The sequence below is a fragment of the Medicago sativa genome, chromosome 1 (assembly GCF_051527215.1).
Source record: "Medicago sativa cultivar Bolivia chromosome 1, Bolivia_mono, whole genome shotgun sequence".
NCBI classification, from domain to species: Eukaryota; Viridiplantae; Streptophyta; class Magnoliopsida; order Fabales; family Fabaceae; genus Medicago; species Medicago sativa.
The window spans coordinates 23,829,039-23,889,986 of NC_140749.1; the positions used below are offsets into that span (position 1 = coordinate 23,829,039).

Here is a 60,948-nt window from a genome sequence, read left to right on the forward strand (position 1 = left end):
GGCCTCATAAAATGTTACAGAGGGAGAAATTATGTTCCCAAGTTACAAGACATCTTACAATGAAGGAAACACCAAAATGAGCTAAGAAAAAAAGTATTTCAGCACTGAATTTGCACCAAAGCGCCTAGGCTCTTCGAAAAGCGCCTAGGGCATGGCAAGCTTAGCCTATTGCGCCCAGGCACATGGATAAAACGCCTAGTACTTTATGACTTTAGAAAAAGTCGCTTTTTAAGACTTTTCTGCCCCTGTAATCCCATGCTTTTTAGCCCAAGTCAGGTGGAAACTTTCCCTATAAATATCGCCTTCCTCGTTTATAATTTCTCGTTCAGAAATGGTGCAGTTCAAGAGGAAGGCGATTCTAGAAGCTAAGGAGGTGTTCTATTTTCTTCTATCTTTTATAGGGTATATTTTTATCTTTTTGTATCTTGTCTTCAGTTACCATGTGTAACTAATTAGTTATAGGTTAAAGTTATAAGATGAAATCCTATTTATTTTGTTGGATAATTATTTAATAATATGTCGTTTATTTAGTTATTTTCTGTTCGTGATTTAGTTTTGTTAGCATAGGTTTATTTCTGTAGTAGGCGCAACCCTAGATTAGATACTTAGGTTGTGACAGGGCCTAGCATTGTTATTACTATATGTTGTTATACCCTAATTTTGGACCTAAAAATACTAGCTCAAAACATCTTTCTTGCATTTCAAGTCATTTGAATTGATCTCTGGTCAATTGCATATTTCTCTACATTTTATTTCAATATTATTTGCAAAATTCATGAAAAAGGGTATTTTAGTCATTTCCTGCATTCAAATTCATTTTAGTCCTTGAAAATTGTTTGTGTCTTTTCACATGATTTGTATGAGTCCTTGTTTCATTCTCATGTTAAAATCTATTTCAAAAAATTGCAGTTGAAGTCATTTTGAGTCAGTTTAGCCCCTAGGGGCATTTTAGTCATTTCCTGTGTTAAAACTCTTTTAATCCCTAAAAAATTGTCTCTGAGTCTTTCCAATTTGCTTGTATAATCACTTGCTTCAATTCCCTGTTAAAAAACCATTTTAAAATTGCATGTGAGTCGTTTCAAGACATTTTAGTCCCTAGGGGCATTTTGGTCATTTCACACAAAATTTTGGCAGAGAGAGGTTACTTTGAAGTACCTCATTTATGTAGCTGGTTCATTTTAGTCCTTTTGTTGATTTTATTTTTCGTTTCACTTTACGTTTAGTCAAATTTACCAATTTTTAGTCCAATTTTATTTTTAATTTTTTTTATTTATTTTTAAAAGTCCTCAAATTTCTAAAATTGCATTCAAGTCCTTTTTTGTTTCGAATTTGTTTTTATGTCCTTTTATTGAAATTGCAGGGTAGTCCTTTTATTTTTAATAATTGCAGAATGGTCCTTATTATTGTATCAAGTTTATTTTTGTCTTTTTTTAGTTTTGCAAGTTGGTCCTCTAATTTTCCAGAATTGCACAATGGCCCTTGAGCCAGGTTTAGTCCAAACAGGTCCAATTTTAGTCCAAGATTACGTGGCAGTCACACATTGGTCCAGAGGTCCACATGTCAGCCTATATAAGGCTGTGTCATTAATGCAACAGGGGACCCCCCATTCAGAATTCGCCAAATCATCACAAACACCTTTCCCATTTCTCTCTCTTCTCCAGAAAATCAAAACTGTAACCGTTTTCCAGAATCATGAAGAACACGATGAACAACTCAAAACCCTAAAAAATTCCAGAATCAAAATTCATCACAATTGAAGCAAATTACGACGATTCTCAGAGATTCATCACTGAATCTTCATCATTGAATCGTTGTTTCTTCGCAATTCAAGTGAGATTCCGTCACTTACAGTGACAGATTCAATCACGATCACGAAGAAACTTCGAGAGGGAGAAGAAGAAGGATCGAAGCCAGATTCAAACCGGAGAAGAAGAAAGACGAACTGAATCAAACCGGTGTACAAGAACCAGCAAAATCACCGATTTATTTTCGGTTCAAAGCCTCGTTTCTGAAGAACGAAGGAAAATGCGAAGTCTTCCGTCTTCTTCTCCGTTCGTTCTCCGATTTACACCGAGGTAAAATTCTCGTTCTTCTCTCTTTTAAATCTCCAGTTTAATCATTGTTTCGAACAAAGAACGGTGTAGATCGAAGGACGAACGGTTGATTTCATAAAAAGTTTCAAAAACACAGAAAACTGTAAAGTTCAAGTGTAGATCTACGCCGATCTACACATTTCCTGAGGAAACGAGTATCATTTTTGAACTTAGGATGAAGAAGACGATCTAATGATGTAAAAAGTTTCAAAGAAACAACGAAGTTTCAACTCCGGTGTGGCGGCGCTAACTCTCATAATACAATCCAAACTGGTTAGGATTGAATTTAGTTGTTTTCCAAATAGTGATGCAATATGTTTCCTAACACAAATTATGCACATGAAATAAAGAATAATGCAATATGTATTTTTAATTTGTGCGTAAAAAAACTCAAAGCATGTTTGTGCATAAAAAAAGCAGACATTGACTAAGTTTATAAATTCAGCAATTGGCCTAACCTGAGACAGTTTGGAAAAATCGTTTTACGAAGTACGTTGAGAAGAAGTCGAACTCTGACTTAAGTTCTAACTGAAGCTTTGACTCTGAGCTTGAGAAGTGTTAAGGTCACGACAACAATTCAAGAAACATGGTCAAAAAACAATCAAATCGGATTGTGAAATAATAAGTTACTTTAACACTGTATTGTGAAATCATAATGCAAACTTATTAAGTCTTAAACTTCTCAACAACCGGATGATGTAGGTTAACGAGCAGCCTCGAACCTGACCAATTGTTACATATATTTGGGTTGCCATTGACTACAAAATGGAAGCAAAGAACTAAAGGTAAATAGATGGTAAATGATAAAGCTACGGAGTATTTTTCCCATAGTGTTACATCAACTATATTCCCACCACATAAGGAAAGACATCTTTCGAGTCATTATCAAACTTATACAAAATCCTATCATCTGATGCTGACAAAATAGAAAATAATACCTTTTCTATTTAGCAATGTTTAGTTTTTTTGAATAAGAAAAAGATAGGCACAGTTTGTTACGATATAAAAGATAAGTAAATTTTTTTTAGGCATCTATACCTTTTTTGAAGAAAAGACATCTATAATTTTACTTTTAATTAAAATCAAAATTTTATAAAAATTATACGCATTAGCGTAACAAAAAAACAAACGCATAAAATATTATTCTAAACGCTAATATGTGTGTCTGTATATTTGTGAGATTGAAGAAAGAAAATAAAAATATTTTGTATCATTAAATGATAGCGTGAATAAAAATATTTGTGAGGTTGTTATGATTAAACGATATTTAAATTAAATATATAAGTGATAAAAAGATAATGAAATTTCTTTGAAAAAAATGGTAATAAAATTAAATGGAACCTCCTTAAAAAAATTAAATGGAACGGCTAAAAAAAATTAAATGGAAGAAAAAAAACATATTGAAATATAATATTAAAAAATAAAAGAAAAAATTCCCAACGTGAGTTGAAGAGAGGTGCTTGTGAAATAAATTGTCGAGAAGTAGTTTTTTGAAGTTAAAAAAATAAAAATTGGAAAATAGTTAAAATTTGTTAAAAATATAAAAATTATAAAAATTATTAAAAATATAAAAATTATAAAATAATTAAAACAATGGTGAGGGGTAAAATGGGAAATGCACCCATAAAAAAGGTGAGGTGGCAACAACCACATCCCACCTATTAGGAAATTACTAAAATGCCCCTCATAGGGGCAAAATGGTAAATTCATAGGGATAATTATTTTATATATAGTAAGTAGATTTAATTTTTTTGAGAAGAAGAAAAAAAATTATTAATCAGCTTATATCATATTATGTCTCAATCCAGTGTGTGATGCCACATTCGGATATGATAAGTTAATCCTAAAACTTTTCATATGCTGCCTCATTAGTTATAATTTTTATCATGAGTACGAGATCAGTTAGAACCAGCCATGATAGGATAAGGAAATAATTTCGTAATTCCTTTCTCTAGCTTTTTCTGTGTTTGAAAATACGTTTTTTTTCGAAAGAAATTGCTTGTGAGTGTTTTCGAAACACTCTTTAAAGATTCAAAATTTAGAAATTATTCCTTTACAAAGTCAAAGTAAGAAAAACCAAAAAGTCATGCCTCTGCGTCGACAAACAGTGTTTCTTTTCCACTTGGTTTGCTAATTCCTCCTTCAATAGTGATTTGCTTCATCAATTGTTGTGGGGAGTCGTGCAATTATTTTGGGAATCAGTTGGGATTTTGTTTTCACGTGTTCCTTTCGATGGCTCGCAGCATTGCCACGGGAAATTGCATCGGCATTCCTTGTCGCCGGAGTTGAGGTCAAATAGGGGGAGGGGTCCAAGCAGGGTGCCACAAATAGGCATGGATGGAGATGATTGACATGTGATGATAGGTCATCTTACATTATTCTTAGCATATTTTTCGCTAGGTTTTACCAATAAAACATAATAGTATTAGAGTAATTGTTTATGATTTCGGGACATTTGTAATTTTTTCTATATTTGAGTATGTAATCAGAGTTTTCCCGAAACATAGCAATTTTAGGGTGTTCTTGATGTAATTCAGAAGAAATGTATTAGAGTAATTGTCTATGATTTCGGGACATTTGTAATTTTTTCTATATTTGAGTATGTAATCAGAGTTTTCCCGAAGCATAGCAATTTTAGGGCGTTCTTGATGTAATTCAGAAGAAATCATGCAAATCAGCAAAGCAAGACATCCAAAGATTTATGTAGTCCTTGGGAAGACGATGATTGAAGATTCAATAGGCCTCATAAAATGTTACAGAGGGAGAAATTATGTTCCCAAGTTACAAGACATCTTACAATGAAGGAAACACCAAAATGAGCTAAGAAAAAAAGTATTTCAGCACTGAATTTGCACCAAAGCGCCTAGGCTCTTCGAAAAGCGCCTAGGGCATGGCAAGCTTAGCCTATTGCGCCCAGGCACATGGATAAAACGCCTAGTACTTTATGACTTTAGAAAAAGTCGCTTTTTAAGACTTTTCTGCCCCTGTAATCCCATGCTTTTTAGCCCAAGTCAGGTGGAAACTTTCCCTATAAATATCGCCTTCCTCGTTTATAATTTCTCGTTCAGAAATGGTGCAGTTCAAGAGGAAGGCGATTCTAGAAGCTAAGGAGGTGTTCTATTTTCTTCTATCTTTTATAGGGTATATTTTTATCTTTTTGTATCTTGTCTTCAGTTACCATGTGTAACTAATTAGTTATAGGTTAAAGTTATAAGATGAAATCCTATTTATTTTGTTGGATAATTATTTAATAATATGTCGTTTATTTAGTTATTTTCTGTTCGTGATTTAGTTTTGTTAGCATAGGTTTATTTCTGTAGTAGGCGCAACCCTAGATTAGATACTTAGGTTGTGACAGGGCCTAGCATTGTTATTACTATATGTTGTTATACCCTAATTTTGGACCTAAAAATACTAGCTCAAAACATCTTTCTTGCATTTCAAGTCATTTGAATTGATCTCTGGTCAATTGCATATTTCTCTACATTTTATTTCAATATTATTTGCAAAATTCATGAAAAAGGGTATTTTAGTCATTTCCTGCATTCAAATTCATTTTAGTCCTTGAAAATTGTTTGTGTCTTTTCACATGATTTGTATGAGTCCTTGTTTCATTCTCATGTTAAAATCTATTTCAAAAAATTGCAGTTGAAGTCATTTTGAGTCAGTTTAGCCCCTAGGGGCATTTTAGTCATTTCCTGTGTTAAAACTCTTTTAATCCCTAAAAAATTGTCTCTGAGTCTTTCCAATTTGCTTGTATAATCACTTGCTTCAATTCCCTGTTAAAAAACCATTTTAAAATTGCATGTGAGTCGTTTCAAGACATTTTAGTCCCTAGGGGCATTTTGGTCATTTCACACAAAATTTTGGCAGAGAGAGGTTACTTTGAAGTACCTCATTTATGTAGCTGGTTCATTTTAGTCCTTTTGTTGATTTTATTTTTCGTTTCACTTTACGTTTAGTCAAATTTACCAATTTTTAGTCCAATTTTATTTTTAATTTTTTTTATTTATTTTTAAAAGTCCTCAAATTTCTAAAATTGCATTCAAGTCCTTTTTTGTTTCGAATTTGTTTTTATGTCCTTTTATTGAAATTGCAGGGTAGTCCTTTTATTTTTAATAATTGCAGAATGGTCCTTATTATTGTATCAAGTTTATTTTTGTCTTTTTTTAGTTTTGCAAGTTGGTCCTCTAATTTTCCAGAATTGCACAATGGCCCTTGAGCCAGGTTTAGTCCAAACAGGTCCAATTTTAGTCCAAGATTACGTGGCAGTCACACATTGGTCCAGAGGTCCACATGTCAGCCTATATAAGGCTGTGTCATTAATGCAACAGGGGACCCCCCATTCAGAATTCGCCAAATCATCACAAACACCTTTCCCATTTCTCTCTCTTCTCCAGAAAATCAAAACTGTAACCGTTTTCCAGAATCATGAAGAACACGATGAACAACTCAAAACCCTAAAAAATTCCAGAATCAAAATTCATCACAATTGAAGCAAATTACGACGATTCTCAGAGATTCATCACTGAATCTTCATCATTGAATCGTTGTTTCTTCGCAATTCAAGTGAGATTCCGTCACTTACAGTGACAGATTCAATCACGATCACGAAGAAACTTCGAGAGGGAGAAGAAGAAGGATCGAAGCCAGATTCAAACCGGAGAAGAAGAAAGACGAACTGAATCAAACCGGTGTACAAGAACCAGCAAAATCACCGATTTATTTTCGGTTCAAAGCCTCGTTTCTGAAGAACGAAGGAAAATGCGAAGTCTTCCGTCTTCTTCTCCGTTCGTTCTCCGATTTACACCGAGGTAAAATTCTCGTTCTTCTCTCTTTTAAATCTCCAGTTTAATCATTGTTTCGAACAAAGAACGGTGTAGATCGAAGGACGAACGGTTGATTTCATAAAAAGTTTCAAAAACACAGAAAACTGTAAAGTTCAAGTGTAGATCTACGCCGATCTACACATTTCCTGAGGAAACGAGTATCATTTTTGAACTTAGGATGAAGAAGACGATCTAATGATGTAAAAAGTTTCAAAGAAACAACGAAGTTTCAACTCCGGTGTGGCGGCGCTAACGCCAGCCACCGCACCGGAGAGAACTCCGGTCGTCTTCTCCGGCCTGCAAGTTGCAGAGCTCAGGAGCCTTAGAGAGAGAGACGAAGTGTAGAGAGAGAAGAGAGAGAGAGGAAAATGAACTAGACCGGTAGCTCTGTGCTTATATAGGCACATGAACCGGTTCGGTTCGTTTTCGGTTCTCTTTTCCTTGATCTACACCGTTTGTTTAACGGTTCGCCACGTGTATGCTCTGGATTTGATGTTTGTGTGTGTTTGAACCGGCTTACCATGTGCTGCGCATTTTGGACCCTTGGATCTAGGGTTTTGATGGAGTTGGATCAATCCAACGCTCCTGATGCGTTTGGATAGTCCAGATCCATCAGTAACCTTGGGCCTGGGCTTATTTTTTGCAGATTCTCTTTTTTTTTTTCTCTTGTTTTTACTATTTGCAACATTGCCTATGCTATTTGCACCTCTGATCATGATCAAAATTGCTTAGAAAATTCTATAAATTTTTACATGTGTTTCTTGATAATTTTGTGGTGATTTCACGCTATTTGTTTACTAAAAATCCTGATGAAAAATATTAGTATATTTTCTTGCTTTATTTCTTGTTTTTTATCAAAAATCTACGAAAAATTGCTCAAATCCATTCCAAGTTCTTGATGATTGTTTGAGATACATGTTATGTGATTCTTGGAATTTTTAGCTACTATTTGTATATAATTTTGCTGCATGTGTGTGAATCTTGATTAGTTACTTGCTTTGCAAGTTATGTCTATGAATAAATAATGCAAATGTGCCTAGGTTCACTTAAAAATGTAGGGTTCATCATGTGGCTTTAATTCTCATTCTAAAAACTGAATATATACCTTTGAAAAATGTATTGAATTATGAGAGTTATAAGCCATGTGTTTCTTGCATTCCATGGGTGAATTTTAGTCATATTTTGCACTTGTTTTGGTTTTATTTTGTGTTAGTTTCCATGCTTTTGCTATAGTATTTTTCTTGCCTTATTTCTCTTTATATTATCATGTGCTACTAACCATTTTCTTGTGTTACATGTCTCATACATTCCATAAGCATATTCCATCATTCAATCTTAGCTCCATTTCTTGCACTTTAATTCTCATGCCAAAACTTAGAAATTTTGTAATTTCCTTTATGTTTTAAATTCTTGCAAAACCATAGCATGTATCTAGGCCAATGATGTAAAAGGACAATGGACTCTAATGATGTACACCGACACAAGCACCGACACATGCACACACATCACATAGATATTTTAGATGTATGTTTAGGATATGCATGCCTTAGATGTATGTTTAGGGAATGTATGCTTAGATGTATGTCTAGGAACTTTGAAACTTAGGTAAAATTCTCTTTTTCCTAAAAATAGGAACAACATCACTCAAATAATTTTCTAAATAAACTTTGGGATCAAAATCCCATTGATTTTCCTTTTATTTTCTTAAACAAAAATTTTAACAAATTTTTAATATCATACTTAGACCTTGTTGCAAAATAACTAATTCCACCTCACCTTTTTTACAATCTTATGCCCTTGAGGCCTCTCTCTCATTCTTCAAATTCCATTTTCAAACTTAAAATCAACCAACAAAAACAAAAACATTTTTGGAAGAGAACTACGGTGGATTTGATCCTTTAAAAGGGTACGTAGGCAAGGAACCAAAATTCCTTCAATTCAAATAAAATAAAAATCAAACATTCTTCTCCCTCCAATTCTTCACTTAGTAAACTTTAGGTGCAAGTATCATTTTTCAAAATAGCATTTAAAAATAAAGCGCGCGCGTAGAAAATAAAGACGGTCACTATAGGATACTATAGTCGTTATGGGTGCCTAACACCTTCCCGTAGCGAAAACAACTCCCGGACCTCGATTCTCAAGGTTTTTTTTTTATTTTTCCCTTCCCAAGAAAAAATGAGATATCAAAGGTTAAAAAGGTTCAAACTTAATCAATGTTTGACACCCGAAAAACCAAGATAAAACATATGTATGCTCATATCTTGATAGTTATGTCCTTATACTAATGGGCCTAGCATTGTTATTACTATATGGATGCTCATATCTTGATATTTATGTCCTTATACTAATAACTATCTGTCCAGGAAGTAAGTGATTAATAACTAGCGAAAAATACCGAAACCGAGTTGACCCTAGTAATAAGTACTTAGGAGGTGACATTACTAAGCTTGAGTAGAAACTCTGCTGAACCTAGCAGGTAACTAGTTAGAGATTAGGGAAACACACGACTGCTTAAAGGAAATAAGCCGAAACCTAATAGAACCATTCTTCTTGACCCTTGGTAAGGTAGACGCTGATAGGGCTGTCCATTTGTAAAACTACCGAGAGGGAGAGTTTGTGTTGAGATACCTAAGATTCATGGATGAGTTAACCTAATGGAACTTTGGCACTTCATGGCCTTAGGGAAAACTGAAAGGCCAATTTAAGTTCATGCTTCAATTACGTACCTTTGAATTAACAAGACCCACACGTAAAGATCTTCGTGTGACCAGCAGATGTAGTTAGCCATCAGAGGGATAACCTTAAACCAACTGGGAGAGTAAGACCCCACACATAATGATCTCCATGCTATCAGCAGGTGTAACTTCATGACATATTAGGGTAGTAGCATCCCCGCACATAAATAGTTCACTTAGAATAACTAGATGCGACATGAATGTTAATTTAATATTCAACAAATAAATAGGCGAGATTCGAAGAATCCTCTGACCACTATTACATTTCTGCAACCAAAAGCAGGTAACTTGCTCTGTTGCAAATAGATAAAAATTGCAAATCTCTTAACCCTTTATCTTTTTATTTTATCGTCAACTTAAAATAAGTAACATGAGTTGTTTGGACGAAACGACAATCCCTGTGGATACAATACTCACTTATCACTTTATTACTTGGTAGGTGATTTGGTACACTAGCCTAATCCGACCATCAAATTTTTGGCGCCGTTGTCGAGGATTATTGGTATTTTTCGACTAAACAATTTAAATTACTTATTTGTTTTTCTTTTCTACGTGGGAACACCCCTGGAAAATTGCATTCCATGAAAATAACGAGAAACACAACAACTTTGGAAGGAAATGGTCTTGTCCATTTCAGCTTTCAATTTGCGAGGGGCATGCCCTCGGTTTCATCTTGTCATGGGCTGACAGCTTTCAGTTTTTGCAGTCCAATTTGAATTTAAGTTTCCCGTCTTGAAAAATCCAAGGGCTTATGCAAGGGGTAGGCCCTGATAGATAATTGGAAAGTGTACCAATAACTATCGAAGTAGTAAAATATCGATCCCACAAGGACTGTTTTTAATCTCAATAAATCAATTGCGTTATAGAAATAGGATGAATAAAAGTTATTTTAGGTTTGCCACTAGGCAGTAGATTTGATTTGATTTTATGTAATCAAGTACAGAAAATAAAGATTGGTTATGAAAATATGGAGAGAGATGAGATCAGGTCTTTCGAATCCTCTATGTTCCCCTAATTGGTGTACTGCACCTATTCCTACGAATGATTCTCTAGTTTTTACGATAGTTAACAAATTAGCCCTAATCAATCCCTTGAGTTAGGACCCTCTTCTCAAACTACAGCCCCTAATTCCTTAAGTGGTCTAATAATCGTTGAAGGGTTTAAGCATGCTAACCTAATATCACTAACAAACGATTATCCATTCCTAGACTAACCATGTTTATTAGAACAATTCAATTCGGTCTAAGTTGAAAGCTATGGTCAGTTGTCATTCATTCTCACTAAATCATGTTTATATTTGATCAGGATATAAAAAGCATTAAGAACAATTGAATTGAATAAAAACTAGATTGTCATTCATAAGTAATAGAGTTTCACAGCAACATGGATCAGTTAGGGTTACATAGATTCATCTCTGACCTAATCTCTGGGAGATTTAGCTACTCATAATTGAGTTTACAAATAGCATAATCAATGAAATAATTAAAACATACATGAACTGAGTAAAGGAGGAGGAAATCGCCCTTCAAGTCTCAAAATCACACTTTTGTTCTCCAAAATTGTAACCCCTGTTTCTCAGTCTGACTTCTGTTTAAATAGGAAATATTTTCCTGAGTGCACAATCGCGCCGCGTTACGATCTTATCGCGTCACGATGCTTCAAAAACCTCGAGTGATTCCAGATCCTTCTTCTCAATCGCGTCACGTTGCTTATCCATCGCGCCACGCTGTGAGCAGCTCAAAAACATGTCTCTCTGTTCCTCAAAATCGCGTCACACTGCCTGTAAACGCGCCGCGACGTAAGCATTCAAGCTCCTGATGTTTTCTTGATGTTTTAACACTTCTGGACCCTTATAGTTGCTTCAGAACTCTATCAAAATGTCAAAATAAGTCCTAAAAATTACGTAATGACAGCATGTCATCAGGCCCTGTCACTCGTCCTTTCCAAATTCTGAGTTGTCCAAGGGGTTTCCCTGGTTCTACCCCTGGCAAATTTCCCAGGGAATTCATGCCCCTGGCATAAGGCCCTGGCTAATTGCAGCTTTTTTTGTAGTGATATATGTATGTCACTTCCTAAGTACCTTACTCCCAGCTGGGTTTGCGTTCTTTCATCTTCATTCCCTAGTTACTAATTAATTACTTTCTGTTTAGACAGATATACATCAATATTAGGTAATCTCACCTCCCTAAGTGCCTGAGTCAAGGTTCTGCTTCAGAGGAGACAAATCATACGCACGACAGGAAAACTAAATAGCATAAAGATAAATAACTAAATAAAGACTTTAAAATAAATAAATTATCCAACAACCAAAATAGAGGTTCATCTTGGAACCATAGCCTAAAAATATTTAGTTACACATGGTAACTGAAGACAAATTACAAAAGAAATAAAACATACTCTAGAGAAACTTGGAGCGAGGAGAGAAACTCTCCCCTTGAAGCTCCTAATGCTTGCCTTCCTTCTGAACCACTTCATTCTCAATGAGAAATTGTGATTGAGGAGAGCATTATTTATAAGGAGAGTTTCCACCTGAACTTGGGCTAATATATCGGGCTTTTTGCACCAAAAAATCACAAAACAACGCATTGGCCCACAAGGATTAGGCGTCAGGCGCATATAACCATGCAACAAGCGCATGTGTGTGGTGTTTTGGGCGCCACGCGCCTACATTCATGCGCCAGGTGCCTATGTGTAGTACTTCTGGGCGCCAAGAACCCCACTCTGTGTGTTAGGCGCATGTGAGTGCAGTCCGGTACTGAAAGTGCCAGTTTCTTTGTATTTTTGGGTGTTTGCTTCCATATAAGTTGACTTGGAACTTGAAAACATAATTACCCCCTTTGTAACGTCTTTTGAGGCCTCTTAAATCTTCACTCTTTCATCGACCCATGGTCTTCACAAATCTTCAGATGTCTTGCTTTGCCGATTTGCATGATTTCTTCGTGAATTACAACAAAACACCCTAAAATTGCTATGTTTCGGGAAAAATAGAATTACAGACTCAAATTAATAAAATATTACAAATGTTCTTAAATCATAAGCAATTGCTCTAATACTCATCTATTCTGGATGTAAAACCTACCAAAAATGACTGAAAAACATGCTAAAAATAATGTAAGAAGACCTATCATCACTTCTAATAAGCGCTTGATTAACGTCAATTAACTTGACGCCTTTGTTTCTTGTTCGTCAAGATGGTTCAGGTGAGGACCTCCATTTTTGTCCTCTGTGTCTTGTAGACTGAGCTTCCCTCTAAAATAGGTTATAGTAAGCCTCAAGGTCTAATAATCAAATTTTGAGGTACTTTTTTACGCACAAACTTTGTATAATGTTCTAAATAAATTTGTAAAAAATATTTCAAAAATGTAAAAGTTTAAGTATAATAAAAAAAAAATTTATTTTGCAAGGACTAAAAGTGTGTGTTGGTCCTTGTTAAATTAAAATTTGTTTAATTATACTTAAACTTTTATATTTTTAAATGAGTTTTTGACACGCGTGTTAAAAACATTTTAATAATCTCTTTTATTAGAAAATTAGATATTTTAAACATGTAATAAATTAAATATAATTTTTTTTAGGGAAATGGTAACTTGTACCCTTATGACATATGTTAAGGAACCTAAAATGGAAATGTTGTATAGAAAATTGTGTCAATTTATTCTTCTAGAGATTGAAAATTAATGTTTTGTAATAAATATGTACCATTTATCAACTCCTTAACATGTGCCTTAACGGTACAAGTAGCATGACCCATTTTTTTAAACGTCAACATTTAAAGATAAAACTAATAAAGGTTTGGAGCTAAAAATGAAAGATTGAGTTAACTTATCAATTCGATGCATTGAATGCACAAATTTTCATAAAAATTTACTATCTAAAATAAGCGCTTTAGTACACTCATTAACATTTCTCTTTTATTTAAATCTCTATCTTTTCATACTACGACAAACGAGTCCTCGTTCCAACGAATCCAAATTATGATACAGGTTTAAAGCTAAGGAATAACAAGCACAACTAAGAAGCATGATTAGAAAGAGGTGTGTGTACATGATTAGAAAGAGGTTCCACCATGATTCTTCTACGAAAATGATGAATATATTATTGCAACTGTTCTTATTTTAAGGTCTTTACTTATTTATTAAATCTACAACGAGAAAGAGGGCGAAGAACAGTGATAAAAAGCAATTTAACGGGGAACAAGGAAAGAGAGACCGAGGAAGACTCAAAATCTAGGACATTTAAAATTAAAAAATATCATTTAAATGTAAATTGCAAAACATGTTCTTTTCCAAAGCAAAAGATACAAGTTGCTAACATAAATCTTTATAAAAAAAGAGTGAGTGTATTGTAACAAAATTCATATATATGAAAATGCTAAAGAGTGTCCATATAGGAGGATAAAAATAAAAACAGTGTATTAGGAAATGAGGTCCGTGTCTATATTTTGTACATGGGAATACGTTCTCTCTTAATTAAATCTTTGCCTTTTCATACATGGATTTAGTCCCTCGCTATAACAAGTTAAAATTATGATCCAGGAGTCCATGACTCTCCTGAGGTTACACTATGAGTGGCGCATATCAGATTCTGACTGATCAGGCCCATCACTCTCCTGAGGTTATGGAAGAACTTGTTTGGCATAAGCAGGTTCCTTTGAAGGTCTCTATCTTAGCTTGGCGATTGTTGCGGGACAGGTTATCTGGGACGAGTTAGAGCTTATGTTCCTTGAGAGGTTATTTTTTTTCCTATGTCCAAATATTTGAAGAAGAGACATAAAATCTCCAATTTTAAGCAGGGGGAGAGTGAACCTCTTTATGATGCTTGTGAGAGATTCAAACTGTTACTAAAAAGATCCTCGGTTAGACTTCTAATGTCACAATATTAGTGGGCTTCATTGTCAACTTGCTATTAAATTATAAGAAAGTGCATGCAATATATTATGACATAAATATAGGAGAACAATTTATTCTACTCTTTTATGTCATAAATATAGGAAAATAGTTTATTCATATCTCTTTTAATCTCCTAATATCCCTAATTTTCATATAATTTTTTTTATAGAAACACTACGTTAATGTTGATATAGGGTTTTGGTGGCGAGATATGGTGAGGAGACAGGGAGGTTGGAGGTTGGGGGACGGAGTGTTTCCTCGTGGTGGATAGAGATTGCGAAGATTAGGGATGGGGTACCGAGGGGGGCTGGTTTCCATAGAGGGTGTCGAGAAGGATAGAGGGTGGTGTAAACACTTTCTTTTGGTTTGATAGGTGGGTTGGTGATGTCCCTTTACGTATGCGTTTTCCTCGTTTATTTAATTTGTCGACTAATAAGTTGAGTATGGTAGAGGAGATTTATGCGCTTGGTTGGGAGGATGGAGGTCAAGTATGGAGGTGGAGGAGACGTTTGTGGGTGTGGGAGGAGGACATGGTAGTGGAGTGTAGGCATTGACTTGACGATATTGTTTTACAGTCTGATATTTCTGACAGGTGGCAGTAGGATCCCGACATTTCTGACGGTTACACTATGAGTGGCGCATATTAGATTCTGACTGATCAGGCCCATCACTCTCCTGAGGTTATGGGAGAACTTGTTTGGCATAAGCAGGTTCCTTTGAAGGTCTCTATCCTGGCTTGGCGATTGTTGCGGGACATGTTATCGACCAAGAACAACCTAGTGAGGTGCGGCATTATTCAGACTGACGCGGTTAGGTGTGTGGCGGGGTACGGTCAGGATGAAACAGCATCCCATTTGTTCCTTCATTGCGATATATTCAGTTCGTTGTGGCAGCATATCAGGTCTTGGATACGCGTTTTAGGTGTCGACCCTCACAATATTCGTGAGCACTTCATTCAGTTTATTCATTACACAGGTCATTCGAAGACTCACATATCTTTTCTACAGCTAATTTGGTTGTTGTGTGTTTGGTTGGTTTGGAATGAGCGTAATAACAGGCTCTTTAATAACATCCAAACCCCCATTGATCATCTTTTGGACAAAGTTAAGTTTCATTCGTTTTGGTGGCTAAAAGCAAATAATACCACATTTGTGTACAGTTCTCATAGATGGTGGTCGAACCCTATGTTTTATCTAGGTATCGACTGACCTTTGTATATGAGAATATTGTTTTGACTCTCGATATATTGGGGTGGTCTCTTTAAAATTTCATCATATCAACTTTCTCATATATGTACTTAAAAATTTGTTTTTGTAGATATAAACACATAAAATCTACAACGGATGCGGTGCAAACATTGAACGGTGTTTGACATATAAAATATAAATTTATTAAATAGAAATACTACATTAATTTTGATATTATGAAAATAGTCACGAGTTTTTAAAATTTTATCATATCAACTTTATCATATATATACATAATTCTTTTTTCGCATATATAAACAAATAAAATTCACAACTATATATATATATATATATATGAAATAAATAATAGAAAAATTTCATTAATGCTAATCATTTTCATTTAATATTCTTAAACATTTGATAATATTAATACTGTAATTATTTTTTATATAATTATTGCAATGTTATGTGACCCGTGCAAATCATTTTCATTTAATATTCTTAAACATTTGATAATATTAATACTGTAATTATTTTTTATATAATTATTGCAATGTTATGTGACCCGTGCAAATACACGAGTCATTTACTAGTTCAAGTAGTTGTTCAAATAGCACAACTCTTTATTTAAATAGAAATGATATTGGTATAATTATTTTGTGACAACTTTTGAACCACTTTATCTCTCATATTCATATGACATTCTCATCATTTGTCTTCCTTTTTCTATCTCTATTGTTCTTGACCAATAAAAATAGAGAAAAATATGGTTGTCACCAAAGTTGTTATCAAATGATTGTATAGATATCATTAGTCTTATTTAAATCTATATCTTTTCATACTATGACAAATTAGTCCTTGTTGTAACGAGTCAAAATTATGATTGAGGAGTCCACTTTCCGTTTTAAAGCTAGGGAATAACAAGCACAGCTAAAAATGATTGAGGAGTCCACTATCCTTTCTAAAGCTAAGGAATAACAAGCACAACTAAAATCTAAGAAGCACGATTAGAAAGAGGTGTGCACATGATCTTTACGCACTCTCCTATTTTATTTTTTGTTAATATTTTTTTTCTTGATCTTTATTAGAGAGAGGTGTGTACCTTCCTTAAAAAAATATAAAGAGAGGTGTGTACATGATTTTATAGTTTCATGAACTTTATAGGAAACACACGCTCCGCCTTCCCCCCCTTTTTTTTGTTTATTCATATAGAGAAGACTCCAACTCACTTCCATTTCCTTTTTTTTTTTTTTTAAGGAATTTCCTATTTTTTTATGGGTACATTCAATTTTCTAATTTAATCAAGGCTAAAATATGGTATTGGTCCCTGCAAAATAGGCCAGTTTTGGTTTTAGTCCCTGGAAATTTTTTTTATAGTTTTTGGTCCCTGCAAAAATAGGCCAGTTTTGGTTTTAGTCCCTGCAATTTTTTTTTTTTATAGTTTTTGGTCCCTGCAAAAATAGGCCAGCTTTGGTTTTATTCCTGCAATTTTTTTTATAGTTTTTGGTCCTTGCAAAAATTTTTGTTTTTGGAAATAGTCAATGACCCCAGTTATGTGATGATTTGTCACTTTTATAAATTAAAAAATAATTATTTCATCTGTTTTATTATTATTTTTTAATTAAAAAATAATTATTGTTATATCAATTATAAAAAATAATTTCGAGTTGAAGTAATTCTTATCGAATCAAGTTCAGACGAGTTACAAGTTACTAAAATATGCAAGTTTATTCTCCCTTATCTTCAAAACAAAAGGTTCAAAAGTAAGCGTAAATAGCTATTCTGTCATATATCTTTTTTTTGACATATGTCATGCATCCATAACCTAAATGGACTAAATTGAGCAATAAGTAAATGGAGCATGAACTCTATTTTTGCACTTACTTTTTAAACTTTGTGTATATGTCTATATTTTATACGATGGAAATACTTTCTATTTTAATTAAATATTTCTCTTTTCATATTAGAACAAATTACATTAGTACCTCGAGTAAAAATTATGATTCAGGAGTCCACTTTCGGTTCCGTTTTTAGGCTAAGGAATAACAAGCACAACTAAGAATCTAAGAAGCATGAGTAGCACCAGCAGTGTGAAACATGGAGCCCCACATACACATGGCAACAATCACATTTCACGCACGTGCACTTGAGTTTAACCGAATACTCACAGTTAAAACATTATTTTAGGGTCTCTTTGATACGCAAAGCATGATTGATATATGATAAGATATTAAACAAGATAAGAATATGATAGAATAGATAGGATACCAATTATCCTATATAATGTGTTGATGTGAACAAGATAACAATTATGATAACATCATATTTAAATGAGAAATTTATCCGCGTGAAACTAAATAATTAACGCTACTAAATAATTGCCCAAATATAATATTTTAAATTATAATAAATACATAATTAAATAATTTTATAATTCATAGAAAAACTACTAACACTATTAAATACATAATTTTTATTTTGTTTTAAAAAATATGAGTAACTAAATAATTATATTTTATATATATATATATATATATATATATATATATATATATATATATATATATATATATTAGAAAATCTAAAACAAATATGTGATGTATATTATATGAAATTACAAATCTACCCCTGCAAGAAAACTATATTTTATTTGTTATAAATTTTATGTTAATATTTATATTCTTGTAATTTTAATAAATATTTTAAAATATTCTAATTTTAATAGTTTTTAATTTTTTATATTATATAAATTACTTATAGATAAATGTTTTTTATATTACTTATTGAACCAACAAATGAACCATACAAGTGAACTTATAGACAAATGTTTAGAGCCTAAAATCCTAATAGCCATTATTATCAAGAAAAAATTTAATTTTTTTGAGAAGAAGAAAAAAAATTATTAATCAGCTTATATCATATTATGTCTCAATCCAGTGTGTGATGCCACATTCGGATATGATAAATTAATCCTAAAACTTATCCTATGCTGCCTCATTAGTTATAATTTTTATCATGAGTACGAGATCAGTTAGAACCAGCCATGATAGGATAAGGAAATAATTTCGTAATTCCTTTCTCTAGCTTTTTCTGTGTTTGAAAATACGTTTTTTTCGAAAGAAATTGCTTGTGAGTGTTTTCGAAACACTCTTTAAAGATTCAAAATTTAGAAATTATTCCTTTACAAAGTCAAAGTAAGAAAAACCAAAAAGTCATGCCTCTGCGTCGACAAACAGTGTTTCTTTTCCACTTGGTTTGCTAATTCCTCCTTCAATAGTGATTTGCTTCATCAATTGTTGTGGGGAGTCGTGCAATTATTTTGGGAATCAGTTGGGATTTTGTTTTCACGTGTTCCTTTCGGTGAACTTAATTTCCAATTACGGCGCATGAGGCTGGGTTGTAAAAATGAGAGAGAGGCGATGGCTCGCAGCATTACCACGGGAAATTGCATCGGCATTCCTTGTCGCCGGAGGTGAGGTCAAATAGGGGGAGGGGTCCAAGCAGGGTGCCACAAATAGGCATGGATGGAGATGATTGACATGTGATGATAGGTCATCTTACATTATTCTTAGCATATTTTTCGGTAGGTTTTACCAATAAAACATAATAGTATTAGAGTAATTGTTTATGATTTCGGGACATTTGTAATTTTTTCTATATTTGAGTATGTAATCAGAGTTTTCCCGAAACATAGCAATTTTAGGGTGTTCTTGATGTAATTCAGAAGAAATGTATTAGAGTAATTGTCTATGATTTCGGGACATTTGTAATTTTTTCTATATTTGAGTATGTAATCAGAGTTTTCCCGAAGCATAGCAATTTTAGGGCGTTCTTGATGTAATTCAGAAGAAATCATGCAAATCAGCAAAGCAAGACATCCGAAGATTTATGTAGTCCTTGGGAAGACGATGATTGAAGATTCAATAGGCCTCATAAAATGTTACAGAGGGAGAAATTATGTTCCCAAGTTACAAGACATCTTACAATGAAGGAAACACCAAAATGAGCTAAGAAAAAAAGTATTTCAGCACTGAATTTGCACCAAAGAGCCTAGGCTCTTCGAAAAGCGCCTAGGGCATGGCAAGCTTAGCCTATTGCGCACAGGCACATGGATAAAACGCCTAGTACTTTATGACTTTAGAAAAAGTCGCTTTTTAAGACTTTTCTGCCCCTGTAAGCCCATGCTTTTTAGCCCAAGTCAGGTGGAAACTTTCCCTATAAATATCGCCTTCCTCGTTTATAATTTCTCGTTCATAAATGGTGCAGTTCAAGAGGAAGGCGATTCTAGAAGCTAAGGAGGTGTTCTATTTTCTTCTATCTTTTATAGGGTATATTTTTATCTTTTTGTATCTTGTCTTCAGTTACCATGTGTAACTAATTAGTTATAGGTTAAAGTTATAAGATGAAATCCTATTTATTTTGTTGGATAATTATTTAATAATATGTCATTTATTTAGTTATTTTCTGTTCGTGATTTAGTTTTGTTAGCATAGGTTTATTTCTGTAGTAGGCGCAACCCTAGATTAGATACTTAGGTTGTGACAGGGCCTAGCATTGTTATTACTATATGTTGTTATACCCTAATTTTGGACCTAAAAATACTCTAGAGAAACTTGGAGCGAGGAGAGAAACTCTCCCCTTGAAGCTCCTAATGCTTGCCTTCCTTCTGAACCACTTCGTTCTCAATGAGAAATTGTGATTGAGGAGAGCATTATTATAGGGAGAGTTTCCACCTGAACTTGGGCTAATATATCGGGCTTTTTGCACCAAAAAATCACAAAACAACGCATTGGCCCACAAGGATTAGGCGTCAGGCGCATATAACCATGCAACAAGCGCATGTGTGTGGTGTTTTGGGCGCCACGCGCCTACATTCATGCGCCAGGTGCCTATGTGTAGTACTTCTGGGCGCCAAGAACCCCACTCTGTGCGTTAGGCGCATGTGAGTGCAGTCCGGTACTGAAAGTGCCAGTTTCTTTGTATTTTTGGGTGTTTGCTTCCATATAAGTTGACTTGGAACTTGAAAACATAATTACCCCCTTTGTAACGTCTTTTGAGGCCTCTTAAATCTTCACTCTTTCATCGACCCATGGTCTTCACAAATCTTCAGATGTCTTGCTTTGCCGATTTGCATGATTTCTTCGTGAATTACAACAAAACACCCTAAAATTGCTATGTTTCGGGAAAAATAGAATTACAGACTCAAATTAATAAAATATTACAAATGTTCTTAAATCATAAGCAATTGCTCTAATACTCATCTATTCTGGATGTAAATGTTGAGGCAAAATCCCTAATTAATTTTAAAGATAATAAACCAATATGATTAAAGAATTAATGGACTTTGATTAATTCCTTGGTATTTAACTTGTGCTCTTGAGTGTTTTACTAAGACAGGAACAAGGTTTAAATCATACCAAGAATAAAGAAATCAAAGGACATTTGAATTCATGATCTAACACTGAGGTCAGAAAGTTAGATCAGAATGTTGCTCAGAGATCAGAATGTTCGCACAAGAGATCAGAAGGTTGCTTTTATACAAGCCCAGAATCTCAAGAACATGGATCAAGGTCATGCAAGGCACATGTGACATAAATAAATGTCAAGAGAAGTACTTTTGCATGGATCAATCAAGCAATAAAGGCATATACAAGGATTATGTCAAAAAGGATACTTTATGTTCATTTAAGACTATGAACATTAAAGTCCTAGGAATATTCCACAAGGGAATATCATCCTAGATGTTATATTTACTGCTCTTCATTGTGTTTCACTATTAGGATTTGATTACATCAAATGGTAGTCTTACAAATCATCCTAAGTGAAACAAATGGAACATTCTGATGATCAGAATGTTCAGCTCAGCACAGGCCTACTTTATGAACAGTACAGTAGGTGAAAAGCAAAAGCAAAAGCAAAGCAAATCTGTCCTGCTCAATCAGAGATAGACACGCATGAGAGTTGGTACAGAACAAGGACCACACAATCTCTCAAAGCCTGTGTATGAAGATGCAGAATCCCACTATATCCTCCTGCACCAAGTTCCAAGGCAGATCTGGCAACTGAACTTTCTGAAGTATGAAGAAAAGTCCATACTTTGGTTATTGCCCAGAAATTCATATGAAAAGCATATGACACACCCAGAACTTCATATGTTCATTCATATATGATGAACCCAGATGAAGAACATGATGAACCCAGATGAAGATCATCATGAACGCAACAACATTCTGAAGTTCATCAGAGATCAGAATGTTTGCCCAGAATTTCAAGTAAAAGCTTGTGGGACCCAGGACACATGGCATAACACCATTGGACACCCCACAACGGCTATTTGAGCCCAAGGACTCTATAAATACAGTTCAAAGGCTCAGCATTACTTGCACCATTGCAAAGCATACAAGAAAACAACTTTGATTTTGTTTGAAGCTCTTGCAAACTGAAATTGATCAATCTCTAAGGCTTTCATTACTTAGTGCAAATCAATACTCTTTGTTATCTAAGATAACTCCTTTCTCTTCTTCCTCCTCTGTTTGATTCACAAACATTCAACTTCCATACAAATTGTAACTAAGTCTCATCTAGCTTTAGGGGTACTAAAGTGTTAGTTTGAGCAAAGGTTGTAAAAGTCTAAGTGGGTAACTTAGCAAGAAGGTGCAAGCCTGCTGAGGCTTAGAGAATACAGGATTGTTATTGTTCAGGTGAACAAAGATTGTAAGGTGCAGGACTTGAGAGGTTATCTCAAGCATCATAGTGGAAACTCTCACAAGATTGTGAGGAGAGGACTAGCCCACATTGGGTGAACCTCTATAAATCTCTGTGTGCTCTTTCTTTCTTCCTTATACTCTTTAATTTCAGTATACACAACACACACCAACACATTTACTTTATTAATCAGTTTCTGTGTATGAACTTCAGAACGTTCTGAGTTCAGAAAGTTAACTTAAACATTCCAAGTAAACTACTTGAGAATAACTTTTAAGTTTCAGGATAATTTTTAAAGGGTCACAATTCAAACCCCCCCTTTCTTGTGACTATTTTATCTACTTCAATTGGTATCAAGAGCCCGGTTCTAAGGGTTTGAACACTTAAACAAGTGTTAGAGAAAAGATTCAGGAAGCATGTCTAAAGTCAAGTACATAGCTGAAGGAGGATCATCAAACAGACCACCACTTTTTGATGGCTCAAACTATTACTTCTGGAAAGGTAAAATGGAACTCTTCCTCAGATCTCAAGACAATGATATGTGGCAAGTCATCACAGATGGAGATTTTGTCCCAACAACCAAAGAAGGAGCTGTCAAAGAAAAGAGTTCATGGTCAACAGATGAAAAGGCTCAGGTATTGTTAAACTCTAAAGCTGGACTCTTTTTATCATGTGCACTAACCATGGAAGAAAGTGAAAGAGTTGATGAATGTAAGAATGCTAAAGAGGTATGGGATACTCTGAAAATACATCATGAGGGTACATCTCATGTCAAAGAAACTAGAATTGACATAGGTGTCAGAAAGTTTGAAGTCTTTGAAATGAGTGAAAATGAAACCATTGATGAGATGTATGCTAGATTTACTACAATAGTAAATGAAATGAGATCTCTTGGAAAGACATATTCTACTCATGATAGAATCAGAAAAATATTAAGATGTCTTCCAAGTGTGTGGAGACCTATGGTCACTGCAATCACTCAGGCCAAAGATTTGAAATCTATGAACCTGGAAGATCTCATTGGATCACTGAGAGCTCATGAAGTGGTACTTCAAGGAGACAAACCACTGAAGAAGGTTAAAACACTTGCTTTAAAAGCATCTCAGCAAACCCCATCAGTTGCTGATGATGAGGTACAAGAACCACAAGAATTAGATGAAGTTCATGAAGAAGAAGCTGAAGATGAACTTGCACTAATCTCCAAAAGAATTCAAAGAATGATGTTGAGAAGAAATCAGATCAGAAAGAAGTTTCCAAACACCAACAATAGCACCAGAACTGAAGCTGACAAAAGCCAAGTCACTTGTTATGGCTGCAACAAAACTGGACACTACAAGAGTGAATGTCCTGACATCAAGAAGGTGCAAAGGAAACCTCCCTTCAAGAAGAAGGCAATGATCACTTGGGATGACTTAGAAGAGTCAGAACCTCAAGAAGTTGAAGAAGCCAACATGGGATTGATGGCTCAGTCAGATGATGAAGAAGAGGTAATTGTCTATAAAACTAATTCTTTTTATAAAGATCTTGAAAGTAAAATAGATAGTCTCTTATATGACTCAAACTTCTTAACTAATAGATGTCATTCTTTAATCAAGGAACTTTCTGAAATAAAAGCAGAAAAAGAAACACTTCAAAACAAATATGATGAATCTAGAAAAACCATACAGATTTTGCAAGATTCCCATTTTGAAATGTCAGAAAAACAAAAAGAGTTAAACAAGAAACAAAAAGGCATTATTTCTATACCTTCTGAGATGAAAAAGGAAAACACACTTTTGAAAAAGGAAGTTGAAACTTTGAAAAATGATCTTACAGGTTTTATAAAATCTACAGAAACATTTCAAAATATCTTAGGATCTCAAAATGAAAGTGCTAAAAAATCTGGCTTAGGTTTTAAGGATCCACACAAAATCATTGAAAGTTTTGTACCTAAAACTAAACCAAGAACTAAATGTTATTTTTGTGATAGGTATGGACATGATGAAAAAATATGCCATGTTAAGAAAAAACTTATCAAAGAAAATAAAATTAATCTTAGTTCAGAACGTTCTCATCTCAATAGATCAGAAAGTTCACAAAAGGCTGAGAAAGCTAAGAAGTCATGCTCCTACTGTAACAAATCTGATCACACAAGACAGAATGTTACAATAAGGAAGGATCTCTTAGAAGAACTAACCCTCAAGGACCCAACATTACATGGGTACCTAAAATTTTTATCTTGTCAAATGTAGGTCCTGCCTCAGAGTGCTAGAACAAAGCCATGGTACTTGGATAGTGGTTGTTCTAGGCACATGACAGGTGACAGGAACTGTTTCCTGACCTTTGAAAAGAAGGATGGAGGACTGGTGACTTTTGGAAACAATGACAAGGGTAAGATCAGAGGTAAAGGTATTATAGGTAAACCTAATTCTGCTAAGATAGAAAATGTTCAGTATGTAGAAGGTTTAAAACACAATCTACTTAGCATAAGTCAATTGTGTGATAGTGGATTTGAAGTTATCTTTAAACCTAACATATGTGAAATAAGACAAACCTCCTCTAACAAACTGTTTTTCTCTGGATCAAGAAGAAAGAACTTGTATGTCTTAGAACTAAATGATATGCCTGCAGAATCCTGTTTTATGTCTCTTGAAAAGGACAAATGGATTTGGCACAAAAGGGCTGGTCATATAAGCATGAAAACCATTGCTAAACTTTCTCAACTTGATCTAGTTAGAGGTTTGCCTAAAATTAGCTTTGACAAGGATAAGATCTGTGAAGCATGTGTCAAAGGTAAACAAGTGAAAAGTAGTTTTAAAACCATTGAGTTTGTTTCAACTCAGAAACCTTTAGAACTTCTTCACATTGATCTATTTGGTCCAGCTCAAACTGCTAGTTTAACAGGCAAAAGATATGGGTTTGTTATTGTTGATGATTTTTCCAGATTTACATGGGTGCTGTTTTTAAAACACAAAGATGAATCTTTTGAAGCATTTCAACACTTTTGTAAAAGAGTTCAAAATGAAAAAGGTTCTAATATCATTACAGTAAGGAGTGATCATGGAGGAGAATTTGAAAATGCATCTTTCAAAACATTCTTTGATGAAAATGGTATTAAACATAATTTTTCTTGTGCAAGAACTCCACAACAAAATGGAGTTGTTGAAAGAAAAAATAGGACTTTGCAAGAAATGGCTAGAACAATGTTAAATGAATCAAATGTTGAAGATTATTTTTGGGCAGAAGCCATTAACACATCTTGCTACATTTTGAATAGAGTTTCAATAAGAAAAGTTCTTAATAAAACTCCATATGAACTCTGGAAAAACATTAAACCTAGCATATCTGATTTTCACATATTTGGCTGTTATTGCTACATTCTGAACAATAAAGAAAAATTGGGTAAGTTTGATCCTAAATCAGATAAAGCTATCTTTTTAGGATACTCTACAACTTCTAAAGGTTATAGAGTGTACAATCTAAAAACCCAGACAGTTGAAATTAGTATGCATGTCATATTTGATGAGTATGATGAACATTCTCAACCAAAAGAAAGTGAAGACACAGAAGTGCCAACACTTCAGAATGTTCCCAGTCAGAACATTGACACTCCAGTTGAGAAAGAAGATGATCAGAATGTTCAGGATCAACCCTTCCAAAGTCCACCAAGAAGTTGGAGAATGGTAGGAGACCATCCTGTAGATCAAATCGTTGGAAGCACAACTGATGGTATAAGAACCAGATTGTCCTTTCAAGATACCAACATGGCAATGATCTCTCAAATGGAACCCAAGTCAATCAATGAAGCTATTATTGATGATTCCTGGATTGAGGCCATGAAGGAGGAACTTTCTCAGTTTGAAAGGAACAAAGTTTGGAACCTGGTTCCAAATAATCAAGAGAAAACCATCATTGGAACAAGGTGGGTTTTCAGAAACAAGCTTGATGAAAATGGTAAGGTTGTCAGAAACAAAGCAAGGTTAGTTGCTCAAGGTTACAACCAACAAGAAGGTATTGACTATGATGAGACCTTTGCACCAGTGGCAAGGTTAGAAGCCATCAGAATTCTCCTTGCATATGCTGCACATAAAAGCATTAAACTTTTTCAAATGGATGTTAAAAGTGCATTTTTAAATGGTTTTCTAAATGAGGAAGTTTATGTAAGTCAACCTCCTGGTTTCATAAGTAAAGAAAAACCAGATCATGTTTTCAAACTCACTAAGGCACTCTATGGTCTTAAACAAGCTCCTAGAGCTTGGTATGACAGACTTAGCACATTTTTAATTGAAAATGGTTTTTCAAGAGGAAAAATTGATACCACACTTTTTAGAAAAACACATGATTCTGACTTACTTATTGTTCAAGTTTATGTGGATGATATTATTTTTGGTGCCACCAAAATGAAAATGTGTGAAGAATTTTCCAACCTTATGCAAAGTGAATTTGAGATGAGCATGATGGGTGAACTTGGTTTCTTCCTTGGTTTACAAATCAAACAACATCCAAATGGAATTTTCATAAATCAAGAAAAGTATGTCAAAGACATTCTTAAGAAATATAAAATGAATGAGGCAAAAATCATGGTCACCCCTATGCATCCATCTTCAAGTTTAGATAAGGATGAGAGTGGAAAATCTATTTCTGAAAAAGAATATAGAGGCATGATAGGCTCATTATTATATTTGACTGCTAGCAGACCTGACATTATGTTTGCAGTAGGTTTATGTGCTAGATTTCAAACTTGTGCAAAAGAATCCCATTTAACTGCAGTTAAAAGGATTTTTAGATATCTAGTAGGTACTACTGATCTTGGCCTTTGGTATAGAAAAGGTTCTAGTTTTGATCTTGTAGCATATTGTGATGCTGACTATGCTGGAGACAAAGTTGAGAGGAAAAGTACAAGTGGCTCATGTCAATTCTTGGGACAAGCATTGATTGGATGGTCTTGCAGAAAGCAAAACACCATTGCACTTTCCACAACTGAAGCTGAGTATGTATCTGCAGCTAGTTGTTGCTCTCAAATTTTATGGGTAAGAAATCAGTTGGAAGACTACTCATTAAGGTACACAAGTGTTCCTATTTTCTGTGATAATACAAGTGCAATTAATCTTTCTAAGAACCCTATTCAGCATTCTAGGTCTAAACATATTGAAATAAAGCATCATTTCATTAGAGATCATGTTCAGAAAAAGAATATTGCATTAAGCTTTGTTGATACTGAAAATCAACTAGCTGACATTTTCACAAAACCCCTTGTTGAGGATAGATTCAATTTTCTTAAAGAAAAACTGTCAATCATAAAAAATCCCAATAAAGATTGATTACAGATCACTAAGGGCCTTAGACTAAACCCCTTGATGTCATCTGATGCAAATCAGATAGATCTATCATAATCAGAACATTCATCAGAATGTTCCTGAGTTCAGAATGTTCCTGAGCTCAGAATGTTCTTGAGTTCAGAACGTTCATCAGGTCAGAATGTTCATATGATCAGAATGTTCATCCTAACATTCATTCAATCAACATTCACAAGTTTGTTCATCTGGGTTTCATCCTTTCAGGATGTCCACAAAACTCAGTTATGTTCAAAATTTGATTTCTGGGTCAACTATCTCATGCGTGAGATTTTGTGTTGACTTTATCCAAAAATCCTTCTATAATCTTAAGCATTTAATGTTTGGTTATAAGAAGATGAGTTTAAGTTTTAACCACCATGTAAAACCTGAACTATCAAATCAACCAATCCCTTCCATTTCCCACAAACGGCTACTTTTCTCTCTCTCTCTCCTCTGACCGTTACTTTTCTGCAGTTTCCTCCTTCCCAATGCAAACTGCTATCATTTTCTCTCCCTTTCTCTTTCCCTTCTGCACGTTTGGTCTATATAATCAACAACCACTTCTGATTATTCTACAACCATCTCAATCCAAACTTCCTTCTTCTCAACTCACAAAAATTTACAAATCCTCTGTTTTTCTCTCTCTCGCTTACGAAGAAAATGGCAAGAACAAAAACAACTTCAAAACTCTCTGATAATGAAGTTCCACAAGTGGAACATTCTCAATCACCACCACCAAACGCTGCTGCTGGTCAATCCTCTGATCAACAACCACTAAGTGAAACCCCTGTTCACACTGTTCTTCCAGATGTGGTCTATCCTGCTTTTGATCCACCCAAATCCTCAAAATCAAAAGCCTCTAAGAAACCCATCACCAAACCCAGACCTATCCCTACTAGAAGATCATCTAGGATGAAGCATTCATCAAAGGAACCTAAGGTCTCACATGTGAATCTTGTCTCTGACGAAGAGAATAAGACAGATTCAAGTGATGATGAAAGAGAAGAAGATACTGAAGAGAATTCAGAAGAAGAAATGGAAATCCCTGAAGATGAAGAGGAAGAAAAAGTGGAAGAAGACTCTGAACAAACTCTCTCTGAAATAGTGAAATCCATGAGAAAACACTCAAAGAAAGGTAAGAAAGTTGCCACTCCCTCTCCATCAAAAGGAAGTTCATCATCTCAGGAAGATGATGATGAGAATGATGAGGAAGAGTCTGAAGAAAAGACTCCTGAAGAAGAGGAGAAAATTTCTCCTAAAAAGCATGGCAAAGGAAAAGACATTGCTAGAGTTGCTGCTGTTCTAAAAGCTCAGAGAGCAGAAAAGATTGCTCTCAGACCAATAAGCAGAACAAAGTATTTTGAGTTTGAAAGCTTGGAGACAAAAGGATGGAACCTGAAGAAGTTCACTGATCCACAAGGCTGGACTAACTTTGTGTCTCTACAAGAACACACATATGAAGGTTTGGTCAGAGAGTTCTACACCAACCTGGTTGTGAAGCAGAAGAAAAAGGAAAATGAGAACTTTCTCATCTCTTCTGTAAAAGGAGTTCAGATCACCATCACTCAAGATTTCCTCTCTAAAGCTTTGAAAATTTCTAATGAAGGTAACAAATTGTTTTCTTGCTCATGGTATAATGATGTTAGGGTTAACCGTAATCAACTCATAGTCAAATACACCAAAGAAAACCGCACTTTTAACTCCACAAATCTAGAAGATATTCCAAAAATCCTTCATAATATGGTTAGGCACACCTTAGTCCCTAAGTGTGGATCTGTTGATGTTGTTTCTGATATGGATCTATGCATCATCTACCACCTCATGACCAAAACCAAATTGAACCTCTGTTTCATCATCATTCAACATATGATAGATTCCTGCTTGACCATGAAACAAACTGTTGCTGGGTTACCTTATGGGATGCACTTAACTCCCATCTTTCAGAAAGCAAAGGTGCCTCTTGAAGGAGAAAACCGAAAGCTTGATTTCATGAAATTCACATCCAAAACACTAGGTCAGCTACGCATCACCACCTCAAACATGCCATCTTTCACAAACTCTGGCACTTCTGGATCTACTAAGAGATCTACTGCTCAGAAGGTTCAGACAACTAGGAAGAAAAGAAAGGTAGAAGAAATCAGAGATGAACCTCCTAAGAATGCAGAAGTCAGACCTCCCTCTCCACCAGCTTTGGAGGTGTTTTCTCAAGTTTCTCAACTTGCAAAGGAGATTGTTCAAGAAGGAAGCTCTCAGTTCAAGGCCTTGATTGGTGAATCAATGATTGAAGATGATGCTCAGAAGGATGATGATGCATCTCTTCAAAGGGAAGCTGAGAATGTTAAGCAAGCAACTGAGATTCATGAAGGTATATCTCAGATGGCTGGTAAGGAAAACTCTGTTGATCCAAATCAAAGAGTTGAAGAAAATACTGAGAAGATAGCTCAGAATGTTGATGAAGATACTCAGGAAGTGGCAGAAATTTTAGCTTCAAACATGTCCATGGAGGAAGATGTTCAAGTTGAACAAATGGAGTTCACAACTGGGTTTGATCTCAACATTGAAGATGTCAACACTGACTTCAACAATGAAGTGTTCCAAGATGGTCAGGACACCACTCAACATGTTCAGGAACCAGCTGCAGGTCAGAATGTGGAAATCTCTGAAGCTCAGAATGTTGAAATTCCTGCTGAAGGTGTTCCAGTCAGTCAGAATGTTCAAGTCTCTGCTGGTTTAAATGCATCAAATGAGCCTCTTCTTGCTCAAGTTAGCCAGCTGTCAGCAGATCCAGTGCCTATGGCCTCAGGATCTTTGCCCTCTGCTGAGGTACAGCTCATGGCTCAAACTGGTCAGAATATTAACCTCTCATCCTCCACAATGGGATCTGTTGCTGGTACAAGCAACTTTTTGGTTTCTAACCTTCCAACTCCAGACACCATTCCCTCATACACTCCACCACCACCACCAATGAAAACTTCCACCACAAGCAAGCTTCCTAATATGGCTGCTCTTTTTGACTCCCTCAATACCTTTGTGTCTGCCAACAAAGAGAAGGCTGAAGCTTCTGATGCTGTTCCACCTGCTGCACCTGCCAAGCCTTCAAGGGCTAAGAAGTTAGCCTCAAGGGCACTCAGGGTCTCCACCAAGACACACAAAATTGTCTGTGCTTTGGCTGATTGGACTGTCAAAGTCCATGCTCCTGGTCTGGCCATTGATCCACCAGTTTTTGATGATCCATCTGTGTTTGAGTCTGAACCATCCTCTGATTCTGGGGATTCTACTCCCTGAATCTTTCTGTATTGTCCTCCCTATCCTTTTTGCAGATGACTAAAGGGGGAGAAGCTTTAGGATTTAAGTCTTAAGTTTTTCTTAGTTTTAGGCCCTAAGTAGGTCTAGTGATCACTAGTTATTGGAGTTAGAAACTTCACTTTTTGCTTGATCACATGCTTTGAATTTCTTTTTGTTTTTGAACCATATATTCATGTAATTGTACTTCATGCTTTACATTAATGAATGATATTGAGTTTGGTTCAAATCTGCATAATTTTTATTTAATGCAATGTATTATGAAATTAAGGGGGAGCTTTTTAAAGTTCTTAAAAACTCTGCATAATGGATTATAAAAATGAGGGGGAGCATTAAAATAAATTTTCAAGCTCTGTTATTCTTCATATATATAATCAAAATCCTTAATCCTAAATCATAGGTTTATCATCTTCAAAAAGGGGGAGATTGTTGAGGCAAAATCCCTAATTAATTTTAAAGATAATAAACCAATATGATTAAAGAATTAATGGACTTTGATTAATTCCTTGGTATTTAACTTGTGCTCTTGAGTGTTTTACTAAGACAGGAACAAGGTTTAAATCATACCAAGAATAAAGAAATCAAAGGACATTTGAATTCAAGATCTAACACTGAGGTCAGAAAGTTAGATCAGAATGTTGCTCAGAGATCAGAATGTTCGCACAAGAGATCAGAAGGTTGCTTTTATACAAGCCCAGAATCTCAAGAACATGGATCAAGGTCATGCAAGGCACATGTGACATAAATAAATGTCAAGAGAAGTACTTTTGCATGGATCAATCAAGCAATAAAGGCATATACAAGGATTATGTCAAAAAGGATACTTTATGTTCATTTAAGACTATGAACATTAAAGTCCTAGGAATATTCCACAAGGGAATATCATCCTAGATGTTATATTTACTGCTCTTCATTGTGTTTCACTATTAGGATTTGATTACATCAAATGGTAGTCTTACAAATCATCCTAAGTGAAACAAATGGAACATTCTGATGATCAGAATGTTCAGCTCAGCACAGGCCTACTTTATGAACAGTACAGTAGGTGAAAAGCAAAAGCAAAAGCAAAGCAAATATGTCCTGCTCAATCAGAGATAGACACGCATGAGAGTTGGTACAGAACAAGGACCACACAATCTCTCAAAGCCTGTGTATGAAGATGCAGAATCCCACTATATCCTCCTGCACCAAGTTCCAAGGCAGATCTGGCAACTGAACTTTCTGAAGTATGAAGAAAAGTCCATACTTTGGTTATTGCCCAGAAATTCATATGAAAAGCATATGACACACCCAGAACTTCATATGTTCATTCATATATGATGAACCCAGATGAAGAACATGATGAACCCAGATGAAGATCATCATGAACGCAACAACATTCTGAAGTTCATCAGAGATCAGAATGTTTGCCCAGAATTTCAAGTAAAAGCTTGTGGGACCCAGGACACATGGCATAACACCATTGGACACCCCACAACGGCTATTTGAGCCCAAGGACTCTATAAATACAGTTCAAAGTCTCAGCATTACTTGCACCATTGCAAAGCATACAAGAAAACAACTTTGATTTTGTTTGAAGCTCTTGCAAACTGAAATTGATCAATCTCTAAGGCTTTCATTACTTAGTGCAAATCAATACTTTTTGTTATCTAAGATAACTCCTTTCTCTTCTTCCTCCTATGTTTGATTCACAAACATTCAACTTCCATACAAATTGTAACTAAGTCTCATCTAGCTTTAGGGGTACTAAAGTGTTAGTTTGAGCAAAGGTTGTAAAAGTCTAAGTGGGTAACTTAGCAAGAAGGTGCAAGCCTGCTGAGGCTTAGAGAATACAGGATTGTTATTGTTCAGGTGAACAAAGATTGTAAGGTGCAGGACTTGAGAGGTTATCTCAAGCATCATAGTGGAAACTCTCACAAGATTGTGAGGAGAGACTAGCCCACATTGGGTGAACCTCTATAAATCTCTGTGTGCTCTTTCTTTCTTCCTTATACTCTTTAATTTCAGTATACACAACACACACCAACACATTTACTTTATTAATCAGTTTCTGTGTATGAACTTCAGAACGTTCTGAGTTCAGAAAGTTAACTTAAACATTCCAAGTAAACTACTTGAGAATAACTTTTAAGTTTCAGGATAATTTTTAAAGGGTCACAATTCAAACCCCCCCTTTCTTGTGACTATTTTATCTACTTCAGTAAAACCTACCAAAAATGACTGAAAAACATGCTAAAAATAATGTAAGAAGACCTATCATCACTTCTAATAAGCGCTTGATTAACGTCAATTAACTTGACGCCTTTGTTTCTTGTTCGTCAAGATGGTTCAGGTGAGGACCTCCATTTTTGTCCTCTGTGTCTTGTAGACTGAGTTTCCCTCTAAAATAGGTTATAGTAAGCCTCAAGGTCTAATAATCAAATTTTGAGGTACTTTTTTACGCACAAACTTTGTATAATGTTCTAAATAAATTTGTAAAAAATATTTCAAAAATGTAAAAGTTTAAGTATAATAAAAAAAAAATTATTTTGCAAGGACTAAAAGTGTGTGTTGGTCCTTGTTAAATTAAAATTTGTTTAATTATACTTAAACTTTTATATTTTTAAATGATTTTTTGACACGCGTGTTAAGAACATTTTAATAATCTCTTTTATTAAAAAATTAGATATTTTTAACATGTAATAAATTAAATATAATTTTTTTAGGGAAATGGTAACTTGTACCCTTATGACATATGTTTAGGAACCTAAAATGGAAATGTTGTATAGAAAATTGTGTCAATTTATTCTTCTAGAGATTGAAAATTAATGTTTTGTAATAAATATGTACCATTTATCAACTCCTTAACATGTGCCTTAACGGTACAAGTAGCATGACCCATTTTTTTAAACGTCAACATTTAAAGATAAAACTAATAAAGGTTTGGAGCTAAAAATGAAAGATTGAGTTAACTTATCAATTCGATGCATTGCACAAATTTTCATAAAAATTTACTATCTAAAATAAGCGCTTTAGTACACTCATTAACATTTCTCTTTTATTTAAATCTCTATCTTTTCATACTACGACAAACGAGTCCTCGTTCCAACGAATCCAAATTATGATACAGGTTTAAAGCTAAGGAATAACAAGCACAACTAAGAAGCATGATTAGAAAGAGGTGTGTGTACATGATTAGAAAGAGGTTCCACCATGATTCTTCTACGAAAATGATGAATATATTATTGCAACTGTTCTTATTTTAAGGTCTTTACTTATTTATTAAATCTGCAACGAGAAAGAGGGCGAAGAACAGTGATAAAAAGCAATTTAACGGGGAACAAGGAAAGAGAGACCGAGGAAGACTCAAAATCTAGGACATTTAAAATTAAAAAATATCATTTAAATGTAAATTGCAAAACATGTTCTTTTCCAAAGCAAAAGATACAAGTTGCTAACATAAACCTTTATAAAAAAAGAGTGAGTGTATTGTAACAAAATTCATATATATGAAAATGCTAAAGAGTGTCCATATAGGAGGATAAAAATAAAAACAGTGTATTAGGAAATGAGGTCCGTGTCTATATTTTGTACATGGGAATACGTTCTCTCTTAATTAAATCTTTGCCTTTTCATACATGGATTTAGTCCCTCGCTATAACAAGTTAAAATTATGATCCAGGAGTCCATGACTCTCCTGAGGTTACACTATGAGTGGCGCATATCAGATTCTGACTGATCAGGCCCATCACTCTCCTGAGGTTATGGAAGAACTTGTTTGGCATAAGCAGGTTCCTTTGAAGGTCTCTATCTTAGCTTGGCGATTGTTGCGGGACAGGTTATCTGGGACGAGTTAGAGCTTATGCTCCTTGAGAGGTTTTTTTTTTTTTTTCCTATGTCCAAATATTTGAAGAAGATACATAAAATCTCCAATTTTAAGCAGGGGGAGAGTGAACCTCTTTATGATGCTTGTGAGAGATTCAAACTGTTACTAAAAAGATCCTCGGTTAGACTTCTAATGTCACAATATTAGTGGGCTTCATTGTCAAGTTGCTATTAAATTATAAGAAAGTGCATGCAATATATTATGACATAAATATAGGAGAACAATTTATTCTACTCTTTTATGTCATAAATATAGGAAAATAGTTTATTCATATCTCTTTTAATCTCCTAATATCCCTAATTTTCATATAATTTTTTTATAGAAACACTACGTTAATGTTGATATAGGGTTTTGGTGGCGAGATATGGTGAGGAGACAGGGAGGTTGGAGGTTGGGGGACGGAGTGTTTCCTCGTGGTGGATAGAGATTGCGAAGATTTGGGATGGGGTACCGAGGTGGGCTGGTTTCCATAGAGGGTGTCGAGAAGGATAGAGGATGGTGTAAACACTTTCTTTTGGTTTGATAGGTGGGTTGTTGATGTCCCTTTACGTATGCATTTTCCTCGTTTATTTAATTTGTCGACTAATAAGTTGAGTATGGTAGAGGAGATTTATGCGCTTGGTTGGGAGGATGGAGGTCAAGTGTGGAGGTGGAGGAGACGTTTGTGGGTGTGGGAGGAGGACATGGTAGTGGAGTGTAGGCATTGACTTGACGGTATTGTTTTACAGTCTGATATTTCTGACAGGTGGCAGTAGGATCCCGACATTTCTGACGGTTACACTATGAGTGGCGCATATTAGATTCTGACTGATCAGGCCCATCACTCTCCTGAGGTTATGGGAGAACTTGTTTGGCATAAGCAGGTTCCTTTGAAGGTCTCTATCCTGGCTTGGCGATTGTTGCGGGACATGTTATCGACCAAGAACAACCTAGTGAGGTGCGGCATTATTCAGACTGACGCGGTTAGGTGTGTGGCGGGGTACGGTCAGGATGAAACAGCATCCCATTTGTTCCTTCATTGCGATATATTCAGTTCGTTGTGGCAGCATATCAGGTCTTGGATACGCGTTTTAGGTGTCGACCCTCACAATATTCGTGAGCACTTCATTCAGTTTATTCATTACACAGGTCATTCGAAGACTCACATATCTTTTCTACAGCTAATTTGGTTGTTGTGTGTTTGGTTGGTTTGGAATGAGCGTAATAACAGGCTCTTTAATAACATCCAAACCCCCATTGATCATCTTTTGGACAAAGTTAAGTTTCATTCGTTTTGGTGGCTAAAAGCAAATAATACCACATTTGTGTACAGTTCTCATAGATGGTGGTCGAACCCTATGTTTTGTCTAGGTATCGACTGACCTTTGTATATGAGAATATTGTTTTGACTCTCGATATATTGGGGTGGTCTCTTTAAAATTTCATCATATCAACTTTCTCATATATGTACTTAAAAATTTATTTTTGTAGATATAAACACATAAAATCTACAACGGATGCGGTGCAAACATTGAACGGTATTTTGCATATAAAGTTATTTAATAAAAACACTACATTAATGTTTATATTTTGAAAATAGTCAAAACTTTCCAAAATTTTATCATATCACTTTTCTCATATATGTCCATAAAAATTTGTTCATGCAGATATCAACACATAAAATCTGCAATAGATGCAGCGGTGCAAACATTGGACGGTGTTTTACATATAAAATAAGAAGTTATTAAATAGAAACACTACATTAATTTTGATATTTTGAAAATAATGATTTTTCAAAAATTTATCATATCTACTTTTTCATATATGTACATGAAAACAAGTTTTCATATATATATATATATATATATATATATATACATACATATATATATATATATACATACATATATATATATATATATATACATACATATATATATATATATATACATACATATATATATATATATATATATACATACATATATATATATATATATATATATACATACATATATATATATATATACATACATATATATATATATATATATATATATATACATATATATATATATAGGGATTTGCTAGAGCACACCCACTAGTTTTTATGTGGGAGTGTTTTAGCAAGCTACACCTTAAGGTGTATTTAACTACTTTTTAGTTATAACCTGCTAAAACACACCTTCTAAAAAATAAGTGGGTGTATCCTAGCAAATGCCTATAGGAGTTGCTAACATACACCCACTTATTTTTTAGAAGGTGTGTTTTAGCAACATTCACCTTAAGGTGTATTTAACAACTTTTTAGTTATATCTTTGCTAAAACACATCTTAATAAAAACTAGTGGGTGTATCCTAGCAAACCCCATATATATATATATACATATATATATATATATATATATACATATATATATACATATATATATATAGATATACATATATATATATATATACATATACATATACATATATATATATATATATACATATACATATATATATATATATATACATATACATATATATATATATATATATGAGTGGGGATCCATTGACTCCAAGAGTAAGTCTAAACACTTACTCCAAATCATGACCATTCATTTTAATTATAATTAATGGCTGTGATTAATTCAATTTAATTGTTAAGTGGGGTGTTTTCCTCTCTCCACATCTACACACGTTTATTTTTCAAGTTCACGGTATTACAGTTCACTTTGTATCTGAGAATATTGTTTTGACTCTTGGTATATTAGGGTGGTCTCTTTAGTAGACCTTGTGCTAAGGAGGATTCACTACCGTTGTTAATATAATCCATTTTTATTTCTTCAAAAAAAAATGTTGATATTTTAAAAATGATCATGATTTTCCAAAATTTCATCATATCGACTTTCTCTTATATGTACTTAAAAATTTATTTTTGTAGATATAAGCACATAAAATCTACAACGGATGCGGTGCAAACATTGAACGGTATTTTGCATATAAAGTTATTTAATAAAAACACTACATTAATGTTTATATTTTGAAAATAGTCAAAACTTTCCAAAATTTTATCATATCACTTTTCTCATATATGTCCATAATTCTTTTTTCGCATATATAAACAAATAAAATTCACAACTATATATATATATATATATATATATATATATATATATATATGAAATAAATAATAGAAAAATTACATTAATGCTAATCATTTTCATTTAATATTCTTAAACATTTGATAATATTAATACTGTAATTATTTTTTATATAATTATTGCAATGTTATGTGACCCGTGCAAATATACGAGTCATTTACTAGTTCAAATAGTTGTTCAAATACCACAACTTTTTATTTAAAAAGAAATGATATTAGTATAATTATTTTGTGACAACTTTTGAACCACTTTATCTCTCATATTCATATGACATTCTCATCATTTGTCTTCCTTTTTCTATCTCTATTGTTCTTGACCAATAAAAATAGAGAAAAATATGGTTGTCACCAAAATTGTTATCAAATGGTTGTATAGATATCATTAGTTTTATTTAAATCTATATCTTTTCATAATATGGTGTGTACCTTCCTTAAAAAAATATAAAGAGAGGTGTGTACATGATTTTATAGTTTCATGAACTTTATAGGAAACACACGCTCCGCCTTCCCCCCCTTTTTTTTGTTTATTCATATAGAGAAGACTCCAACTCACTTCCATTTCCTTTTTTTTTTTTTTTAAGGAATTTCCTATTTTTTTATGGGTACATTCAATTTTCTAATTTAATCAAGGCTAAAATATGGTATTGGTCCCTGCAAAATAGGCCAGTTTTGGTTTTAGTCCCTGGAAATTTTTTTTATAGTTTTTGGTCCCTGCAAAAATAGGCCAGTTTTGGTTTTAGTCCCTGCAATTTTTTTTTATAGTTTTTGGTCCTTGCAAAAATTTTTGTTTTTGGAAATAGTCCCTGACCCCAGTTATGTGATGATTTGTCACTTTTATAAATTAAAAAATAATTATTTCATCTGTTTTATTATTATTTTTTAATTAAAAAATAATTATTGTTATATAAATTATAAAAAATAATATTCTTTTTATTAAGTAAACACATCCATCAAGAAAAAAATGTTGACACAGAAATCCATCAAGAAAGGCTGCCCAACACATCCGTTCATGTACTTGAGGAAATTCCTGTGGGTCCAGCTCAATTACAAAGACAAGAGGTACATCCTAGCAAGAACATTCAACATGGTTTAGATTTGTGGGAAAGAGTCCGAGAGTATGATGCTCGATCAGCAGCTGAAGCTGCAGCTGGCGCATCTGCAGGTCTTATTCTTACAAGAAATCAGAAGTAGAAACTGAAGGTCCAACATGTTCTTTCAAAGAAGTCTTCTAAATCCAGTGCTCAGGGTTCCACTGATCACTGCATTGTCTCTGTTGGAATACTAGATGAAACAGTTGCGCAGATAGGTTGGCTTCTATGGGTCACTCCTATGTTGGTATAGTCTGGCTAGGCTCTATTCCTATTGTTTTATGGCTTGATCTCTATAGGGATAGATGTGGACTTCCAAATTATAGATTTCCATGATCTGTTTTTTGGTTGTTTTTTTTTTTGTTTCTTCTGTTTCTTTTCTGTTTCTCTTGTTTTTCTTTTTGTTTTTTGGAGGGTTTTGGTCTTGTCCCCCCTCCTTTTGTAATTATTTTTCCCTTTTTTAATAAAATTTTAGAGTGTTGCGGCATAGGATGGAGGCCTCTCGAAGTGCCAACTTAGTTGGGACGTCGATGATGCCTCTTGATGTCTGTCTACGTTCCTTGCTTATCAAAAAAAAAAAATTTTAAGTAAACACATATGCCACATATGCACAAGTGACAAATCATCACATAATTGGGGTCAGGGACTATTTCCAAAAACAAAATTTTTTGCAGGGACCAAAAACTATAAAAAAAAATTGCAGGGACTAAAACCAAAACTGACCTATTTTTGCAGGGACCAAAAACTATAAAAAAAAAATTGCAGAGACTAAAACCAAAACTGTCCTATTTTTGCAGGGACCAAAAACTATAAAAAAAATTTGCAGGGACTAAAACCAAAACCGGCCCATTTTGCAGGGACCAATACCATATTTTAGCCTTTAATCAAATTCATTCTTCCATCTAATTTATACTGTCATCCGACAAGAATTCAGAAAGCAAGTACGGGGATAAATAGGTATCAAAAAAAAAAAATCATTGTTCTCCTTTTCCCCATACATATTTGTTTTTAATCAATTTTACTTTTCTTAGTTTCTCTCTCTTCTTGCTGTATTCCATTATTGACTCTTACTCCATCCGTTTTAAAATATAAGCAAAATTCACTTTTTAGGTTCATTTATTTAATGATGTATGTTGTCCATATTATAAATCACATATATCATTAAATGAATGAACCTAAAAAGTGGATTTTGCTTATATTTTGAAACGGAGGGATTAATTGATTTGTTATAAAATTTAGGTGGATTTGTTTTGTGATTCCAATGGTAGTGTAGCATACAAAAAATGGTTGTTTTGAAGAAATAAATTTACTTTTTGAGTTATGTGATTGAAGCAAACAAACTGAATCTAACCGGTTGAATTGTACTATTTGTGAACTTTAGATGAGTCAAACTCAAATTTAAAAAAGAGTTGGCATCGAACTCGAACCGAATTTCTAGTTGAATTAATTCTCATCGAATCAAGCTTAGACGAGTTACAAGTTACTAAAACATGCAAGTTTATTCTCCCTTATCTTCAAAACAAAAGGTTCAAAAGTAAGTGTAAATAGTTACTTTGTCATATATCTTTTTTTTGCCACATGTCATGCATCGATAACCTAAATGGACTAAATGGAGCAATCAGTAAATGGATCATGAACTCTATTTTTACACTTACTTTTTAAACTTTGTGTATATGTCTATATTTTATACGATGGAAATACTTTCTATTTTAATTAAATATTTCTCTTTTCATATTAGAACAAATTACATTAGTACCTCGAGTAAAAATTATGATTCAGGAGTCCACTTTCCGTTCCGTTTTTAGGCTAAGGAATAACAAGCACAACTAAGAATCTAAGAAGCATGAGTAGCACCAGCAGTGTGAAACATGGAGCCCCACATACACATGGTGACAATCACATTTCACGCACGTGCACTTGAGTTTAACCGAATACTCACAGTTAAAACATTGTTTTTTTTGCACAAACAAAAACTCACAGTTAAAACATTATTTTAGGGTCTGTTTGCCGTTTGATGGCAAAGGCTACGGTAGGAGACTTGAATTTTTTTTTTTTTTTTTTGCAAAATGAATTTCCATTATTGGTTCTTCTTAAAAACTTTTAAATGGCTAAGATTTATCGAATATGTGACCCACTAGAATTGTATTTTTTAAGTATATATTGATTTTAAAAAAGACTATTGATTTTGGATTCACATTTAACAAAAGGGTGTTTTTGGCATTTTTGGAAATCGTAGCTAGCATTGTTTATTCTCTCTAGTTGAAATGCAATTGATTTTGTTTAATACATATGTGCCTTGTTTATATATATATATATATATATATATATATATATATATATATATATATATATATATATATATATATATATATATATATATATATATATATGGGTTATGATAGAAGACACCTTTTGTGAAGGTGTCTTTTATCAAGTTACTCTATGAGCATTTGTTAAAAGACACCAACTACTTTTTATGAAGGTGTCTTTTATCAAAGTTATAACTAAAAAAGTGAAAATCACACCTTGAGGTGTGACTTGATAAAAGACACCACACTACTTTTTATGAAGGTGTCTTGTAACATAACCCTATATGTATATATGTATATATATATATATATATATATATATATATATATATATATATATATATATTGACGTTAAAGACATTTTCATTAACGAAAGTCTGGCAATAAATCAAATGTCAAGACTGCAGAAATATAAGGCAGAGTTTCTTCGACCCATATAGAATCTAAATTCTTAGCATATTTAGCTAAATAATGAGTAGCTTGGTTGGTTTCACGCCTAACATGCAAAAAATTTAAACTACGAAAACTACCCTTAAAACTAATGCAATCTCGAATAATAGAGCCAACATAGTTGGGAGATTGTTGGTGAGCATTCAACTCTGAAACCACATTAGAAACATCTGATTCTGCTATAAGATTCAGAAAAGACATGTCTTTTGCAAATTCCAAACCCTTCCGCATAGCTAAGGCTTCTGCAACCTCTGAATCTGGTAATGAAAATACTTGCCAAGAACTAGCACCAACGACAACACCTTCGTTGTCTCTCACCACAACACCAATACCCAACTTATCACCCTCTATCGGACCTGCTACGTCAACATTATGCTTATAGAAACCACTAAAAGGAGGTGTCCAATGAACATCAGATATTGGCAAAGTTGGATCTCCACTTAGTGTCTCCACCAACACCGTACTAGCACTCTTAAAATTCACAATAGATCTTTGTGCCTTTTGAATAGTGGCAGCCACATCAACATCAGTCCCCTCAAAATATTTCTTATTTCTAGCACACCATATCTCATAACACAATGCCAGCACATGAACTATAATATGATCATCGACATCAATAATATTTTCCTCTAACCACTTATGAAAAGGAACATACATGGAATCATGCGAATCAAACACCACACCTAAAGAGGAAGCAAACCATATCTGCTTTGACCAATAACACTCCATAAAGAGGTGTGAAATTGTCTCATTATGTTCCCCACAAAGAACACACAATGGATCATTACTTATTCCTCTTTTAAACAGATCATTTTTTACTGGTAGTTTTTCATGTAGAATCCTCCAAGAAAAGTGGACGTGTCTTGGAATACGTTTTATTTTCCATAATTTTTTCCACACTTGGTGATTGTTGTCCTGCATTGAGCTATGTGAGTCATCTGCTTCACGCCTTGCCTTTAAGAAATGGTATGAACTCTTCACAGAAAAAGTAGCTGACCGTGAATCACCCCACACAAATTCATCTTGCAATTGAGAGAAAGACATTGGCAATTGAAGAATTTGCTGAGCCTCGAAAGGGAGAAAAATTTCACTAATTAAAGGAGCATTCCAACATCGAATATCATGGTGAATGAGATCTGAGACAAACATAATATCACAATTAGGGGGAGGGGACCAAATCTTGTGTCCATTTTGATAAGGAAACCAATTATCCTCCCATACATTAATTAGACGACCGTCTCCTACTCTCCAAATACCAGCTTTTTCAATAACATCCACTCGTGCTTGCAAAATACTTCTCCAAGTATAACTTGGGCAGTAACCAGATGAAGCTTTCAAGAAATTGCTTCTAGGAAAATACCTTGCTTTCAAACATTGTGAAATCAATAAGTCTTCGTTGTGCATAATACGCCAACCTTGTTTAGACAACATTGCAAGGTTAAACTCATGAAATGTTCGAAAGCCTATTACACCTTTCTTTTTTTCCTTACATAATGTCTCCCATTTAATCCAATGAATTTTACGTTCACCTTGTTTGCTACCCCACCAAAACTTACTAATCATACTTTCAATATGCTCACATAAACCCATCGGAAGTAGAAAACAACTCATCACATACGTAGGAATAGCTTGAACCACTGATTTGATCAAAACTTCTCTCCCAGCAGTTGATAGAAATTTTTCTTTCCAACCTTTCAGCTTCTTTCACATCCTATCTTGGACAAAATTGAAAACTTGTTTCTTAGACCTACCAACAAAAGCAAGCAGCCCCAGATACTTTGAATGACATTCAACAAAAGCAGGCAGCCCCATATATATATATATATATATATATATATATATATATATATATATATATATTAATTTTAAAAAATGAAACTGATTTTGTTTAATTCTTACGTGCTTTTGTTTATTCTCTCTAGGTGAAAATCCCAGTAGACATTACTTATATATGAAAAAATTATTATTATATAGACGAAATGGCGAACCATTATATATAAACTCACACACACAAGTGGAGGTACCGGGGTTCGAACCCCGGTCATGGCATCCGGCCTAACAATTTCGGCATTTTGCCAGTTGAGCTAGGACTTCTGGATTGTTTTTATGCGTAAAAAAAAAACTAATTAACGAAGCAATATTTTAGGATTAACTAGTGTAGTGACCCGTGCTAAGCACGGGATGACTCGTAGTGACTCAATAATGACTTTCATATTATTATTTTTTTTAATAAAATGACTTTCATATTTTGATATATACAAAATATATTCGTCCTCGTGGGCTTAGCTCAGTTGGTTGAGACAATGTATAAAATATGCAAGGTCCGGGGTTCAAACCCCGACCACTACCAAAAATATACAAAATATATTCAATTCTAACAAATCGTTAGTCGTTATTAATTGAGAATATTCTAACACGTTAGTCGTTATTGAATATTCTAACACTATATTCAATTCTAACAAATCGTTAGTCGTTATTAATTGAGAATATTCTAACACGTTAGTCGTTATTCGTTAGTCGTTATTAATTGAGAATATTCTAACAAATCATTAATTTGAAAAAAGTCATTAATTTGAAAAAAGAAAGGAACTACGAAAGTTAGATGAAAAAGCAAAACGTTAGTCGTTATTAATTGAGAATATTCTAACACGTTAGTCGTTATTGAATATTCTAACACTATATTCAATTCTAACAAATCGTTAGTCGTTATTAATTGAGAATATTCTAACACGTTAGTCGTTATTCGTTAGTCGTTATTAATTGAGAATATTCTAACAAATCATTAATTTGAAAAAAGTCATTAATTTGAAAAAAGAAAGGAACTACGAAAGTTAGATGAAAAAGCAAAACATTGAATATTCTAACACTATATTCAATTCTAACAAATCGTTAGTCGTTATTAATTGAGAATATTCTAACACGTTAGTCGTTATTCGTTAGTCGTTATTAATTGAGAATATTCTAACAAATCATTAATTTGAAAAAAGAAAGGAACTACGAAAGTTAGATGAAAAAGCAAAACATTATCGTTAGTCGTTATTAATTGAGAATATTCTAACACGTTAGTCGTTATTAATTGAGAATATTCTAACAAATCATTAATTTGAAAAAAGAAAGGAACTACGAAAGTTAGATGAAAAAGCAAAACATTAATTTGAAAAAAGAAAGGAACTACAAAAGTTAGATGAAAAAGCAAAAAAATCAATAGTTAATTGGATAACTTTGTTGAGATATTATTGCAAAAATAAAATAAAAAAATAAAATTAGATTTGGTTTGTTGAGATATATATGCAAAATAATAAAAAAATAAAATTAGATTTGGTTTGTTGAGATATATAAGCAAAATAAAATAAAGAAAATTAGATTTGATTTGTTGAGATATATATCCGTCCCGTACTGGTTTAGGATGAATTTTTTTGCTAATATAATTTATACAAAAAATTTCATTAAAAAAACGCATACAAAATTTTAGTCATCCTTAATTATATGTCTAACTCGGATAACGCCGAATAGCAAATAAAAAAAATTACATGATACTGTCTCTATGCGGTTTCCGGGAAAAAACAAATTATTTGAGACTATTCCCAAAACACCCTTTACTAAAACTAATTTTAAGCTTAGTGTATTTTTTCAAATTTAAATTGATGTTAAACAAAAACAATTCAGTGGGCCACTCCAACTTTATGTCACAACCATACATTACCTACCATGCATATATCCAATGGACCAAGATTCATTTTGCAAGAAAAAAAAAAGTACTAGTCTCCCACCGTACGTGACCCATGAAGGGCTCGCACGGGAGACGGAGCCCTGTTTGATATGCAAAGTATGATTGATATATGATAAGATATTAAACAAGATAAGAATATGATAGAATATAGATAGGATACCAATTATCCTATAATGTGTTTGATGTGAACAAGATAACAATTATGATAACATCATATTTAAATGAGAAATTTATCCGCGTGAAACTAAATAATTAACGCTACTAAATAATTACCCAAATATAATATTTTAAATTATAATAAATACATAATTAAATAATTTTATAATTCATAGAAAAACTACTAACACTATTAAATACATAATTTTTATTTTTTTAAAAAAATATGAGTAACTAAATAATTATATTATATATATATATATATATATATATATATATATATATATATATTAGAAAATCTAAAACAAATATGTGATGTATATTATATGAAATTACAAATCTACCTCTGCAAGAAAACTATATTTTATTTGTTATACAATTTATGTTAATATTTATATTCTTGTAATTTTAATAAATGTTTTAAAATATTCTAATTTTAATAGTTTTTAATTTTTTATATTATATAAATTACTTATAGATAAATGTTTTTTATATTACTTATTGAACCAACAAATGAACCATACAAGTGAACTTATAGACAAATGTTTAGAGCCTAAAATCCTAGTAGCCATTATTATCAAGAAAAAATTTAATTTTTTTGAGAAGAAGAAGAAAAAATTATTAGTCAGCTTATATCATATTATGTCTCAATCCAGTGTGTGATGCCACATTCGGATATGATAAGTTAATCCTAAAACTTATCCTATGCTGCCTCATTAGTTATAATTTTTATCATGAGTACGAGCACAGTTAGAACCAGCTATGATAGGATAAGGAAATAATTTCTTAATTCCTTTCTCTAGCTTTTTTTTGTGTTTGAAAATACGTTTTTTTTCGAAAGAAATTGGTTGTGAGTGTTTTCGAAACACTCTTTAAAGATTCAAAATTTAGAAATTATTCCTTTACAAAGTCAAAGTAAGAAAAACCAAAAAGTCATGCCTCTGCGTCGACAAACAGTGTTTCTTTTCCACTTGGTTTGCTAATTCCTCCTTCAATAGTGATTTGCTTCATCAATTGTTGTGGGGAGTCGTGCAATTCTTTTGGGAATCACTTGGGATTTTGTTTTCACGTGTTCCTTTCGGTGAACTTAATTTCAAATTACAGCGAAAGAGGCTGGGTTTTAAAAATGAGAGAGAGGCGATGGCTCGCGGCATTGCCACGCGAAATTGCATCGGCATTCCTTGTTGCCGGAGGTGAGGTCAAATAGGGGGAGGGGTCCAAGCAGGGTGCCACAAATAGGCATGGATGGAGATGATTGACATGTGATGATAGGTCATCTTACGTTATTCTTAGCATATTTTTCGGTAGGTTTTACCAATAAAACATAATGGTATTAGAGTAATTGTCTATGATTTCGGGACATTTGTAATTTTTTTCTATATTTGAGTATGTAATCAGAGTTTTCCCGAAATATAGCAATTTTAGGGTGTTCTAGATGTAGTTCAGAAGAAATGTATTAGAGTAATTGTCTATGATTTCGGGACATTTGTAATTTTTTCTATATTTGAGTATGTAATCAGAGTTTTCCCGAAACATAGCAAATTTAGGGTGTTCTTGATGTAATTCAGAAGAAATCATGAAAATCGGCAAAGCAAGACATCCGAAGATTTATGTAGTCCTTGGGAAGACGATGATTGAAGATTCAAGAGGCCTCATAAAATGTTACGGAGGGAGAAATTCTGTTCCCAAGTTACAAGACATCTTACATTAAAGGAAACACCAAAATGAGCGAAGAAAAAAACATTTCAGCACTGAATTTGAGCCAAAGCGCTTAGACTCTTCGGAAAGTGCCCTCGCATTGCAAGCTTAGCCTATTGCGCCCAAGCGCATGGATAAAACGCTAAAAGTCGCTTTTTATGACTTTTTCGCCCCTGGAAGCCCATGCTTTTTAGCCCAAGTCAGGTGGAAAATTTCCCTATAAATACCGCCTTCCTCATTTATAATTTCTCGTTTAGAACTGGAGCAAGGAACGCGATTCTAGAAGCCAAGGAGGTGTTCTATTTTCTCCTATCTTTTATAGGGTATACCGCCCTTCTTTGCCTTCATAAATTCACACGCCTCCTCTGACTTCTCAATCCTGGCAGATGTTGAATGTCATGAGGGAAGAGAGTAGCCATCAATGCATAATTTTGCTCCTTCTATGCCTTGTGATTCTTTCACCCTAAAAAGGGAAACACTGTGTTTAGCGAAAAAAATCATTCAAGAAAATTTCACGACATTATGTGGCAATTTGTATTTAGCTATTTAAAACCAATCCCCCATGTATTGTGGCCAGGTCAATGATTATGGTTGTTGGCACTTAAAAATTAACACACTCGTGATAATTCCGCGATAAAAAAATTCGCTTTGTTTAGCATTGCTCCCCTAAAAAAGAGGTGAGTAATTAACCTCTCCACAAATCTTAATGATTTCATTAATTCATGTACCAATTACACTATTCTCTTTGGCTGATTCCAAAAGACGAATCAACCCACCGAATTAGTGATTATATTAGCTTAGATAAGGGCAATGACGGAAATTAAATAGTACTGAATTTTTTTAAAGGGTTTGTCTAACATTTGTAACATTGTACATGTTAAAACAATAGTAACTTTTTCTTAAAAAACTACAATTATTTATTTATAAATTTTACATTTAATATTAATATATAAGTTTCAATACAAAATTTCTATTTTAAACTTTTAACATGTGCAAATTTTTACGAAAAACCCTTTTATATATTGATATTGATAGATAAGTGATGATAATTATTGTGTTTTTTTACATACTGATGATAACTATTGTTAAGTGGGACCATTTGTGTAATATGATGGTTTAGCCCATGAAATTTGTGATTTAGTGAGTAGTAGTCACATTTCTTTTTGTATTAGTAGATAGAAGACTGCAAGTCATTATTTATTCATACATAGAAAGACTCTAAGTCAGCTTTCCACTTCCTATTTGAAAGACAGCATTCACATTCTCATCTATAAAACACAGACGCGGTATGATAGTTACAGCATGCAGAGTGGGAAGATAAACTGAATTTTGTTCTGTTTATTGTGCACGCTTCCTTTTCTAATTCTAACTCTACACATATATTTTCTTTGTTTGAAAGATGGCATCATCCTCCTCCTACTCTCGACAACCTAGTTGGTTGTGCGACATCAAAATGATATTGGGGTCTCTAGGTCACGACGAACTTCATCCATGCAGCATTTGGAGGGTTCCAAACAAACTTCGAGACCTAAATGAGGAGGCTTACGAGCCGAAGTCTATCTCAATAGGACTCTTACACAAAGAAGCAACGAGTGACAGCCAAGTCCAATTGATGGCAGAGGTTAAATGGTCTTACATGTACAAGTTTCTATGTCGCTCCAAGGGGAAACCAGAATTAGAGACAACGGTAGACAAATGTGGCATAGATCTTGTAAAAATTGTAGATGACATCCGTGCAAGCTATGATGGTAATGGTAGCATCTTAGTTTCAGAATTATCTAAAGAAGATATCGAGAGGAAAATGATATTGGATGGTTGTTTTCTGTTAGAGTTTCTTATTAGACTTGACAACCCAAAAATAGATCCTACCGACCCAATATTTGAAAGCAAGGAAAAGTTGTATTCTGCTGTGAACGATATCACATTGCTTGAGAACCAAATACCCTTCATTGTTCTCAAGAAGTTATACATACATGCCATTGGCATACTTGATGGTGGTGATCACATCGACCTCGGCGAAGATCAACGGGTTGCTGAAATTGTGCAGAAAGCATTTGGTTACCATCCTAAAATTGTCTCCGGCAGTGCTCATATACTTGATTTGATGCACTTCTCTACGGTGGAACGGGGAGCGCAGAGATCTGGGATAAAACCAGCAAAGCAAGAGCTAGTTCGATGTGCTACTAAGCTTCATGCTGCTGGGGTAATCATCCGTCCAAAAGCATGCCCGCAGCCACCTGAGTTGCCGAAAAAAAAGAGTAATTGCCCGCAGCCACCTGAGGTGCCGAAAAAAAAGAGTAATTGCTGGAATTGCAATACATGTTTCAACCGTAATCAGCAGGAAGAAAGTGATGATCACCAATCTCAGAAAAAAAGTGGGAGTGGGACTCAGCAGGATCTACCTAAGAATGAGGGAAAAAATGGTGATTCGCAAGGTGGGACTCAGAAAGAAAGTGGTGAGAATCTGGAAAAAAGTGATGATCACCAATCTCAGAAAGGAAGTGGGAATGGGAGTGGGACTCAGCAGGATCTACCTAAGATTGAGGGAAAAAATGGTGATTCGCAAGGTGGGACTCAGAAAGAAAGTGGTGAGAATCTGGAAAAAAGTGATGATCACCAATCTCAGAAAGGAAGTGGGAATGGGAGTGGGACTCAGCAGGATCTACCTAAGATTGAGGGAAAAAATGGTGATTCGCAAGGTGGGACTCAGAAAGAAAGTGGTGATCACCAATCTCAGAATGAAAGTGGGAATGGGAGTAAGACTGAGCAGAATCAAACTGAGATTGAGGAAGAAAGTGGGAATGGGAGTGACTCGAGTGAGACTCGGCAGAATCCAACTGAGAATGAGGAAGAAAGTGGTGATCAGCAGCAGCCTCCTAACTTGAGAGATACATTCGACTTTGATATAAGTTTTGATAAGACTTCCGGGGTGCTAGAAATCCCGGTGTTGTATGTCAAGGAAACAACGGAAGTGAGGTTGATGAATTTGATTGCTTTGGAGCAGAGCAGAGTTAACCTTAGTTGCAAATATACATCTTATGCTCTTTTCTTCAGAGGTTTGATATGCTGTAAACAAGACATTGAATTGCTTAAAAAAAGGGGGATTATAGTAGTGACAAGGTGTAACAAGAGCGATGGAGATTTGCAGAAACTATTTAGAACAATCTCTAAGGGAGCAGAAAATATGGATTCCTGTTACAGTAGTACTTGTAAGAAATTGAATGAGTACAGGAGGAACAAATGCACAGTCGTGTGTCAATGTGGAGAAATATTATGGCATCAATGCGATCGTTTTCTTGAGTGGGTCTGGTACAATTTGCGAGAAGGTTACAAAAATTTTAAGCGTGAGGTCCTATCTAGTCGTTGGAAAGTCACAGGAATAGTTACTGCTGCTGCGCTGCTTACTCTCGCCATCTTGCAGACGAAATACGCATCTGCAGACAACAATGATAAACCAAGTTGAAAATAAACTTGGATATTTCAATTCTCTTTACTTTCTGTTGGATGAAAAGCTTATGCAGGTGGTGAAGATGAATGTCAGTTGATCATTTTGACAAATCAAATAGTATACACCTGGAGATTTGTCGAGGTTATTTGAATTTTCCAAGTTGTTGTTTGACTTTATGGTTCTATTTCTCTATTTGCAAAAAGTGTGGATCATGCTCGACAGTATTTTTTATTTTATTTTTGTATTGGTTTGTTGTGTGAAAGATTTTATATATCATTAGATTCGCTGTTTTTCCCTTGCCAGTTCTATGTCGACGTGTATTGTATTGTATTGTATTGGGTTCAAATTGAATAAAGCTTGTTTTCATGTATTTTCTTGCCTCCCAAAATTTTCTAGTGCCCAGATTTAATTACTATGAATTAAACTATAAATTACCGATTCATGAGTTTGGTTATAATTTGTGGGTTTTCTAGTAATTATTGGAGACTACAAATTTACAATACTTATTCATAAAGTTAGTTTGTTGCACTGTTGAGCAGACTCGGTAAAAATTGAAATGAATGAAACCTAGCATACGATTGTAGAAGTAAATTGGTATATATTAACAGCAAAATATAGATAGACACCCTTTTTTTCATACCACTCTTGTACACACCCTATGTGAAAGGGTATTTTGGTAATGTGTAACAAATGATAGGCTATTATTTTGGACCCACATTGTCACTTGTTGCATTCATGTGTAAGGGTTTAAGGGGTGTATGCCACCTATGTGTGTATAAGCACTCGTATCAACAAAATTATGTTAAACTTTCATAGTAGAGTGAGAGAAAAGTGAATCCGATTATCTTTTCATTGCTTTACTAGCTGAACTAGATATTGTTCTTTCTCTTTGAATGATTTATTGTGCATTATATACAACTGTAGTTTATAAGAGAAGAAATAAACAAAAGACCATTTATAAGAGAACTTCGTGACTTAACTAATTACCTTATTGAACACTTTAATACACTTAATATGGGCTAACATATCACATTTAGATCCCAAAGTGAGGGCTAGAGACTTTGACACCAGATTGTCCACACTTTTACTCACTCTACTAATTGTTAGATTCATAATGGTTGCTCTTCTGACCTTAATATATATTAGCTTTTTATCTTGAAAAACAACTTCGGGAGTTATCTTCTAAAGTCTTTAAAAACACAAAAATTATTGTTTAGAAGTTATCCCTTAAATGGTTTCTGTATTTATGGAAGGCTAAAAGAACAATCATCTAGATTCATTACATGCAAATTTCAATCAATCTAATGTCATCCATCTCCACTATGTATTCTGAGCTTGACGATATCTTACTTTTGTTTCTTTTCCTTGACTCAACAATAGTTGAACACACGTATTTGTACAAATCTACTTCATCTTTTTCATGTTAAGTGTCACGTTTGAAATATTTCTGTCTTAATCTTTTTAACTATTTCACTAACTTATTAATAATGATATGTTTTTTTTAAGACAAAAAAATGAAATTATATTAACAACGACAGTGAGCCACTTCAGCACAAGGTGTACCCAAGAGCTACCCCTTGAAAATCACAGTCATACAATATTTACAAACCAAAGGTCAGTCGATACCCAGACATAACAAAGGGTCCGACCACCATCTCTGTGATCCGTACACAAATGTGGCATTATTAGCCTTAAGCCACCAAAACGAATGAAATTTTACTTTCTCTAAAAGTTGGTCCATGGTGGTTTGGATATTATTAAATATTTTGTTGTTACGTTCATTCCAAACCATCCAGGCACAAAGTAACCAGATGAGCTGAAGAAAAGATGTACGCTTCTTCGCAGAACCTGTATAATGAGTAAACTGAAAGAAGTGATCAAAAATTTCATAAGGCTCGACACCTGAGACGCCAATCTACGACCTAACATACTGCCATAAGGATCCGAATCCACGACCTAACATACTGCCATAAGGATCCGAATATGTCACAATGAAGAAATAAGTGAGATGCCGACTCGTCATGACCGCACCCTGCTATACACGTAGCCGCGTCGGTAGCAAGTAAGCCACGTCTAACAAGATTAAGCTTACTTGGCAACCTGTCCCTCATCAACCGCCAAGCAAAAATGGACACCTTCAAAGGAACATGTTTATGCCAAACTAGATTATGCATTCCTACATCTGGAGGGTCGGTTTGAGTAGTCAGAATATGGTAAGCACCGCTCACTGTGTAACCCCCCGCCATGTCCGGGTTCCACTGCCACCTGTCAATCACATTAGTCTGCAAAACAATATTATTAACAAGATGACTACACTCCACTACCAACTCCTACTCCCACGCCCACAACCTTCTCCTCCAACTCCACGCCTCACCTCCAACCTCTCAACCAAGAGCACACATATCAGCCACCGTACATAACTTATTGGTTGCTAAATCAAATAAATGACTTCACCGTGTACGCAATGGCACATCACCAAACCACCTATCATACCAAAAGAGTGTACTAGATCCATCCCCTACTCTTTTCGACACCCTCTCTGCAAACCAACCCCCATCTACATCACCTATCCCATCTCTAATCTTCACTAACTCCTTCCACCAAAAAGAACCACTCCGGCCCCCAACCTCCAACCTCCCTGCCTCCTCACCATACCGCGCCGCCAACACCCTATACCAAAACCCTTCTCTATCCACCAACATCCGCCAACACCATTTGCCTAGTAAGGCTGTATTAAACTCCCTCAACTACCTCACCCCCAACCCTCCATACTCCTTTCGTAAACAGACAGAGCGCCAAGCAATCCAGGAAATTTTTCTGTTCTCCTCACTCCCTCCCCAAAAAAATTTATTAAAAATAGATTCAATGATAGAGATGATACCTGACGGAGCTTTGAAGAAGGAAAGCGCATAGACAGGAAGTGAGGTCAAGACAGACTTAAGAAGAACCAACCGGCCCCCGAAAGAGAGAAAACGACTCTGCCACCCCGACAATCTAGACTTTATGGATTTCAACACAGGTTCCCAGAATGCTAACCTCCGCGGGTCACCCCCTATAGAGAGACCAAGATACAAGAATGGAACCTTGCCCACTTTACAATTTAATATAGATGCAGCCTCATTCAACCAAGACTCCGCAATATTGATGCCAACCAACATACTTTTATTAAAATTGACCTTCAAACCTGACATATCTGCAATAGAGTCAACACCGCACGCAAGGCACGCACATTGGCCCAACTTTTTGTACCAATTAACAGTGTATCATCTGCAAATTGCAAATGAGACACAACCACCGTATTAGAAGTTCCAACCGAGTATCATGTGAATAAATTGTTCCTCACCGCCGACTTCATCATAACATTCAAACCCTCAGCTGCTAAAAGAAACAAAAACGGTGAGAGAGGATCCCCTTGACGCAATCCATGTTGCACAGGAAACTGATCAGTGGGGCTGCCATTAACTAGAATTGAAGCAGTAGTTGTTGACACACATTCCTTTATCCATTTCCTCCACAACACCGAACACGCCATTTTATTCATAACCGCATCCAAGTACCCCCAATCCACAGAGTCATATGCTTTTTCGAAGTCAACCTTAAAAAGCATCAATTCCTTATTGGCCTTTCTAGCCTCATCTACCACCTCGTTAGCAATCAAAATTCTATCTAGAATTTGTCTGTTTTTTACGAACGCTGTCTGAGAATCCGCTATAACCGTTCCCATGACCGCCTACAGCCTATTAGCAAGCACCTTAGCTAGAATTTTGTATAAAGAGCCAACCAGAGAGATAGGTATAAAATCATTAAGACGTTGCGGACTATCAATTTTCGGAATGAGAGCTATAAAAGTGTTGTTGATACCTTTAGACAATTTACCATTCCGGTGAAACTCTGAAATGAAAAGCATAACATCATCCTTCAACTCGTCCCAAAATTCCTTGATGAAACCAAAGTTAATCCCATCAGGACAGGGACTCTTGAAACTATCACACCCCCACATTGCTTCTTTAACTTCCAATGCTGAAAACGGTTTTATGAGACCACTACCTTCCGCATAAGATAAATTTTTGAAAGACAGATTTTCAACTCCCGGTCGAGGAGTATAAGAAGCCGCATAATGGTCTTTGAAATGATTAAACACCGCATTCCGAATAGGCTCAACCCCTTCCACAAGAAAACCATTCACCAAAAGAGCTGCAATAGAATTACGGCGCCGACGACTCGACAAGACCGAATGAAAGTACCTAGAATTGACATCTCCATCCTTCAGCCAGTGAAGCCGCGATTGTTGCCATATGATGCTTGTGTTCACGCGCGACAGAGAGTGAATATCATGAGTCACCCCCCGCAGCTCATTTAATTCGTCAACAGACAACCCGTCCTCTTCCCCCTTGTCATTTAATTTCAACTGACGGTTTTTTAAAGATTTAATCTTGCTAGGAATATTTTTTGCATGAGCTAGATGCCACTCCTTCAGAGCGCCTTTAATCATTTTCAGTTTTTCACGGAGCACAAACCCTCCCCACCCCTCAGTCTGAATGGAGTTCCATTTTTCTTTCACAAACTGCTGGTAACCCAGCAAATCTTGCCAACATTTCAACATTCGGGATGGACGCGGTCCCCAATTTTCCTCATCGACTGATAACTGAAGCGGACAATGATCTGAAAGACCCCGAAGAAGGGCAACCTGAATACAGTTAGGCCATTGCATACACCAATCTTCAGAAAGCAAGAAATGATCAATCATGCTCATTGATGTACCATCCCCTTTAAACCAAGTAAAACGGCGACCACATAATGGTAAGTCAACCAAGTCATTATCATCAATAAATGTATTAAAATGCTGAAAATCATTCACATTTGCGCCCCCTCTGAGAGACCTACGCTCCTCCGGACATCACACCGCGTTGAAATCACTACACACACAAACCTTCTCACCCCTTAAAGCCTGCAATCTCATTGACAAAGATGTCCATAACTCTTGTTTAGCTCTCCCATCGCACGGAGCATAGATATTAAAGACATAAAATTCCTCATTTGTCTGTATAAATCTTCCATGAACTCGAAGCATATGATCCTGACTAACTGACGACCAAACTTTCACTTCTAAAGAATCCCAAATAGTTAACATACCCCCCGATGCCCCCACAGACGGGCGATAATAGAAAGCATAGCTCGGATCACCCCACAAGAAGTTACACAAAGAACCATCACACACGGATAATTTTGTTTCTTGTAAACACAAAATGCAAGGACGTTTCTCCCCCACCAACTTCCTCACTTCCCTTCTCTTCTCCGACCCCCCAAGGCCCCGCACATTCCATGATATCAACCGCATTACTTCCACACACCACCCCCACCCCCAACATCCCACCGTCACCCCTAAGCATCCTTATTCACCTCACCTCCGTCGTTGACTACCGGCATCAACACGGGTCCCTCTTCCACTTTCTTAGATCGAGACAACACAACGAACTTGTTATTAGTTGTTCCTTTAAAAGAAACACCAATAGTCTTACCTATATCATGCATGTCGTCCTTCTTTACCTCCTCACTCCCTTTTAACACCACCCAATTCGTCCAGTCATTATTCACAGATGCCGCAGAAGAAGAATCATTAGAAGAAATTTGGTGAACCTCCTCCAAAGACTTTGTAACTTTCTCCCTTCTTCGTCGTCGATTACGAATTTTCTGCTTCAAGAATTTCATCACTTTAGAATCTTTCAGCACTTTCATAACCTCTTCTCTATCTTTACTTGGTAACCTTGCCACCTTCTTCAAAGTGAGAACCGGATGCCAGAGCACCCCTCCTGCTTTCTTTTTACTAGCTGTGCTTTTGTTCCCTACACCACTACCTCCACAACCCTTCACTACTTTCTTCAGACGTTTTTTGTTGGAAGAAATTAGACCAATATCACCACGTTGAACATTTTGTAACCAATCAACGCTCCACGGTCCCGAGCGTAATGAATGAGCGTCTTCACCGGAACACGCTGTCGACCGCATTCTTCGTTTCCTAATAGGCCCCAAGACGTCAGCCTTATTTGATACCACTTCTATATTCCTTGGACCTTCCAACGTTGCCATATGATATGTTAGTATATGAAGCTGACTTTATCATAGAATACAAGTACACGCAATTATATTTTTAAGGATACACTTACCTTTGAGGTGTATTTATTTTAAGGAAAGGTTACACTTACCTTTGAGGTTACACTTACACTCCAAATAATGTTCTAGGATGGAGGATGTATTCTTAATCACAATCTTGACGACAAGGTTGTTTTGAACAAATACATGCAGTATTTTCATCAAGATCCTCTAAATAATATTGGAGCAGGTTAATACAAAACCCTAAATGTTATCACCACATTTAAGCTATGACTTTGTTCATCACACATTCCTATGGCCACCTCCATTATGTTAGCACGCTTTGCTGCTTATAAAAGCTGACTTATAAAAGCTGACTTGTGTCATATATATGTGTGATGTACAAAAAATAATATGTCAAATATTTAGAAAAATAAAGACTGACTTATAAAAGCTGACTTGTGTCATATATATGTGTGATGTACAAAAGCAAACAAAACTATGTCTAGAAAAAAGCAAATACTTAATTTGCACAAAAGAAAGAATGTCAATAGCATCTAACACATCAACTTATGATTATTTTATAAATTGCAACAATAATAAGCTATTGATATCCTTAAATCCATTTTGGTTTTCAACATCGTTTTAAGTTGTGATCTTTGTTACGCTACGAAGCGAAACGTTGTAGTTGATGCAATTGAAATTGCAGTTGTGATCTCGTTTGAACATATCTCAAAACTCTATATTACATATCGCAATTTAAAACCATCGTTTTGATGTTATGTTTTATTTATTTATGCTATTTGCAAGGGTGTTAACATTGTCACCGATCTCAATTTTTCTGCCACATAAGCCATTGCACAAATTTGACTACATGCCTCTTTGAGAACATGAAGCAAAATCAAAAGAAATATGCCTCCAAAAGCAACAACTCTCAACATTACTCTTTCCGGTGGTGACTTTGCAATCAAATAAACACAATCCAAACTTATCAAAATCCAACTAAACCTTTCCATCAACACTTTAATCATGGACACAAATTTCCCCACATTTTCTCCAAAGATTTTACATATAATCCTTAAACAAAGAACACTAACAACAAAAAATGTTGTCATTGACCAACCTTTGTACTTCACTAGTTTCCCTCCAACAACCAAAGCTTCTTTCCTACACACACATGTTGCACATTCACCTGAAAGTGTCGAAGACATCAACGCGTCGAAACCGGTATAATACGGTAACACAATTGAATCCAAATATAAACTTGCATGCAAAATTCCAGAAACTGTTGATGCTGCAAAAAATGTGTACTGAATGTCCTTATAATCAGCTTCATTATCAAAGGATAATGCAGAAATTAGAACCAATAGAAGAATTGCAGGACCAATACAAGAAAGTGGGAAAATTGTGTTGATTTGATTTCCCTTTGCAAATATTAATATTATAAGTGGAAGAGATATAGGACCAGATGGTAAAAAAAATCTTTTTGATAGACTAAAAAATATTGTTCCTTTTCTTGAGATAATATTCATTATCACAATGAAAAGAGTAAGAAAATAAGAAATTGTTGTGAAGAGAAGGACTAAGATATCAATGGAAAGATGATAATTTGGAGGGTAAGTTTTGTCACATACATAATGGTAAGGACAATTGATTGGATCCATTGTTTCTTCCATTTGCCAACTTATGCATTTGAAAAATGTGGCATGAATTTCTTCTAGGTCCCATCCAGGTTGGAATGTTGGGTTTTTTGGGAGCCAGATAAGGCTATTCATCATTATATGGTTCTATGTTGTGAATTAAATCAAAAGTTGATTGTATAAATAAGAATCTTATGGATATTGTTGTTGTTGGTTGGGGTATTCAAGTTTAAGTTTTGAATAGGATGAAGAAAGACCAACTAATCAAATTTTTTAAACTAAATGACTATAATCAATTGGCTAGTGAAATTAAGTTAAGGAAAAATCATCCAGAAGAATCCAAGTTTGAATCAGAATCATAATTAGTCAGATTTTATTTATCTTCTGACCGACCGAACATTAGATTATCTGAGAGTTTATTTTCCATAGGAACTAGGAACCGAAGGGTTAAGACAATTTTGTTTTTTTATTCTAGATATGTAAATGAATTTGGTGGCATTAAAACAACATTGTGGCTACATTTATTTACTTTTTGTTTGCAATTCTCTAAGCAAAATTTCTTTCAATGAGGAATTATGTTTCTATCTGAAGTATACTAGGTAGTTGAATGGAAGAATAATTTCTAAAACATGTTGTTGGGTTTTTTAAGTGAAGAAATGGTGTACTAAAATTTAGGCAACGTGATTCCAAAGGGAAAGGGATGTTGTTAGGTGAGTGATGGATATTACTTGATTGTATGACTGGGTGCCAAATTGATGATAATAGTATCAACTATATACAAACAATTTCTAAATAAAAGAAGAAAATTCTTTCAAAAAATAAAAAATAAAAGAAGAAAAAAAATAGAAATGTACAAACAAAACTTGGAAGCTCAAATATCAACAATTATTTTGCCACTAACTATTTAATAAGTACACAATCTCGTCCATGAGATGGTAGCTCAATAGTAAAAATTTGACATTGTAATCTCAATAGACGAAGTTTATATCTCCTCAATCCTCATGTATAGTTGTAAGATGTATACCGTCAATTTGTTTTAAACTACATCTATTTTAAACTATAGAGGAGTTTTTTAAGGCACACTTTACAATATCTAAAATTGGGGTGAGGCAAGGAAGGCATTCAAATAAATAAATTTAATGGGTCAAAATTTAAATATTAAAAATATTTTGTTATTATGCATGATTTCTAAAAATTCAGGAGTTGTACCTACACCCTCTTATTTTTACTTGGGTTAGCCCCTGTATTTTTGACTGGTATTTTAATTATATCGTGTATGTCATATCGACAGTTCATAATATAAAATACTCATTTTTTTATTATTAGAACTTTTGATTGTAATAATAAATTGATATCCTTAATTTCATGTTTTTTTATAAGCTCCTTTATTTTATGTATAAATAAAGGTGATTGAAACTAATTGCTCTATAAGAAAAGGAGAAAAAAATGCTCTACCTAAATAAATCACACCTCAGACTAATTTCCAAGTCAATGTGATATATTTTTTTAAATGGAACTGTTTGAGCATATGTATGTTTTCTCTAAGTGGTTTGAGCATGGATTTCAATCAATTAATCCATGGGATAAAAAAAAACCTTTTGTCTATCTTTCATTTTCCCAATTTAAACCTACGAATTCTAATAATAGACTAAAAGTTATACCATCACAACTGATTGATCAAAAAAATACCATCAAAACTGATAGAATTTGAGAGACATAACTTTATTTAAACTGATGAGTACCCGTTTTGCAACTAGAATTTATTAAAAAAAGTTTATCTTTTTTTTTAAATAAAAAAAAGTATATCTTATATAAGAGTAGTGTCAATAGGGGTATGCATGGTTCGGTTTTTTTCAAAAACCAAATCAAACTGCTTCAACAGTTCGGAAAATCGGACCGAACCGTTTGAGATTTGCGAGGTATCGAACCAAAGTTATGATTCGGTTAACCATTTTATTGTCTACAAATTAAACCAAACCGAACCAAAAATAAAATTTTGAACCAAAATGTATTTTCTTATCTTTTTTAGAACTTAATTGTTTTTTCTTTCTCTTTTTCATAAACTATGACCAAAAGTATTAAGCATTTTTAAGAATTAAATCACACTAATTATTAATCTATTGTGGTTTTACTAGTTGTATTTTTTTTAAAAAAAAATCAACAAATTTCAGCATGATGAAAGGCAAAATAAAATTTCCTTATTAAAATATGAAGTTTGTGCTTTGCTTATGGTTCGGTTCGATTCAAACGGTTCGGTTATGCTTCAATAACCGTTATTATATTATTGGTTCG

General features: G+C 34.4%; 4 protein-coding genes across 4 annotated transcripts; 2 read left to right on the forward strand and 2 right to left on the reverse strand.

The window, feature by feature from the left end:
* Positions 1-28,413: 28,413 nt before the first annotated feature.
* On the forward strand, positions 28,414-31,283 carry LOC146953758 (uncharacterized). Its single transcript, XM_085742639.1, has one exon. It carries the CDS (start codon positions 28,414-28,416, stop codon positions 31,036-31,038), a length of 2,625 nt encoding a protein of 874 aa, XP_085598765.1. The 3' UTR covers positions 31,039-31,283.
* Positions 31,284-48,637: 17,354 nt separating this feature from the next.
* LOC146953759 (uncharacterized) lies at positions 48,638-51,296 on the forward strand. Its single transcript, XM_085749617.1, has one exon. The coding sequence runs from the start codon at positions 48,878-48,880 to the stop codon at positions 50,939-50,941; it is 2,064 nt and encodes a 687-aa protein (XP_085605743.1). The 5' UTR covers positions 48,638-48,877; the 3' UTR covers positions 50,942-51,296.
* A 3,541-nt stretch (positions 51,297-54,837) lies between these two features.
* On the reverse strand, positions 54,838-56,264 carry LOC146953760 (uncharacterized). Its single transcript, XM_085742668.1, has 3 exons — positions 55,857-56,264; positions 54,974-55,769; positions 54,838-54,863 (listed from the first exon to the last, which is right to left on the reverse strand). Exons 1-3 carry the CDS (start codon positions 56,262-56,264, stop codon positions 54,838-54,840), a joined length of 1,230 nt encoding a protein of 409 aa, XP_085598794.1.
* A 1,310-nt stretch (positions 56,265-57,574) lies between these two features.
* On the reverse strand, positions 57,575-58,819 carry LOC146953761 (uncharacterized). Its single transcript, XM_085711630.1, has 2 exons — positions 58,651-58,819; positions 57,575-58,310 (listed from the first exon to the last, which is right to left on the reverse strand). Exons 1-2 carry the CDS (start codon positions 58,742-58,744, stop codon positions 57,811-57,813), a joined length of 594 nt encoding a protein of 197 aa, XP_085567756.1. The 5' UTR covers positions 58,745-58,819; the 3' UTR covers positions 57,575-57,810.
* Between the last annotated feature and the right edge of the window lie 2,129 nt (positions 58,820-60,948).

Coding starts and splice junctions, on each gene's coding strand:
- LOC146953758 (XM_085742639.1), top strand. CDS start 28,414: ATGGCAAGAACAAAAACAACTTCAAAACTCTCTGATAATGAAGTTCCA.
- LOC146953759 (XM_085749617.1), top strand. CDS start 48,878: ATGGCATCATCCTCCTCCTACTCTCGACAACCTAGTTGGTTGTGCGAC.
- LOC146953760 (XM_085742668.1), bottom strand. CDS start 56,264: ATGCGGTTGATATCATGGAATGTGCGGGGCCTTGGGGGGTCGGAGAAG. Junction 55,770..55,856: donor AGGCTTTAAGGGGTGAGAAG/GTTTGTGTGTGT, acceptor AATGATTTTCAG/CATTTTAATACATTTATTGA. Junction 54,864..54,973: donor AAATTTATCTTATGCGGAAG/GTAGTGGTCTCA, acceptor GGTTTCATCAAG/GAATTTTGGGACGAGTTGAA.
- LOC146953761 (XM_085711630.1), bottom strand. CDS start 58,744: ATGGGACCTAGAAGAAATTCATGCCACATTTTTCAAATGCATAAGTTG. Junction 58,311..58,650: donor TCAATTGTCCTTACCATTAT/GTATGTGACAAA, acceptor CATTTTTTGCAG/CATCAACAGTTTCTGGAATT.